Source organism: Beta vulgaris, chromosome 8, assembly GCF_026745355.1.
Source record: "Beta vulgaris subsp. vulgaris cultivar EL10 chromosome 8, EL10.2, whole genome shotgun sequence".
Classification (NCBI taxonomy): Eukaryota; Viridiplantae; Streptophyta; class Magnoliopsida; order Caryophyllales; family Amaranthaceae; genus Beta; species Beta vulgaris.
The window spans coordinates 39,839,637-39,911,725 of NC_079209.1; the positions used below are offsets into that span (position 1 = coordinate 39,839,637).

The window sequence follows — 72,089 nt, forward strand, 5'->3', positions numbered from 1 at the left end:
GGATCATTTTCCAATCACCAGAAGGGGATAAATTTGAGTATGCAATGAAGTTCCAATTCCAGGCCTCAAACAACGAGGCAAAGTATGAAGCTCTCTTAGCCGGCATAAAAATGTGCAAAGCGGTTGGGGCCCTGGAGATTGAGGCTAAAACTGACTCTCTGCTAGTGGTCAGCCAAGTGATCGGAGATTTTGAGTGTAAGGAGGCATCCATGGGTAAATATATGAACTTAGTCAAAGAGGAGATCAAGTCTTTGAAACGATTCGTCCTAGATCAAGTGCCTAGATCTGAAAACCATCAGGTTGATGCCCTCTCTAAGCTAGCCAGTTCGGCTGAAGGGGATGTCCCTAGAACAGTCTTCTGGGAGGTCAAGGCGGCCAAGAGCATTGATGCCGAGGAAGTTCTGATACTCAGCCATGGCAACATCTATCAGAAGCCGTCCAATTACTTAACCCCAATCCTCTCCCCTCTTCCCTTTGCTAAATGGGGAATGGATATTCTTGGCCCCTTTCCTATTGTTGTCGGCCAGAAAAAGTTTGTAATAGTAGCTGTTGACTACTTTACGAAGTGGGTTGAAGCCGAAGCATTGAGAGGCATTAACACCAATGACGTCAAAGGGTTCATCTGGAAGAACCTCATCACAAGGTTTGGTATGCCACAGTCGATCGTCTTTGACAATGGACCGCAGTTTGAAACACCCAAGCTTCGTCAATGGTTGGTTGATCAAGGAATCAAAGCTCACTTTGCTGCCGTGACTCATCCACAAGCCAATGGGCAGGTCGAGGCTTTTAATAAAATCTTGTCGGTCGGAATCAAAAAGAAGTTGGATAATGCAAGGGGACTTTGGGTAGAAGAATTGTAGCTGGTCTTATGGTCAATAAGGACAACGGCCAAGAATTCCACGGGAGAAACTTCATTCATGCTAGTATATGGCTATGAGGCTGTCCTTCCTATAGAAATTGAAGAGCCAACCCTGAGGGTGATGATGTACTCAGAAGATGCTAATTGGACAGCTCTTCGGACGGCTTTGGACTTAGTCCCTGAGGTTAGGGGCAATGCTTTGCTGAGGGCGCAGCTCTACAAGTTAAGGATGGCAAGGGAGTTTAACAAAAGAGTTGCAAGGCGTCCATTGAAGCTTGGAGACCTCGTCTTGAGGAAGATGGAAGCAGTTCGCCGATCCAAGGAGCTAGGAAAGCTCACCCCTAATTGGGAAGGACCCTACAAAATAATCGAAGTAGTTCAGAATGGCACCTTTCGTCTGGAAGGCATGGACGGACGTTCTATTCCTAGGACATGGAATTCTGATACTTTGATGAAATACTTTGTTTAGGGTATCTTGACAAATTGTAATCTAATCTTAATGCATTACAATGAAAAAAGTAGAATGTATACATGTACCTTGACTATCCGACAAGCAAAATTCATATAATACAGCTCTACTTCTCTATGACTCTCCGTTTGATTTATTTCCTTAAGTTATATACTATCGTCCAAAGCTAACTAATATAACAGAGCAGCAAGACATCTTCTTCTTGAACAAAAGAAGGTTATCAAAACCTCCTCGTCCAAGAAGGGGGGCAATATAGGGGCATAATTTATTAAAAATGACTAAGTCTTTGTCCAATGACGAATGATTGTCCAGATTCAGGCCGAACTAGTTATTAACTTAGCAGTTTTTAAACAAGTTTTTGCCTAGGCATTTGGTGAACGTCCTGACCTACTCGTCAAAAATTATGAGCTATTGGTTCAGACGAAGTAGATTATGACGAATTATTTTTCATACTTGAGCATTAATGATTGGGCAACTGATATATGTCTTGATACACTCGGCCAAAAGAGCTGTTGGATCAAACGAAGTCTTTTAAGACGAATTGCCCTTGTACTTAAGCATAAATGTTCGATTATGAAACAAGGCGTCCATTGCATGAAAGAGTAAAAGCATTGGAAATGAAGAAAGATAATTTTTATAGATGAAAAGAGAGATTACAAGCTAATCTAAAAGTTACAAAACTAAACTAGAAAGCTACAAGTACAAAAAGGCATGCGGCCGAGAGAGGGGAATGGGGAAAACTAGCTAGGCCACGGGAGGAATGTCGTTCTCTTCGTCCTGGGCTTCAGTTTCGTCCTCTTCCTCGTCTTCTGACGATTCCTGGAAGACGGGGGGTTACTCCCCTTTAATGTTAGCCTTGTGCAGGCTCTCCTGAAATTCTCGCCGACGAACATACCTGGGGACGTCGTCCTCCTCGGCTAGCATTTCAAAGGCCTGCACAGCCCAGACCTTCAAAGTATTGATTACTTCGTTCATAGCTTCCTTGGCCGCTTCCTCAGTGGCCAAAAGTTCCAATTTCAGCATGTGGCCCTTCCCTCGGAGAAAGCGGTTTTTTCTCCTGAGTTCCGCCGCGGCCACCAAGGCCACATCCCTCTCCTGGCGAATAGCATCTTTCTCGTCCAGAAGACTGGTCAGCCGGAGGAGATAATTCTTGATTTGGACCTCCATCTCAGCCGACCGTTTTTCCCAGGCCGTTTTTGACTGCTGGTGCAGTAACTCCTGCTCGGCCATAGAGTACTGGGCATGGTTGGCAGCCTTAGTAACATCAGTAATAAGCTTCTTGTTCTCTTTCCTCAGCTGTCGTGCCCAGTCTTTGGCCATAAAACTGCGAGCAAAGAGTTGTCAAAGGAAAAATGGGAAGTGTTAGGGCGGATGCAAAATTGAGGAAATATATCTAAGTATAAAATTTCAAAGCATCTAAAGGAAAGTTACCTCTGCAGCCAGTTGAGACACGCAGCCGACATGCCCTGATGAGGCTCCCCTCAAACCCTTGGTGTAAGTTTCAGGGAAGCATTTGAAAAGCTCCAGCTTGAGCTTCTCTCTGTCCGCTGAGCTCATCTTCGAAAAAGCGGCCGAAGATTCGTCGTCAGAAAGAGTTGGAGAGCCGACCGGAGCTTCATCAGCTTTGCCCTTCCCCTTATCTGAAAGAGGTTACTCGTCAGTATTTCTGACGAGTATAATGACAGTCTGACGGTTGGAGGGACTCATTGGCCGCCCGCCAACCCGAAGCGTTCTAACGACATTTGAGTAGTAAGACTCACCAGAAGAACGGGAGGCCGTCCTATATGCCTCCGGCATTTGGCCTACCAGTTTGGCCACCCGACCTGAGAAGGCTGACCCGTCCACAGCCGCATCCAAGTCAATGATCGACTGATCGGTGGCAGGAGGGCCGGAAGGACCGGTTTAGGTCACCATGGCCAGATCGTCAACCATGGGAAGCTCTTCTTTGGCCGAAATTTCTTTCTTAGCCGGAATCTCTATCTCGACTTGGGAATTGGCACTAGTAGAAAAAACATCAAATGCTCCGGTTGTTTAGGCCCCAAATGCTCCGTATTTAACGCGTAGCAAACGTCATACGAGCATTTGAGCATTTTACAAATGCTCCGGTTTACAACCGGAGCATTTGTTTTTAAATGCTCCGGTTGTTAAGGAAAAACCGGAGCATTTGTTAAACCGGAGCATTTGTTATAACAAATGCTCCTGTTTTTCCTTAACAACCGGAGCATTTGAGCTTTTCTTATAAAAAAAAAATTCAGACCTGCTACCCCTGCTGGCCAGCAGCATGAGTAACAGGTCTGCAAAACACGAGAAAACGAAACAAAAATTCCATCTTATAACAGGAGCCAAAAACTCACAACTGAATACATGAGCAGCCAACAAATGTATCAACTATAACAAAATCAAATACAACTAAACAACAGAACTTCCTTATGAGAAAACTAATGTTCCATTGCTATTGTACATTTATCACCGATGCGTACATGGTTATGACTTGTGATAAGAAAACCATAAAATAGGACAGGGTCTTCAGTTCTCTTGTTTCACTGACGTTAAATCTGACATTTGGACACGTACCATCGTGAAAATACATGGTTCGCTCTCTTCACCCTGTGGACACTTATTCCGTCCCTTCCAGCTCATCCCGTTGTTGCTTGTAGCTGCTATCATTAGCATATCAATGGCTTTGGCAAACGGGATTACTGGCACTATATGCTTGATAATTTTGACTATCTGGTTATCCTTCATGAATTTTGCTACGAGCTGGAGGAATTTCAGTAACATGTATGTTATCAGAATTATATTATTCATGTGTTCAGAAACCCTAAATAAAAATGGGAAGCGACTTGCCTGAATGGCAAAGCTGCCAATAAGGACATAAACTGTTGCCTGGTTTGCTGAGCGTGCTTGGCTGATTAAAGTTGAGGCCAAGAAGGCAATACTCGTCTAGTATATCAACAAAGGAGTCCGAAGATGAAGAAGAAAACTTCAGTAGCAATGGGTTTGAAAGAGCCAAGGAGAACACCCTTAAAAGCAAAAATAAAGCTAAAAGAGGACTTATTAAAGGACTTGAAACACAAAGGAAAGACATACCAATGGATTATTACTACTAAAGGATTAGCCATTTACTTTCATACCAGTGATAAATGAGGATTAATCATTTTCTTTTAAGAGTATTGTACTATAAACTAGTGTAGTAACAAAGAATACCTTTGTGCAGATATAGTTGTCACAATACTAGTTCAGGGACTGGTTCAAATCATTTTATTAATACTAGAAGTAATAATACTAGTAGACACAAGCGGATAAACATGAGTACTAGAAGTAAAAAAAGAGTATGTTTTGTCATAACTTCTGAAATGTTCTTATGTGGGTTAGGTTGAGTTTCTCTCCCATGGTTTAAAGTCGGGTTTGGATTGTTTAATCAACTTAAGTCAGAGACCGCCAACTCTTAACGTGATAAGACACAGAAATGACTTTCACCTTCTATAAATTTAACATGCCATTATTGTGCAACAAACCGATAACAAAAGTGTCTACATGTTTAGAAAATGGAGGGAAGTTAATGCATAGGATTTGCTTTGAAAAAGTAGGGCAAAGAACAAATGAGCTTACCATGCTAAGTAGGTTAAGGTAGAATGCAAGGGACCCAACAATAAAGTTATTGCGCGTGAAGAATGAAAATCGGAAACACAAGCCTGTGATCATTGTGAATAGTGAAACAAGGAGTGTCATAATAACCTCCCAAACGAGCCAGGAAAGCCAGTAAGCAGAATCATAGAGCCCCATTATATTCATAGCGTGTTAAGTAATTATAGAAACAGTGAATAGAAATAAGATGAAATGATTTTGATCAATTTCCATTACTACGATGTAGAAATTTAAGGTGACAACTTTTTTCGGATATCTATATTTGGAAAAGAGTTTACCTGACGTAATTTTTGTTCATTCTCTATGATCAAGTTGCTCAATTGAATCTGGAAAACCTGGGTGGTGATCAGCATAAAACAAATATTTCCAAGAAAGTAAATAGTGGGGCTCCTTTGCTCTGCTTGGGCGGGTGTGCAAACGGCTTCATGCCAACACTTTAGTTGAAATTCTGATCTAATCCAGTTTTATAATATTAAAGCCAAAAAAGGGAGCATAAAAAAAGTACAGTAGTTAATCATTAGAAAATTGGTGTAATTGCCAAAATATGTCTCATAAAAGAGTACTATTTCTATTGTAATTTGTCAAGGAAAAGAATGCTTGTGAGTTGTGATGTGTACCTCCAAGAAGGGTTCTAGCGATTTCGCGTTCTGCTGCCATCTGAAGGGGAATCTGAAATTTGAGAGAGGTCTCTATGTATGGAATTATATAGATTACTATAGAGTTAGGCTGAATTCCATAGCTGATGACAGATTTGGATCTGTCAACAAGATGCAGAGCTCCTGGGCTGCGTGCAGGGTTACTTAGAAACCATGCATCTGTTTCCTTTTGAGTTTTGAATGATTTTACCTGCATGCCATTGCCAGATATATGTATAATTATCATCAGTCCATCATATTACCAGAATTTTAATTAGAACTGGAGAAACTGACCTGTGTTTATGATCCAGAGTCTGTAACACATCAGTCTACACTCTTCTCCTCCTCAGGATCAACTACATCAAAATCAAGGGATTCTGACAGAACTTGCTGAGCTTCGGAGAGCGCAGATTCCTTCTCGTCAGCAGCATATAGTATCTTCTTGATCGCAACAGCCATCTGTAGTGGGTAACAACAGCAGTCATGTTACTGTCAATTCAAAATCACAAAATTTTTACACAGATCCCCAATCTTGTGAACCTTACACATACAAATTCTTATATACGATACACCACACCATTAGTTAGTGCAACATGAGTCACTAATTAAGATAAACAAGGTTACTGTCTATGCATATATAGGTTAGTAATGAGGCCACATTTATGCATTAAAATAACATAAACAAAACATAACTTTCCATCATGAATATAAAAAAAAACCCAAAAAAATTCATAGATTATGCAAAAACCCACAAAGAAGGCGAGTCATGGTTCTTAATTCTATTTTTATACTCTTAAAAATCATCAATACATAGAATGCAGAAGTAGAAGGCCAACATTATACTAACGCACCTTGCTCTCCCATAATCAACATCAAAACAAAACATGATATAAAGAATAAAAATAGGCTTGTTTATTCAAGTGGTTGCAAATGAGAATTGTGCATCTAAAGAGAAAGAAACACCATTGAAACCAGCAGCAATAGTATAAGCAACATTATCAAACATAAACAAAGGTAGTCACTCGCACAACAAATCTAATCTACTAAATTATGGAAATTTGAGCGAATCCCAAGCATAAATTCAAATCCCGGAACAAAAAAAATTAAATACAAAGTAAACTGACTCATTTAAAAGTAGATTTAAACCAAAATTAAGGTAACCCATACCTGAGACCAAAGTTTAGAAGAAAAAGGGGATCTGAAATTACAATCTGTAGAAAAGAACTTGACAGTTGGCGTGAAATCGTAGGCGATTGGGGTTTATTCAATTATGGCAAAAATTGACCCAAAGCTTCAAGAAATTTATCAATTATCACCACAAAGGTATAAAAGAAGTTGAAACGAAAGTGGAGTGAAACGACCCCACAAAAGCAATCATCAAAATTACACGTAGAGGAATTGAATATAAGTCCAGTTTTAGGACACCTGGGCGGCCTTAGGACTTAGTCGCTAAGTTGATAGTATTATTTTTTGACATATGATTATTTAGCTTGATTATATCATCATCTATATAGTCTGTTATTTTTGTAATTTTCTCTTTTTCCTTTTGCAATAATCGTCCATCTGTCTTTCGTTTCATTCTCTAATCAGTCACTGGGCATCACAAAGAAAGAGAAAGCATCAATTAGAGTTGAATGCACAGTAGGCCAAATCATCCGGACAAATAAATGATGCAAATCAATTATTTTTAATTCCTCACAAATGAAGATCTGTAAAAGCCAGATACGGTTCATACATTATATGAAACTCATGCTTCATATGAACAATAATTTTTGACATATCAAAATTCATAACACAATTAACTAAACTTCAAACAGAAACAACAAATTTCTGGCATAACACGAGTAAATTCTTAAGATATGTTAATAAATTTCAAACTAACCACGAATTTCAAGCCTCATTAATGGCATCAATCGTAGCCTCAATCACTGCATAAAAACTTGTTGACCCAAACAAAACCCTAGACGAAATCAAAGAAAACCCTAAAAAAATCCCCAAATCTAAGAAACCAAAAAAAGGAACCTAAAAATACAGCAATAAAACTAAATCACAACAATAAAGTTTGTACGAAATTACCTGGACATGCATTCCAAGGAGTGGATCGAGAGAGAAGAGGGATAGAGAAGCAGTATGATGAGGGAAAGAAGAGAGAACGACGGAGGGAGTAAAATCAAAACTTAGCATCAATTAATTTACCATCTATCGATTTTACCTAATTAGCAACATATTTCACAAGCCAACAAGCATTAACCGAACAGAAATCGACGACGGAGCCCTAATTTGTCGAAGACGGAGCCCTAATTTGTCAACCAAATAGAAGTCGACTTGAGCCCTAATATTTCGACCGAACAGAAGCGGTGGACGACGGCTGAGTGGGCGAGAAAGTGAAGGACTTGGGAGAGACGGAGGGAAGACGAACGGAGGACGACTGAGTGAGTGAGTGAGTGAGTGAGAGAGTGGGCAACTTAGGAGATGGACTTGGGAGAGACGGAGGGTCGACTAATATTTGATTAAATTAGCAGGGGGAAATTTCACCCAAAAAAACAAAACTCGCGCTTAATAATCCATGTGCTCCGTTGATTAACCGGAGCATTTATTCATAAATGCTCGTGTTGATTAGTCAACCGGAGCATTTGACATCAAATGCTCCGGTTGATTAATCAACACGAGCATTTATGAATTTTTTTTACTAAAATTATCACAAATGCTCGGGTTGATTATTCAACCAAAGCATTTGATAAGTAGCAAAAGCTATTTTTTACACTAGTGTGGTCGAGATGTTTTCTTCTTTTTGGCCATGAACCCCTTTGCCTTTTTAGAAGGAGGGGCCTCACTGGTGTTGGCCGGTCTCTTCTTGGCAGCCGGTTTCTCCGCCAACACCTTAGACGTTGGGGCATTTTTTTGAAAAAAGCAAAAGACAAAAGGATCAGAAGAAGCTGGTGCCCGTCCGAGTGAAACTTCATGACGCTCTCCCCTCCAGAAAAGGAGCTCGTCCTGAAGTTATCTCAAAATGCTCTGTTCCTCAAAGAAGCAAGGTGTCCAAAATAAAATTAGGACGATCTGCTCTTCGAGGAAGCAAGGCGTCCAAAATAAAATTAGGACGATCTGCTCTTCAAGGAAGCAAGGCGTCCAGAACAAAGTCAGGACGATTTGCTCTTCGAAGAAGCAAGGCGTCCAAAATGAAATTAGGACGATCTGTTCCTCGGAGAAGCAAGGCGTCCAGAATAGAGTTAGGACGACCTGCTTCAGGAAGAACGAGTTCGTCCAGAAATCAACCAAGGATGCTCTGCTCTTTGACGAAGGAAAACGTCCAGAAAAATCTAGAACGCTTTGCTCCATAAAGAGCGAACTCGTCTAGAGTCAGCACTAGTCGTTTTTATAAATAAAAAAAAAGACTATACCAGCGTATCTGTTCTTTTTTCAGCACCGGTCTTGCTGAACTCCTTCCAGAGGGAGTTTGTGAACTTGGACGCACTCATACCTCCCCTCCAAGACTTTCTAAGTTTCGCCTTGGCCGAATCTGCATAAGAAAAGAAAGCATGGTGAAAATCCTAAACTTCGGACGAAGGCATTTACTTAGAGTTTATGGAAGGGTATACCTCTATCCGCGGCCGGCCTCAAACCGGCCGCGACCAAGAAATCGTCGCTGTAAAACATCTCCTTGAAAGGGATCCAGTTGGACGGACCCTTGAAGGAGATGTCATTGATGAAATACCCCGAGACCTTAAAGTATTCCATCAACTCCTCAGCCGAGCTGTTCTCCAGCTCCAAAAAGGACGCTGTTCGTCCAGTGTTGGTAGCACTCCGGCTAGTAAAGCGATACCGTCTGGCTACCGCCTCGTTGGGAGCTTGGACAAACAAAAACTCGGCCTTTCAAGCATGCATCTTGGACGTCTTGTCCCAAGACGTCATGTAGCCTTCCCGATTACAAACACTAACACAAGCCCCGTTAACAGTTTTGGGAACCTTGGAGACATAGTGCATTTGTGAGAAAGCCGCCATGGACGGATCGACACCCTTAAACTCACAGACGGCTATGAAAGTCAGGATGTTTTGCCATGAATTTGGGGCAAGTTGATTAAGTCCTATGTTGTAGTAATAGAGAAGTCGAGTGATAAAGGGATGTAGAGGAAAACGCAGTCCGGCATCTAAGGCCAGACGATAAACAGCGAAATGGCCAGCAGGAGCACTAAGTATAGTATCCTCCCGGCCGGGAAGAACAAACCGATACCCCGGCATGGTTATTGCTGAAGAAAGGTGGTCAAGATGGCGACCTACTTGTCCTAGCCAGCCGCTTTCGGCCAAGATTGTCAGACAAGGGGCCAAGGCGCCGTCTTATCTCGGAAGAGGTGGTGGATGGCTCGTCTGAGTCGCTAGCTGCGTCAGAAGAGGTTTCGGCATCATTCGACTCATCTGAGGCCGCCTTTGGATTTGACGGGTTGGGCTCTGGAGAGCCCCAAACTTCAGATTCCTCCTGGACGAGTTCAGGAGACGGACTTAGGTTCGCAGGACGAGCGCTCTGGATTTCTCGCTCTCCATCAGCGGGAATCCGTCCAGTTGATGTCTCCCTTTCTGAGCTAGAGGCCGGCATGTTAACCCCTCTTCTGATATGAGTCGTCTGCTTGACGCGCGCCAGATTGCCCTGTACAAGTAAAGACTGGGTCGTCTGACTATGCCGTCCATGGCTGAAGAAAAAGAATGCATGTCCGGCCGAGATAGGTCCAACTCTAGAAGATGCCGAGGAAGTCAGGCCCTCTGTTCTAGGGTTAGTACCAACCCTTGAGCGGCCGGGATTGTTCGATGAAGAAGACGAATCCATTTTCTTAAAATATGCTTCTAAATATAAAAGAAATGAATGAAGAAATACCTGTAGATGAAAGCTCGGACGAATGTCAAAGACGAATTGAAATCTCGGACGAGCGGAGTAGCAGTTTGCAAGAGCTTGGACGGGAGTAAATTCTCTCTCTAAAAAGCTCAGTAAAAATTGCGGAGTCTCTCTCTCTATAAAATTTCTCAGCGATGTTAAAATAATTCCAGAAACGACAAGGTCACATATTTATACAGGGGTGAAAATGACCCCCTCATCCGGTAAAAATAACCGTTGCACTTAAGGGTTGACCTGTGGAGACCGGCAAAATGGCGCCTCTTTTTTTAAAAAGAAGATGGCAGTTCCAGGTCCGTTAAAAGAGGAAGATCAACCGTCTTGATGCCTGATAGGTAACTCCCTCTTTTAAGGGGTAAATGTTGTAGCCTAAAAATCGGCGGCTACTATGATGGCACGTGGCACCATCTCAGCTCTACATGTGGCATTTGCTTGGCAGAGAAAAGTACAAAGGTCTGCAGGTTCTTTGGCTAAGGTACACTTTTCTGAGGAAAAGTGTACTGAAAAGCTCCTTGTGGCCCTAAAATTGTACTTAGCCCATGAGTAAAGCCTGATTCAGCTAAAGGTAAAATGTATTGACCAATCAACACTTGCCACGTGTCTTGATATTATTGCTCAGCCAATCAGATGCTCCCAAATTAGGGTGACATCAAGGTACAGCAGTCATTTCAAACTGTATAAATAGTCCTTGAAATCAGGGGAAGGTACGTTTTTCAGAGCATAGTACTGTTATTCTGCCATAAATTCTCTCTCTCTCTACTTTCTCTCTCCAAAAGTTCCTTCATATCCCTGATATCTGACTTAAGCATCGGAGGGGGAAATACCACCCAAACCTCCAGGGTGGTCCCTCTTTGCAGGTTGCTGATCAGAGGTCTGTACCGGGATCCGAGCCCAATCATTGTTGCACAAGTCTCCAAATCAAGAATCCGAAGTTGGGAGTTGTTGTATTAGTTTACTAGTTTCATACTACGTTACAGATGGGTTTTGCCTCGGTGATATCCGGTGGCCACCATGCTTTCACTCTCTTGACAGTCGAGAATAACACCTTGCCCACGTTGTCTCGTGCAACAGTGCCCAGGCCAGGCCAGGCCAGCCCTCGTCCCATAATGACACATCTGAGTTTATCATTACCAAGCCCGGGATCGGGGAACACCACATGCTCGAGCAATCACTTCTAAAAACTCGCCATTATCAAGAGCAGTAAGCATCTCGCCACAACCACTATCCATCCAAAGCTGCTGAATCTCGTGCAATTAAAGAGAGCATGATAGACGGACTCATTGGTGCCAAGACACCAAGGGAACGAGGCATGATTCACAATGCGACGAAATTTGATGGTCGCACGCACATGAAGAGTTTTGGTGCACACTCTCCACAAGATATGGCGAGCTTTTGGGGGAATGTCCATTTTTCATAGGTTCACCCATGCTCCATGAAAGTCATCAAGATTTCCCCCTTTCCTAGCATGTATGGGGTTTTGACCGTATGATTCTCGCCCTTCGAATATGCCCACATAAAATCATCACTTCCTCCACGGAGACTAAGAGGAAGCCAAGATGCATTTTCTATCTCTCTCATTCAAATGTTGTTCAACGAGATCACTTCGCCACTCCATTTTCTCATAATCTATCAAATCGCCAACCACCTTCAAATCACCGATCTCATCACCCTCAATGGATCTTCCCGTTTCATCTCCTATCCACGGATCTTACCATATGTCAATTTCTTTCCCATTTCCCACTCTATACATAATACCTTCTTTCACCAACCTCTTTGCACTCCAAATACTTCTCTAAGAGAAACTATTGGAGTGTCCCAAACTTGCATTAAGCACACTATGAGGGTAATATTTCGCTTTCATAATAAGGCTTAGGAGGGAATTTTTAAAGTGGAGAAGGCGCAAAAATTGCCTACCTAAGAGAGCATCATTGAGCACTGCAAGATCTTAATACCCATACCTACCATACACTTTGGTTTGCATAGTTTATCTCAACTTAGCAAATACATTCCACGAGCTTCTCCCTTACCTCCCCACCAAAATCGAGCCATTGCTGAACTAAATGACTGTGTGATAGCCATTGGGAACTTATACACACCCATGAGCTAGATAGGCTGGGATTTGGGATTACCTGAATATCAGCTTTGATCAACACTTCATTTCCTGCTCTTGACAAAAGTTAATCTTTCTATTCTTCAAGTTTTTTCCACACTCAATCTAGGAGATTACGAAACACCATTTATCTTTCTCTCACCTTAGTGCTTACGTGGGAGCTCCCCCATTGTCCATTAATCTCACCTTCTGCTATGCTCACTTTGCACACTTCTACTACATAACTCTCATCTCTTTTTTTCCAATGAAAAAGAGTAGTCTAATTAGCTTGCAACAAGATTTGAACACATGAGTTATTGCTATTATACATGACACAATTACCATCTCAACCAACTTTTAATCATGTTTTAAGCGTCCACATTATTATAGTTGTACCGTTTAAATGTTGACTTTTCCTTAATATATTTTAATTGGAATGAAAAAAAAATGCATATCAAGTTAGGAAAACAATACCAACCCCGAGAAACGTCCGGGATCAAATACTAGTTAATCAACAGATAAAATGTACATGAGTAAATAAGGAGTGACAGTATTAGGACAATGATTAACCTAGTATTGTTCCTAACCGAACAGCACAACTTTAGCAAGGTGGTGGGAAGCACAAAGAAAAAGAATGTCCATTTTTGTCAAGAGCAGGAAGAGTTTTGGTGCACACTCCATCTTCTCATAATCTATCATTCACAATGCAACAAAATTTGAGGGTCGCACACACAGGAAGAGTTTTGGTGCACACTCTCCACAAGAAATGATGAGCTTTTGGAGGAATGTCCATTTTTCATAGGTTCACCCATGCTCCATGAAAGTCATCAAGATTTCCTCTTTTCCTAGCATGTATGCGGTTTTGGCCGTATAATTCTTACGCTTCGAATATGCCCACATAAAATCGTCACTTCCTCCACAAAGACTAAGAGGAATAGTCAATATGCATTTTCTATCTCTCTCATTAAAATGTTGTTCAATGAGATCACTTCGCCACTCCATCTTCTCATAATCTATCAAATCGCCAACCACCTTCAAATCACTAATCTCATCGCTCTCAATGAATCTTCCCCATTCATCTCCTATCCACCGATCTCGCCATATGTCAATTTCTTTCCCATTTCCCACTCTATACATAATACTTTCTTTCACCAAGCTCTTTTCACTCCAAATACTTCTTTAAGAGAAACTATTGAAGTGCCCAAATTTGCATTAAGCACATCACTATGAGGGTAATATTTCGCTTTCGCTTTCATAATAAGGCTTAGGAGGGAAATTTAAAGTGGAGAAGGCGCCAAATTTGCCTACCTAAGAGAGCATTATTAAACACTACAAGATCTTAAAACCCATACCTCCTATACACTTTGGTTTGCATAGTTTATCTCAACTTAGCCAATGCATTACACGAGCTTCTCCCTTACCTCTCCACCAAAATCGAGCCATTGCTGAACTAAATGACTTCGAGATAGCCACTGGGAACTTATACATACTTTGAACTAGATAGGCTGGGTTTTGGGATTACTTGAATACCATCTTTGATCAACACTTCATTCCTTGCTCTTGACAAAAGTTTTTTTCCACACTTAGTGAAACACCGTTTTCTTCAATCTTTCATTGACTGTTGGGATACCCAAATACTTCTGATGCTTGTCAACTTGCTTCATTTGGAGTAGATTAATCAACTCCTCTTGTTGCTCTCTGCAAACCCCTCAACTAAAAGACACTTTTGATTTTTTTATAGTTAATTATCTGTCCAAATGCTTTTATGTCGGGTGGCTCTTCTAAAGAGTAAGTTGTCATATGCGAAACGGAGATGAGAAACATCTGGCCCATTTCTGCTAGCTTTAGCATCGTGAAAGAGCTCTATAATCAACTTTCTGCTTGATTATCTTCGAAAAGGCGTCAGCTACTAGGATGAATAAGAAGGGAGAGAAAGGATCTCCCTATCTCAAACCCATAGCTGGAGCAACTGAACCACAAACTATGTCATTTATAATGAAAGAGTATGATATTGTGGATACATATTTATCACCAAATTCACCCATCTGCCATCAAATCTCATAGTGAGGAGAAGTTTCCGCATGAAACCCCACTCAACGTTATCATAGGCCTTGCTCATATTTGCTTCGTAGCCATAGTCCTTAATCTGCTTTTGTTTCGTTGTTTCTTAGTATGGAAAGTCTCCAGAGCTATCAAAGATTTTTAGTAATCATATGATCTGGAACAAAAGTACTTTGATTCCCCATTACAATAGCATGCATAATATTTTGCGTCACTCTCGTCTTATATGCCAAAAACATACTATTACTACATCAAGTATTTGGGTGTTGTATGGTGTCACTCATGGCTTGTGAGAGTCAAGCCGGAATTTAATTAGTAGACTTGGATCGAATCAGATCATGCAATAATTATCTTCTTTATCGACTAGTTATCACTTATCATATACTTCTTTTAGATCGAGTTACTATAAACTAGTTTTCAGACTCGTGCGATACACGATTAGTTTCTTAGTGTCATTACAAACATTATTTATAGTTTATTTATATTTGTTTAAAAGTTTTTTTTTGTAAACGAGAGGTTTATTAATGTAACATAATTTTTATATTTGTTATTTTTTATGATTTACATATATATTAATTAGGATTATCTTTAGTTGTTTACTAAAAAGCTATGATCTATCAAAAACTTGTCCTAAATTCTCTATATTTTTTTCTAAGAATAATTAAATTTTTTATCCAAAATTTCTAGTTTTGAGACTTGTGTGATGCCCAAGTTCTTTTTATTGTATTAAAACTAGTACCATTATTTGTTGTTAGGTTTGACAATAAATTAAATTTTGTATGATGAGGTTTGATTGGGCATAGAATTTCCGAATAAAATATTTTCTCATTTCCTTTATTTGGTTGGTAAAGGGTGGTAAACACTTTTTCAGCTGGAGGAAAATTAATTTTTTAATGATTAAAAAAATATTTTCCTTCTCACAGAAATGAAAATCACATTTCCCACTCTAATCTTCACCTCAATTGAGATATGACTGCAAAATTGAAACTGGAAGGGAGTTAAATGAAAGAGAGAGTGTGTACAGCAACAAACCCTTCCAGTTTAAGTAACTCCCACTCCCACATTGACAATTTGAGAAAAAATTTCTCTTTTAATATATTTGTGGGGACCGATAGTTCACTAAATTGTGTTGATAATGTAAAGACCTCAAGCTTAGATATGAGGATATTATTAGAATCTCGAGCCGCTAATTTTTTTAAAAAAATACAAGTTTCTGAAACATTTGATTTCAAATTCTTAGGTACTTTAATAAATCCTAATTATTTTTCTATCCATTTAATTCACAAGGTATTAAGGATAAAAAAATGCCACCTCTCATACTATCTATTTCTAAATAAGTAATTAAATTATAGTCCGATTATTGGTATAATATATTTTATCATTATTGGTTCAAGTGGTAATTGAACTAATACACTTTTATTCGTACTATGGTTCACATATCTTATAGTCTTATACTAGTTACAATTCATTTTTTCCCTTCTTTTATATGTTGTATAAATAATCCAATATGTCACATCTAATAGTTTATAATATATCAGGTTGTACAACTAATGGATATAATTTGAAGATATTGTGAGGAATCCCCACTGGTATACTAATAATAATAATAATGTATTTTACAATTATGTCAAAACTTATACTCCTAATATTTATAATTTTTATAATAATATATAATAAACTTATATATAACCTTAAACTAACATAGTTTACTCTAAAAAGATATAATTAACGAAATTTTGGCTATCATCTAGTTAAGTATGTTCACAAAATATTTAAATAATTGTAAAGTGAAAATTGAACTTGGTCAAATGCTTGTAAAAATATTAATAGATAATTTGATCATTTTTTTGGCAATAATTTGATCCTTACATCCACTAAGTTAATACAAACAATATATAAATATATATATATATATATATATATATACATACATACATACATATATATATATATGTATATATATATATATATATATATATATATATATATATATATATATATATATATATATATATATATATATATATATATATATATATATATATCGTCTAAAATAAGTTAAAAAAATAAATCAAAAAAATGTTAGTACCAATTAAGTTACTAAAAGAGAAATTATCATTATAATTTCAATAATTCCAATCCGACTTGTGTCCTGCCAGACTTGATCAACCGACAACCTCGACCACGACTCGCACAATTGAATTGACGGCTCTAATTACACCAAAAAAAGCTCAATTTTCACAAGGCTAAGAAGCTATATACTATCATACATACATACATATATATATATATATATATATATATATATATATATATATATAATATATATATATATATATATATAATATATATATATATATATATATATATAATATATATATATATATATATATATATATATATATATATACCAATAACAAAGAAAAGTTATCCTACATGGCAGCTTCATAATCTTCCTCGCCTCTCATTACTCCAAGATTTTTCTAGGCTTTCATTTTTATGCCACGCGTGTCACTAGATTTGATTATAAAGATTGCAAATCATGTAATTTAGGCTGTGTAAGGTAAACTTAAATCTATCAATTTACAAGAAACAACTTAATTCCATAAAAAAATCTCTCACTAGCTTGTAAGCCCAGATTATGCTTCGTGTACTCATAGTTTTTATTATTAATATTTTTCTTTAAAATGATATCATCAAATATCATCTGGTTTAGTAACGGGATCAAATCTCATACAAATTTACTATATTTTTATGTATATGTAACATGTGTAGTAAAACAACCTAAGGAAGAGCACGACGTGGCATCATTCCTTGATTAAGAATACTTTTTAATGTATTACTCCCTCTATTGCATAATATAGGTCTTGATTTTGTTTTTATATGGAAATTAAAGTAAGTAGAATCTTGTTTTATTTCGATAAATCACTAGTGGAAAAAACCTTACATGTCACTTAGTAACAGATTCAGTTTTCTTAAAACCGCATCCGAAAATCAACCAAAAAAGGGAGGGAAATTCGGCAAAAAAAATCTGATGCGGTCCTCAAAAAAACCGCAGCGGTTTTTTTTAATCTGATGCGGTTTTTAGACCGCCTCAGATTTTACCGTTAGTAAAACCTCAAAAAAACCGCGTCCCATTTCCCTCAATTCTCTTTAGTTCAATTATTATTTATCCCTGCTTCTTATTAATTAGTATCATGTTAGGAATGTTTATAATTATTATGTAGTACTCAACTTTGCTGATTACGTGCTTTGTTTGTGTATGTTGATCATGGCTTTGCCTTATTGATCCTGTGATGACCTATTTTGGTGAGCAGATTCTTTAAAGTATTGACATCTACAGGTTTGCAGATGTTGCATCATCATGGAGATCTGGGAATGGGATCTTATGTAACAGATTGTTTTATCTATTGCTTTAGTATGAACATATTATATTTTGTTTGGTTTTGAAGTTAACATTTACAGTTTGTTGGTTTAAGTACTTTGTTTATTTATTAAATTTAAAGTATGAAGTTTAGTTATTTATGTTTTCCGCTGAAAAATTCTGAATAAGCCGATACGTTATCCCACGGGCGATAATGGTTTGGTAATTCTCTATGTTTTATATTGAAAAGGTGTTTTTGGAAAGAGAGAATTATCGAGGTGTTACACTTGAGGATCCATTGGAGTACACCGTTCAAAGACATAGTTATTTTTGGACCTACTTCAATCAAAAAATGAGTAGTATGCATTAGGTGATGAATAACTTCGAAAGCTTTCACATCATCCTGGTAATTCAAAGTTGTTGAGTATTACATGATTAATCATAAGAAAATTTGCAGTGTTTACTCTTAGACATATATCACAGATTATTTTGGTAGTTACAACGGACATAAGAAATACAACTTGTATCTGAATACTACAATTATATGTATCTTACTGTTAGTGCATGGTGTAGAGGAAATAATTTTGGGTTTTAATAAGAAGCATTTTTTTAAGAGCAAAAACAAAAATGTAGACAATTGTGTTTGTTTCTCCTTATGCTTTATATGAGGAACATACTATGTACCACTAGTGGAAAAAACCTTATCTGTCACTTAGTAACAGATGCGGTTTTTGTAAAACCGCATGTAACACCCTGATGATTCTCTCTTTTCAGAAATACCTTTATAATATAAAACTTAGAGAATTACCAAAGCATTATCGCCCGTGTGATAACGTATCGGCTTATTCAGAATATTGCAACGGAAAACATATAACTAATCTTTAACCTTTTAATTTAAATAAATAAATAAGTATTTAAAACAACCAAACATTCTAAATGAGTCTACACAAACAAACTCAATAACTTATGTTCTTATAAATGCAGAAAAATAAAATAAACTAGTTACACATTCTCTCCATTCCAGATTCCCAATGATGCACATTTGCGAACCTGTAATGTCAATGTTATACTGAATCTGTTCACCAAAATGGATCATCACAGGATCAATAAGGCAAAGCCAATGATCACAATCACAAACAAAGCACGTAATCAGCAAAGCTGAGTATTACATACTAAAAATAAGCATTCCTAATATGATACTAATAACAACATGCAGGGATAAAAAATAACATAATCATATAACATTCTGCAGATAACTTTTACTGAACTAAACTTTAAACATCTTTTTATTATTCAAATGGAATAGTTATTGGACCGAGCTGTCCCACCAACCATGCCTTCATTAAGAAGACGAAATATGGGAGCTACCACGTATTCCAGAATGACCTACGATATCGAGGAACTTTTTGAAATAAAAAAGAGGAATGGGGATCAATCCATCATGGGCTACCACCATGTACTCCAACTCCTAATGTCCAACTCTAGACGTGCACAAGTCTAAAGTCTACAACTATTCTCGTCGATCACACTTTACGTTAATTACCCATTATTACTTGTTATGACACACATACAAGCAACACAGAAATAATAATCAAATAGTCACAATTAAACTTCTTTTATCTTAGGATTTAATAAGTGATCACAACTTACAACCCAAAATTATTTTCCTTTAATCCAATCCATCATATTTGTTGAACCTAGCCAACAATCCAACTTACGTTTACAAAGACCTAATTTATCAACCTACCAAATAAGGCCCACAATCCTCATAAGATAGTGAAAATAATATATAAGGGAACATATGAATAACATGATTCAATCCCTATAACTATTAATTCCTCATGCGAATTAATAAATAAATTTCTCTTCTACATGCTTGCATCAATTATTCCATACAAACATGAAAATCTTTACTCATAATAAATCTCAAAATCACATGCTTGCACACAGGCATAAAACATGTAACAATCCATAATAACAGAAATCATATATGAACTTAACAAGTTCTTATACATGATACTAAAATTCTTTCTCCTTAAATCATGATACTAATCATATAGCACACATGTATGTACGTACCTTGTGTAAACTAGTCGGCAGACCACTTTTAACTCCTTAAAAGTCTCCTATAGAAGGCAAGTTTAGATAAGACAACTCGGTCCAATAACTATTCCATTAAAGTAATAAAAAGATGTTTAAAGTTTAGTTCAGTAGAAGTTATCTCAGAATGTTATATTGTTATATTATTATTTATCCTTGCATGTTATTTAATAGTATCATGTTAGGAATGTTTATGTAATACTATGTAGTACTCAGCTTTGCTGATTACGTGCTTTATTTGTGATTGTTGATCATGACTTTGCCTTATTGATCTTGTGATGACCCATTTTGGTGAGCAGATTCTTTAGAACATTGACATTTACAAGTTCACAATGCTGCATCATTGGGAATTTGGGAATGGAGAGCTTGTGTAACATATTATTACATTCAGTGTCTTAGTAGGAACATATTATAATACGTTTGGTTTGAAGTAGACATTTATAGTGTGTTTGGTTTCAAGCACTTATGTATTTTTATATCAAAGTATGAAGTTTAGTTATATGTTTCCGCTGTAAAATTCTGAATAATCTGATACGTTATCACACGGGCGATGATGCTTTGGTATTCTCTATGTTCTTATACTGAAAAGGTATTTTCTAAAAAGAGAGCATTCTCGGGGTGTTACAAAGTGGTATTAGAGCTTTAGGTCATTTTCAAAACTTTTAGGCGCCTAACTAACTTACTAGTTATTTGAATAAACTTTAGAATTGCTCCTATTTATCCGTTTTGAAAAATGTCATAGGAATATATTATTCTGTATTTTTTTAAGAGGACCGAAAATATTTTTCTAGAGGGGTCCGAATTTTTTTTTATGGCCCGATTTTTTTTTTTTTTTTACATTTTCTTAATTTTTTAAAGAGTCGGATTTTTTTTTCGAATTAAAGGTTAGTTCGAATTTTTTTTATAAGTCCGAAATTTTCTTTAGTCGAAATTCTTTTAAGTTTGCACTTAATTATTATTATTTTATTTGAAAATGATAAGGAGTATCTGCATAATTTTAAAGACTTTACTTGTTGCATTGTGAGAACGGGTAGTATAGGAAGGGCATATAGGATAGAAATATTATATGCCTGCATTGAATAGTTAGTTCAACATGTTATTATTTTTCTTCCCTGCTAACTGTTTAAATTTTTCTTGCCTGCTAATTGTTACATTCTTGTGCCTATGATGTTAATGGAAACTGTTATTATTATTGTCGGGAATTGCATTTAGGAAGAGTACTAAATATATCTATTGAATAGGTTTATTTGTTGTAGATCCCTAACCATGTCTACCAGACAAGTTAATAGAATGGCCAGATAGCTAATAGAGTAGGAAGCCATCACAACCCTATTGTATTGAGTGATGATGAGAGTGTTGGATGTCATGAGTCTGGAAGTGATAGCTACACTAGCCTAGAGATCATTATGCATGATGTGTTAAAACTAGGCATCCTTGTTAGCGATATATGAAGTAATTTAAGAGTTTGATCGTACTAGAGCGCAAACTTGAAAGGACGTCTACAGTGTTACTTGGAGACCGTATCTGAGCGACGTGAGTGATTCAGATGTGGATGAAAATGGACATCAACCCAAAAGGATTAAAGATTTACTAGATCTAGGAATTCAGGTTATTATTGTTATTATTATTGGGGTTTTTTCACCAAATACCACTGACAAATTAACAAATTCACAATATACCCTCAATGTTTCAAAAATGCACCATATGCCACTGACTTTTCGAAAATGTTCACCAAATACCCGTTTTCTAAGTTTCGTTAACTCATCATTAGCTTTATTTTCCATTTTGCCACTATTAAGCCATGTTCCTAACACTAAAATCCCTAACCCTAATCTAAACCCTAATCCTTCAAAGTAATAAAAAGATGTTTAAAGTTTAGTTAAGTAGAAGTTATCTGCAGAATGTTATATTATTATATTATTATTTATCCCTGCATGTTATTTATTAGTATCATGTTAGGAATGTTTATGTAATACTATGTAGTACTCAGCTTTGCTGATTACATGCTTTGTTTGTGATTGTTGATCATAGCTTTGCCTTATTGATCCTGTGATGATCCATTTTGGTGAGCAGATTCTATAGAACATTGACATTTACATGTTCGCAGATGTTGCATCACTAAGAATTTGGGAATGAAGAGCTTGTGTAACATATTATTATATTTACTGCCTTAGTAGGAAAATATTATACTAAATTTGGTTTGAAGTAGACGTTTATGGTGTGTTTGGATTTAAGTACTTATTTATTTATTATATTAAAGTATGAAGTTTAGTTATATGTTTTCCGCTGCAAATTAAAATTCTGAATAAGCCGATACGTTATCACACGGGCGATAATGCTTTGGTAATTCTATATATTCTTATATTGAAAAGGTATTTCTGAAAAGAGAGAATTATCGGGGTGTTACAAAGGGATGATAGTGCTTTGCAGCCAACAATAGTACGTGACAAAAAAAAAATTTAGATTCTGAAGTATGTGGTCAAAAGGGACATTAGTCACTTAAGGGTAATATTGCAATAATTGGGCATTGGAGGGGCAGAACGGGAAAGTACTATTTGTAAGCTACAGTAAGGGAGAATTTCTCTCTTTTTTTTTTTTAGGGGAAGAATTTCTCTCTTTTTAATGGGAGTAGATAAGGGTGAAAGTTATTCGGATAAAATCCGAAATCCAATCTAACCAATCCGAATTAGTAATTCAGATCGGATTCAGATTGAGATTTTTTGAAAAATTGAATTTTCGGACCGAATTGGATTGAGGGTAATTGAATCCAAAAATTCAATATAACCGAATAGTAATATGCCTTGTATTATGTATCTGGATTGGCTTAAGTGTTTAACTGTTTTTTTTTTAAACTACTCCATAGCCCAATACACATAACACTTCAACCCTTCCCCTAAAACACTAACTGCACTTAATTCGTCATTTCCTAAATCTACTGCGCTGATGTCGTGCTTAATTTATTTCATCAAAAAACTAGTGTTTTAGAAAAATCAGATTTTTAATCGGATCCAAACTAGAGTATGAAAATTCAGATTAGATTAGATCGGATCAAAACTCTAATTAATTTGAATTCGAATTGAAAAATTAAAATCCAAATTTTGTTCGGAACGGATTGGATTAGACCCTAATCCAAACCGCACAACGAACTTTCACCAAGTAGATATAAAGTTAGTTGAAAACTTAAGCAAAGACACCAATCTAGGGCCACATGTAAACCGTAGTCAGATCTAGCACTCTCACACGAGCAAAACTCGACGAAAAAACGTAGTGGACCTTTGATCGTAGCTGACACTAAAACCCACAGGCCACAACAGAAGAACCTACCTCCGTCAGTCAAGCTTGTCAAGAGAACATTAGGAGAGAGGGAGATAGATAGATTATGGCAAAATCGTGCAAGGGCCTGGCAGAAGAGCTTGTCAAGTGTCTTAGCGACTCTGATTGTGTTAAGGTATGTTTTCGGATAGTAACATCTGAATTTGTTTCGTGATAATTTTTTCCAGTGGTGCAAAGTAAAAAATTGGATAGAAGTTATGTTTTGACAGATTTGATATTGCTTTATTTGTTTCTGTTAACAAATTCTAGGACTTTGGAATACAATCTTTGTTGTTTTACATTGATGTGTGTATTTGTGGGAGATGATAGTATATAGAAACAAAATTATAGTTCCTCCGTTCCCTTATATATAAGTGTGTTACATTGGGGGTGGATATAAGTTTTAAGAACAGGACACAGATAGAGAGAAATATAAAGAGTAGGGTATCCGCCCCTTCCGAAAATGAGGGACTCTTGTACGGAAGAGAGACAGAATTTAAAGACAACAATGGACAGAATTCTTAGAGATATTTCTCTCTCTCAATATGATCTCATCATATTAGATCATTCATTCAGCTTGAGTGCTAAGCACAGCAGTACAAGGATTAAATAGCAGCCATTATCCAGTCACAGTGACATAGGAAACAAATAAAAAGAAACGGTCACACAGGACCACTAGCACTGAAATAATGACAGTAGTATCAACCTAGGATTGTGGGCTACACAATGATTACAACAGATAAAAAAGGTTAAGCTACTAAGTTTGGGCCATTACTTAGTTCGTTCGGCTGTCTTAGTAGAAATGTAGATGAACTATTCTCTTTACTCCCCCTCAAGTTGAGAGGAAGAATGAACTCCCGGCTTGGATAGTAAGGTCTGATGCAGCTGTGTAGTTAATATCTTGGTAAAGATGTCTCCTAGGTGCTCTGTTCAAGCAACATAGGTTGGTGAAATGACTCCTTCATGTGCTTTGTCCCTCACAAACTGGCAGTCAATCTCCACATGCTTTGTTTTCTCATGTTGGACTGGATTGACAGCAATGGCAAATTGGCAAGTGCTGCTTGGTTGTCACTAAAGAGAGGTGTAGAGCCCATAGATTTGAGCCCAAGATCTTTGTTAACCATTTGACTTCACAAATGGTGAGAGCCATAGATCTGTATTGTGCTTCAGCAGTACTTCTAGCCACCACACTTTGTCTTTAAGCCTTCCAAGGGATTTCCCAAGTAGTACAAAGTAGATCTTCTAGTATTGGGACATCTAGCCAATCACTATCACAATAGGCCTTGAGCTCAGTGAGAGGCAAGGAGAATTCCTTGACTACATGAGTGAGACAAGTACCTGAGAACCTTTATTGTGAGGTTGGTTGGTGCATAAACTGACTCAAGATGTGCACATTATATGCTATATCTGGTCTAGTAGATTAGCATTCCTACCAACCATTAACAAGGTTCAGGGAGTGAACTTGACATGACTGTCCAAAGGCAGTCTAAGAGGCTTGCAATTCTTCATGCCATACTGAGTGAGTATATCCTTGACATATTTCTTTTGAGATAAAAACATTTTTTGATGAGTTCTATCTGCTTCAATGCCCAGGAAATACTGAGCTCACCCATATCCTTCATGTTGAACTGAGATGATGGAACCTGTTTTGCATAGTTGATGGCTAGCATGTTGTCACTAGTGATGATTAAATCATCCACATAAACAAGGATGGCAACAAAACCAATCTCAGTTTGCTTAGTAAAGAGAGAGTAGTAGTTTTGGATTGTGAGAAGTTGTGAGAGGTCAAGGCTGTGCTCAACTTGGCAAACTATTGCCTTGAGCATGCTTTAGTCCATAAAGGGACTTAAGTAGCTTACACACCATTGCTTTGGTGTTACATACATCACTCTACATCAGGATGGCTAAATCGGAAACCTTGATGAGTATAATCTGGAGGCATCTTCACAGTTTCTTGATGATCTTTATGAAGAAAGGCATTCTTAACATCCATTTGATGTACATGCCATGACTTCATTGCAGCAATAGCTAGTAAAGATCTCACAGTGGCAAGTTTAGCTACTGGTGCAAATGTCTCCAAGTAGTCTATGCTATGTTTCTCTCACAACCAGCCTAGCTTTTGCTCTGTCAGCATGGTATTTGGTCTTATAGATCCATTTGCAACCAATTGGTTGCTTGCCTTGGGGTAACTCAGTTAATTGTTCAGACACAGGTGCTGAAGTGCATTTGTTTATGTGGTTGGGTTTTGTTTGAGTGGACAGGTTGGAGATGTGGTAGTCTGACCTGGGTGTTTTGTGGTTGATTTTCTTGGTGGGATAGGTGATGCTGTAGGAGTTTGTGTTTGAGTTGAGGCATCAGGATCAGGTTCATCTTCTTCATAAGTGATGGAGTGTTGGGTTACAGAGGGTGAAACAACAGGTGGTGAGACAGCAAGTTGAGAAGAGGTGGAGTGAATCACATGGTATGGGTAGATATTACTCATAAAATCTGACATTTCTGAACACAAATATGATGCCAGTGAGTAGGTTATGTAGTCTATATCCTTTTTTATTTGCAGGATATCCAATGAACACACAAGGTACTCTTTTAGGCTGAAATTTGTCTTTGGTAGATGTTGGATTTGAAGCCATTGCCAAGCAACCAAATGATTTCAGGTGATTATATTTAGGCTTAATTTTGTGTAAGGCTTCATAGGGTGAAATGTTTCCTATGACAGGTGATGGTAATATGTTGGTTATGTGCACTACATTGTGAACACAGTCACCCCAAAAATGTAATGGAAGGCCAGCTTGAAACCTCAAAGCTCGAGCCATTTCCAATATGTTTCTATATCTCCTCTCTACCCTGACATTCTTTTGAGGCGTGTCAACACAAGATGTCTGGTGTACTATCCCAAGTTTGGCAAAAAATGGTTTACATTTCTTGTCATCAAACTCTAAGGTATTATCAGACCTTAGAGTTTTCACTTGTTTTTCAAAGTGAACCTTTGCCATGTTTACAAATGTTTCAATGGCATCAAAAGCATCTAATTTTTGTGTGAACAAATGTACTAAGTTACCTAGTGTGATCATCAGCCACAGTTAAGAAGTATCTGTTTCCTCCTTTAGTAGAGGCTCTATAGGGTCCCCATGTGTCTATATGGGCAAGATCAAAGGCTTGCTTTGCTCTGACTGACAAGATAAGGTAATTTTGTGAATTTGGATAGGGGACAGGTTAAGCACACCTCTGAGTCAGAATGTTTTCCCATGTGAATTTCATCAATTTTCTCAATTTTAGACATAGGAGCATGTTCCAATCTGTGATGCCAGAGGGTAGGTGTGCTTAATGTAGGTACTTGGGTTAGGTTTGTAGGAATGTTGGTGCAAGAGGTTGCAGCTGTTAAGGCTTTTTTAGGAAAGATTATTGTGGTGTTGGTAAGAGAGGAAGGTTTTGTGATGTTTTTAGAGTGTTTGAGGCTTGTTAGGGTACACACAAGTTCATTAAGCAAATAGTACAGGCCCTTTACAACTTTCCCTATTCCTTTCACAACATGAGTACTAATGTGTTGGATTACATAGTAGTGAGGGTGAAAAATCGCTTTGCAGTTTGATTCTTGGGTGAGTTTGGTTACAGAAATAAGGTTATGTTTGAAAGAGGGAATGTGAAGGACTTTAGTTAAAGTACAGGTCATTCTCAAGGCTAATTTCACCGGTGTGAGAGATGATTGAAGTTTGTCCACTAGGTAGGTTTATCTTAGGTTCATGTTTGCATTCAACAATTGTTTCAGGAGATCAAAATTACGTCACATATGATCTGAGGCACGAATCTATGATCCAGTCATTAACAGTTGCATTAGCTAAATAACAGAACACCATACCTGCATAAGAGAGGTCCATTTCATCATCAATCTCTGATGATTGGACTCTAGATGGTGTTGGGAGCATACTCAATAGCTGCTCAAGTTGTTGTTGTGTGATGACTGGAGAGGAAGACACACTTCCTTCACTCTGAGAGCTTGTTGCAGCATTAGCCACACATTTTTGATTCCCAGGTTTGTTTTTGTTCCATTTCTGAGCATTTGGCTTCCATTTTGGTCTGTAAGGTTGCTGAAACTTGTTGTTTCTAGGATGACCAGGTGGATATCCCACTACAGTGCAACATTTCTCTCTGGTGTGCTCAGTTTTGTTGCAGGCAGTACACATTTGCACTTTCCCTGTGCTTTTGCTGTACATAGCCAGCCTCTCCATTTCTTCTTTTATACTTCCAAGCAGATCTCTCTGAGACTCTTCTTGCTCTAGGTTGGCACAAGCACTTTCTACAGATGGCACTGGACTCATCATGAGTAGTTGGCTTCTTTGAGCCCCATATTCTTCATCTAAACCATTCAAGAACTGGAACAGTTTCAGTTCTTCCCTCTGCCTATCAAGAGCTTCAACAAAGGCTGAAATCTCTGTTGTCATAGTTGTTATAGGAGGAAAAGTGTTTAAGGATTCCAACTCTTCCCAGCAAGCTTTCATGAGAATATAGTAGTCACTAATTGGTTTATTTTGTTGTTTGGTTTCATATACATGTTTGTTTAACTTGTATTTTCTAGAACCATTTGTGAGAAAATCTCTTCTCCAACTGGTTCCAGATTGAGTTTGAGCACTGTTAACAAACATTATGGACTTTCTGATAGGATCATGACAGAATCTATGAAATAATCATGATGTTGCATGTTTCCCAGGCTTTTCCTTGTACTCCATCTGTAGCATCCTTCTTTACCATTCCAGTTACAAAGCCTAGTTTCCTTTTTGAAGGTAAAGCTATATCCATGGATCGTTTCCAAGGTCTGTAGTTAATAGGAAGAAAATTATTTGCATCTCAAGGGTAAAGGTAAAGAGGACTAGTGGTTTCAATTTTTGTTGTCATATTTTTTTTTTGATGAGATTAAACAAGAGTGAAGCTAATGTAAGAAGGCTTTACAATTTTGATTTTGTGAACAAAAAGAAACTGGGTTGAATGAACCTTAGCTTTGGTACCACAAAGACAACAATGGACAGAATTCTTAGAGATATTTTTCTCTCTCAATATGATCTCATCATATTCATTCATTCATTCAGCTTGAGTGCTAAGCACAGCAGTACAAGGATTAAATAGCAGCCATTATCCACTGTCATAGTGACAGCTGTAGTGTAGGAACCTTCCTAGGAAACAAACAAAAAGAAACGGTCACACAGGACGACTAGCACTGAAATAATGACAGTAGTGCTCAGAATATCAACCTAGGATCATGGGCTACACAATGATTACAGCAGACAAAAAAGGTTAAGCTACTAAGTTTGGGCCATTACATAGTTCAGTGGGCTGTCTTAGTAGAAATGTAGATGGACTACTCTCTTTAGAATTCGATGCCAAATGAAGTAATGTAGCACTTATTGTGGGAGGGGTCTAAAATAGTAAATGTAACACTTATTGTGGGAGGGGTCTAAAATAGTAAATGTAACACTGATAAGGGAACGGAGAAAGTACATGATTGTGTTTTGTACTAAATTGAAGGTGCATTATTTGAGTCTGTTGAATTAAGTTGAGTAAAACTGGCATCCTTTGGCTGCAGTTTCATCGTCTCCATCAAACTTGTAGACTTGTTCTGTAGTATGGATTTGCAGCTAATACTTTTATGTGGAAGATGAGCTTCTACTGTTAAAATGGGCATAGCCTTTATTCATATTGCCTCCTCCCTCCCCACCAAACCAAAGATCTGCTATTATCGAGTTCTTTGCGTTCTCAGCTTTGTTACTATCCGGTATTGTCTTGTAGTGGTGTTCTTGGCCCATTTGCTGAAAAGCTTATTTGTTGCCAAAATGTGGCCTTGCATTTGTCTCTGCCTGCGTTTACGTAGGTGATCAACTGTTATTTTTTGGTTGGGGAATGGTTACTTTGATGGCATTGTATGGGGCTATTGCAAGGTTGAAGATTGTCCCAATCGCATAAGTGCCTGTTTTAACATAGATGTACGTAACTCAATTGCTTCACGTTCATGTTGCACTTCGTCATAAAGGAAAGACCACCATAACATATTGTCATGTTGAGTGACTTATAGAACATAAACTGTTATGGGAATTGAAATGTTGAGTTACCCTTTTACATAGAATTCAGTTAAACTGTCTCTGTATCTTTCAGCTAGTTTTGTTGAAGAAACTAAAATTATTCATCTAGAATCTTTTCATCTTTTAGCTACTGTCTAAGCTAGTTTTGAATGTTGAAATACCTTTTAGCTAGTTTTTTAGATTTCAACTAGTTTCATGGAACATTCCCATTTTTGGACTAAGGGTGTCTATTGTTTAATTTAATTTCTCATTACTTAAACTGTAGTATGTCCATTTAGGGATGCTTCTTAACTTCTGCTTTTTATCTTGTAATGCTTGTCTGGTACCATGTTGCTTTATGATACTGCTTTTACTTGGAGTGATAGGTGATGTTTGTGAAGAATCTAGTACAAGCATACTCAGTTATGACTTATGAGGACTTGAAATTTTTATATGTTATGAGGTCTAGCTCATTGCAGTGTAGTCTATTCTTCAATGTGGAAAAGCTTTGTATTGTGACTATTCTGGTGCTGTTTTTCGTCAAGGGGATTCATATATTTGATATTTCACATCTAGGTGCAAAAGAGGTCATACAGGGAATGTGCTGGGGAAACAACCCCTTGTATACCTGGCGAGTGTGTTGGTTTACGAGAAACATACTTTAATTGTAAGAGGGGCCAGGTATGCCTTCTTTTGGAGCCATCCTTCATAGTTTCACCTAGTTTATGTGTGTGAATACTGTATTTCCATGCATTTCATACCACTAATGAAAAATATTTTGCTATTCTACCATGGAAAATTATGCCAAAGATGGCTTGCCATGTCTCTAACAATATGCATCAAACACCTTGTTTATGGTAGCTGGGTACGTGGCTAATAAAGTTGATTATCGTGTTGCTATATCTTTTTCCACCTTTTTCTGGGGTGAGGCTTAGGCTAGTTGATGGTCTGTGGAGATTAAGGACCTTGTAACTTCGGAAGGGATGCAAGCGAATGATAAGCGAGCTACATAACTTCATTACACCCAGAAACAGCATAACTGTAACCTTAAAAGCTTTATTTTCGACCATATTCGAGTGTTGCATTAACATTCACCAAATTGTTAATGATTGCCCCAGTTATTTCGATGATACTTTTTTGGGTAAAACAAATGTACATTGGTAAGAGGACCCTCCTGAATCATAAGACTTGTTAAGGATAGATCCTGATTATCTATAACTTTTTGCTCCTGAATCTTTTACACATTAAACCCAAAGTTGATCATCTTATAGACTTTAATTTCACTAGAAACTTTTACACGATATATGAGATGTAGATTGAAAAGCATTTTTGCTCGTAGTATGCCCATCTTGTTGAGACTATAAGAAGCATAAACTATGGACAATCTTGAGACAAAAGTAAGCTCCATCAACACCTTTTATCAAAATCCCTCATGATTAAATTTATAGGAAGCCAACTGTCCACTGAAAGTAGAATATAGAAGTTGAGGAGAGATATTAGGATGGCTTTGAGGTATGTGCTGCAATGGTGATGAAATGACAATGTTTGTCCTCATATCGATCTCTACACTAATATTTTTACATCAATTATGAAAAAGGGGAAAAGATTTATCATACTCTATAATGTAGACCTATGCCAAAGATGAACCTTTCAGAGGAAACTTGGCAGCTATTTAGCAAATAGACTTTTGATTTTGAGATACATACTTTTTATTCTTGACCTAACTTTACCTTTAACTCAAGATTGGGTTTATATGGGAACTCATGTTCTTAGCTCAGGCTCACTTGATGTGGCACTTGCAAAAAGTAGAGTAACTGTAAGAAATAGATCGTCTAGTTGCTTACTCCAAAAAAGGGCAACCTTTCTCTATGATGAGCTGTTATAAACTTGTATGGTTAAAAAGTTTAAAAAGGTGAATACTATTCTAAAATCATGAAGTGACTTGTTTTATTGTAGTATTACGATTCCTAATTTATTTGTACTGATTTTGGATCAATGTACATAGTATTGTTTGTTTCTATTCTGAAATAATGAAGAAGTAAGACTTCACCCAACAGGTTGGATATCTGTTGCTTAATTTAAGGTAATTCACTCAGTCAATTTAGGGCTATCTGTCATAATATAGTGTTGCTCACCCATTTTCTCTAGGTTGGTAATTGGTTTTCCGTTTATTCCTAGGCTTGGTGTGTTGTTGCCAGCTCCATTATTGGAGTGAGTATATAAGCATGCGAGCCATTACACCAGCACTACCTAGCCACTATTGACAAAAGGGTGTGCTTCCAATCCTTTGGCGAGGATTGGAATTATACAGCAACCAATTCCTTGCTCACTGATTAAACCATTCTCGCTCTTGAATTTTCATTTCCACCATTTACAGCCCCCCCTTCTGTATTTCAACATCAAACTGAGACTAGTTTTTAAGAAATCACACAAAATAAACAGTATGTGGATGTTAATTTTCTATTTCAAATCCATCTTCAGGAGGAAATACCTAGCAGTCTAGCACTAAACTAGGAAGGTAATGAGGTGGAGTGCCTTGCTTAACTGTTCTGCTGCAATAAATTCAGGCTTGGAACGCCTGTTGAGATGGACCCAAAAAAAAATCAATAGGGACAAAAATCCGTAATCCCACAGTTAGTGGTTCTCCATTTATTGCTATATAAGTTTGTATTTTAACACGTTAACAAGAAGAAATTAATAGACCCTGTAAGTCATGAGGTAATAGTAATACCTCCTCCCATGCTCACCATTCTAAGCTAAAGATCTTTCTATATCATGTGCCTTGTGCGTTCCTGAATTTGAATCCCCTTTCTTCATTCTTTGTTTCTTTTGTGGGCTGGGAAGGGGGAGTTGTAATTTGAAGGACAGTTCTTCAGAACATAATTCATGACATTTGCTGTTCTATTAACTTCCTAATGCTGCAAACAACATAATTTGCGAGGTCTCTTCTTGAGGGTTTGGTATGTGATTATAATCATTCAGATATCACAAGTGACTTGGAGTCTAGCTGTATGGTGTATGTCCAAATTTATGGTGCTAAGAGGACAGCCAAAAGAAAAATCAGGCTAGTTGATATATAGGAGGCAAGAAGGTGTATCTTCTGAGTTACCTGGTGGTCAGGTAACAAATGAACCTAGGAGATCTTCTATTGGTCTTTACTTATAATTGTTAACTATTTCTCAAGATGCAAGGGGAAGTGTGGTGATGAACATCTTTTTTGCTGCTTTTTATTGGAGCTTAAGTGTTCCTCTCCATGACTTCTAAAGAGAGATTTTAATCTATAGTTCAACTTGATATATCTCCTTGGCAATTGGCATCTAAGAGAAGCAGGTTGCCGCTTGGTTGTCTTCCGTACATGTGATTATCGTTCTTTTTTTGTGGTTAATACAATATCTCTTGTGCTCCATTACAATGCTCTCTTATGACTTATGTTGCTCTGATATGCTAAATGGAATATAAGCGAGATATCCATCCTGGTGATGCATCAAGCATATTTGGGGATGCCAAATCTACCGCTTGAGCAATTTGGACCATATCATCATTTAAATTAAGTCGATGGCAGAATATGATGCTGATGCTGTAATATATCTTTTTCGATCTTTTTTAATCGCTTAAGATAATTTTGTGTAAAGAAAAGGAAGCAATCACGATCCTCTTGATCTTATTCAGGTTGATATGCGAGCTCGGATCCGAGGAAACAAGGGATATTAAATATTGGACCTTTGGAGGCAATTTCCTTGGAGCTAAGTTATGTAAATGGTAGTAGGTTCATCATTTACTAAGTTTAACTATGCGTTCTAAACTTTTGCTGATGAAAATTCCTGGGCTTCTGGCACTACTAATCGATCTCTAACCAAAATTTTGCTTTTTATTTTATTTTATTTTATTTTATATAGTGTCTAACTTTATAGACTATACTGAGATTTTGGTCGTGGCTAATAACATTATATAATTGGTTCATGAGGACTTGGAGTGTGTATTGATGAAATACCATTTGCAATTCTTGTTACGACTACCACCTCCGTTTCTTTTTAATAGTTAAACTTTACCTTTTTATGCTTGTCAATGTAAATGTTTGAACATTAATATTTCTAAATTTGCATTTGCAATAAAAAATTGATATTCTTGAAGTATTTATCGAGACGAATCAAACAAGAGTCCACATGATTATATTTTCCTTACCCATTAATGACAACTGATAGTCAAATATAAATTGGTGAATAATGTCAAAACTCAAAGTATAACCACTAAAAAGAAACGGATGGAGTATTATTTACTGCAATCTTCATGTAATACTTCCAAAATACATACATGTCTAAACTATGTTGCATCGACTTTGAAGTGAAACACAAGGCTTATTGAAATCCAAAATATTAACTTACTCTTATTTAAGAAAACTAAATTGCAACGAAAATATAATATTAACTTATTGTGGTGAGTGTTGTTGTTGGGTCCTTTATCGAAGTTCCTGTGGTAGGTTTGGTTGTTCTGGTTTCCATGATGTTTCTTTTCAAATTTGTGAACCTTAAAGTTTGGATTCTCCTCTCGCTTCTCACCTTGTTTACCTCATTCCTCTCGTTTCCTTATTACATATAAGTGGCAAGTTTTGCCAAAAACATGTTCCAACGAGGTAAAAGCCCCTAGTGTCCCTTGAAGGTCAAGGGTGATCCCTAATTTAAAGCGTGAGGTCTTAGTTTCCTCATTAGGGGCAATTTTAGGAGCAAATCTCATCAATTCAATAAATTTCGGTAATAATCCTCAACACACAGGTTCTCTTGCTCTAGCATCATAAACTCTTGGGCTTTTTGCTTTTTGAGGTAAGGTGGGTAATACTTATCACTAAGAGCTTTCTTAAAAGTTTTCCACCCAAAGTCAGGTTGTTTTAGAAGGTTGTCTTTAGCTTGAGTCCACCAAAACGTGGGCATCCCTCTGTAGGTAATAAATGGCTAAGTGCACAGTCTTGTCATCTACACAGGTGAGGGTAAAGAAAAGCTTATCAAACTCCCCAATCCAGTTTTTCAATTCTTCGGACCCTCCTTTTTCGTTCAGGTGGGTTCCTATGGACAACCTTTTCAGATAAGTCCCCATCCCGATTATGTCCTTGGGGTAGGTTAGCTGTAATATGCACTAGGTCACGAATCGATTGCTCGACATTCAGAAGGGTCCCAGGAGTGTCGGCTTGACGAACCATTCCGCGCTGAAAAAATGACACAACGGTTGTTTCAGTGACATAGACACAGTCGTTTATTCACTTAACTATTACACATTTGCACGTTCATACAACAAGTTTTTATTGCGAACAATCATTAAGTCTTTATTGACTTGCAATATAAACATCTCAAATAAGATGTTACATCAAATAATAAAAGAATGAAATTATTTGTATTATTATTGAAAAGGGGAAAATTTCTTCTTCTTCTTCTTCTTGGATCCACTTTAGTCTAGTAATTGTCCCTCATTGATACAACACATAATACAGATACAACACCTATGATTATACAACACATAATACAGATACAACACCTATAATTGTCCCTCATTGATACAACACATAATACAGATACAACACCTATGATTATACAAGTAATGTATATTTATAGTGTGTTTTTGGATCCACTTTAGTCTAATAAACCTCATTTATTTTGACTATTGGGAAATAGTGTAAATTAAATGCTACAAATACAGGATGCAAAATTCAGTTTGACTCTAAGGAATGCTCCAATAATTAAATGCTACACGCACTTCAGTTTGCCAATGAACATAGACATAATACAAATACATCACCTATAATTATCCCCTTTTCCATGTTAAAATTAACAAACTATTTCCTATACTTCTGGTTATTACTCTGTTCGACTTCCAACCCCTACTTTAAAAGGCATCTTTTCATTTTCTACACCATCTGATTTATCTCCTTTAAATAATCTATTTCATGTTTGGAAATCAGAACATTGGAATCTTATTGACACCTTTTACAAATTTAATTTAAACTAGAAGAAAACAAGAAACGAGAAGGAAAGGAAAAGGAAAAACTTTTGTCTAGAAATAAGTTGGAAGATATTTTATGCTGTATGGATTGCAATCTAATTGAAACCCTTTAAAAATTATGATTAAACTCAGATTAATTAAATACTCAGTCGCAAAGTACAAACCATAGAAAACAATAACTTGAAAATTTGAGAAGACTCAAAATTACCCATCAGCCCAAGCAAGCTCAGGAACAAAGCGAACAACGAAGAGAGCAGGACCTTCCTCGGTGGAATTATGATCACAATTGTTGACATCTTTGTTCTGTTCCTTCATTATTTCCAGAGGAGAGAGTAAGTTAAGGGAATGGCTAATCTCATTGAGCTTATATAACTCAAACCTAATGATAGTAGTAATGATGATGCTAAGTAATCATCAAGAGCAAGTTGAAACCCCTAAAAGTTGATTTCAATCACAGATGATTCAAAAGAACAGCGAAGAAAGATAGAAAAACACAAGTTGAAGGCTTAAGAATTATACCAATGAATTTCTTGGCCAGAAATATCTTCAGGATTCGAAAGATGAAACGTCACAATTTGGGGGATTTAGGGGAATTTATCAGCTTCATTTACAGCGTTTGAAGATTCAATACCTGCGCTATTACCCATCAAGATTCAACATTGATGGTTTTTTTATGACTTTTTGAATAAGATTTTTAATACGGAGGCTTTCCACTATTGCGACATATACTTTCTGAAGATCTTATTAAGGAAACTAACCTGAAAATATTTATCTGAACAGTGGAAAGTCTTTAGACTAGTGGAAAGCCTCGGTATTACAATTCTTATTTAAAACAAGAGATACATCACGTAGCCTGATGTAGACTTCCTGAACCGATGAAACATCAATCGATTCCAGATGTGTTGAGTTATACGGACAAACAAGAGAGACATTCAAAATTTCCAGGTTGGACAATCAAGTAAACCACGATAGTTAGTTAATTTCAACTCTCTTCAGTAAAACGTAGCTCGTTCAGACCACTAACACCATACATACAGATTATTTCTATAGAGAAAAGCTTCCTGATATAATTTTCTCGATTGCCTCATTAGTGACCTTTATAGACTTGAGCGATAATATTATTAATTAAGTCATTTGAACATGGCTCTACTCGTTGATTTTAAGTCGAAAATTGGTGTAATATAATAAGAGACTTACTTGCAAATACACCTCGTGACAAAATAAAACCATCAACTTCAATAGAATCGTGTATACGTGCAAGTTCCTCACTTATCTATCTAAGAAAAATCTTATCAGTGTCGTGACGTCATTGAACATTTACCATGATTTTCAGGAGGACCCTCAACGAAACGCAAAAATTCATCAATATAAACTCTTTTGTAAAGAATTAAAACATTTCGCACAAAAGTGGCAAAAGAAAGGATATGCACCTCATCATCAATATCTCAACAAAAAATGAAATAGCCAAATGCAAGGGAAGACAACAAAGTCCAAAAATTACCAAAAGAAATTATGGTGCACATTCTAATTTTTTGCCCACATTAGACGCGATCAGAACCATGTGCATTCGCCAATTTGGTAATCTTTGGGCTTTGCTACTATCTCTTGAATTTGACGATTTCAATTTTTATTTACCTATGGACTAGACAAGAAGATAGGCAGTAATGGTGTTGGGAAAAAGAACTAGTTTTAGGGTTTACCATACGATAATAACTAACTAGGTTTATCTCATAGTTATTTTATATGACACTAGGGTTTTCCATGTAACAGTAGGGGTTGGGACACAACCAACTAGGTATGAGCAAAAATATCCAACAATCTGATCCGTATTCGATCCGATTTTTTAGGATATCTGATCCAATTTGGATTTCAGATCAGATATCTGATCCAAAATTATCGAATATCGGATACCAATTCGGATATTAAAATTCACAATTTCGGATATCCGAAAATTCGAAAAAATCCGGATATCAGATTTTGGATATCAAAAGCTTTCTACAAGTTAATCGTGTCATGATTAGGGCCAGGTATGACTTGAAATGGTATCTAGACAATATCTAATCTCCTATGGGAGTTTATGCTTAAGTATCCCCATTATTATTATTATTATTATTATTATTATTATTATTATTATTATTATTATTATTATTATTATTATTATTGTTATTATTATTATTATTATTATTATTATTATTATTGTTATTGTTATTGTTATTGTTATTATTATTATTATTATTATTATTATTTTTTATTATTATTATTATTATTATTATTATTATTATTATTATTATTATTATTATATTATTATTATTATTATTATTATATTATTATTATTATTATTATTATTATTATTATTATTATTATTATTATTATTATTATTATTATTATTATTATTATTATTATTATGTTGGCAGTTACCGGTGTGAAACTTTAGATAGGTGGTTAATTTTTTCTTTGTTGGATTAATGAGAAGTCAACATTACACTTTTAGGGCATTCTGGTTAGAAGGAACTTTTCTTTTATTATATAGATTGCAGTTAGTTATCAAAAAAATACTGCAATTACCTCCCACGGGCCACGTTCATGCATGAACTGAATATTGATGCACATTCACTTCATGTGGCATCCCAACTCCATCAAATGTCCTATAAATACTTCAAACCATGCTTAAAAAAAAACCCAAAACAACACTAGTCCCAAATTCCTCCTTAAAAAACTATCTACACACGTGGCTTCGTCTAGCTCCAAACGTCCAAAACTGGATCATCACCTTCTCCTTCACCTACATCTTCTCGTTCATCTACACATCCTCCAAATACACCTCCACTTTCTTTTGATGAATTTGAAACATACGAGGTAGTGGATAAAGTCAAACACTTGTTGAAATTGTCTTTCGAAAAAAAAAAGAGTTTGATGAGGCAAACAATTACCTTCCTCATCTTAACGATCCACATTATTCTGAGTATTTGCGAGCAATATTTTTATGCCATCAAAGACGTATAGAAGGTTTATCTATTCTAAATGACATAGTCTACAACACTCTATTTCCAACTATTTTGGTCGACCACAATCGGTTATCGCGTCACACTTTTGATCTTAAAAGAGTTGTGAATCTCATGAATTATGATAATCGTATGAGGGATATGATCAGAGATACCGAATTATTAAGTGAAAACATATGTGACAGAAGCCCTGGTCATCCAAACGACCACTGACAAATGGCAAATAGAAATTTTGACAGGAATCAGATTAGGCGCCTCTTGTGCCTCGTTTAATAAGAGATTTCTAGACTCTACACGAAGGCCTGAAGAAGAAGCAGGGGTTCAGCCATGAAGATGAAGCGGGGCAAGAAGCATATAAGCCTATTAAGTTTGCATTAAAAAAAATTGTTTAGTTATTTTACGTTTATCAAAATATATATAAATATTGTAGTAGGGTATAATTATTAGCTTCAGATTATTTGTATGGAATTATATTACTTTGGCTAAGTTATAAATTTTTATTTATCACAATGTCTACTTTTAAAATATATTTATCAAACTAGCTAGCTAAGTATAATTCAACAAAAACTTAAATGAAAACATCTAATGCTATATTTTTTTTTACTTGATTTGTTTATTCTACATTTTGGTTTCTGTAATAAATTTAGTTGGAAGAATGGCTTTGAAGCTTTTTTTAGTAAATTGCCAACAATCATGAAGTTCAATTTTTGTTTTTGTCTTTTTGTGCTAATATGTAGTTGATGTTGAAAATATTAGTATTGTCATGTTTTTGTTATTTGTTTAGAAAGAGTTCAAAGGAAAATGGATTAAGATGAAATAATAGATAATTTCTACAAAATCTTGCATATCAATAATCAATAATTATGTATATAAATCAACATGAATTTAGGATTAAACAAATCAATAAAAACCTATCTTCTTTCAAATAAAAAAAAAATTCAATCAAAACCTATTATATTTGGGGTATTCAATCAAAAATAAAAAGAAAATTTATCTGGCCGGGCATAAAATACGTATGGCCGGACACATACTCCTTAAACTTCCTGTCTGATTTTAGTACCGTTTGTCCAGACGACTATAATACTCGTCTGGCCGGACAAGATGTTCGACCTCATTGTTACTCCCTGCTTGTTTTTAGCCTTGTTTGTCCGACCTGACGTACCCTTGTCTGGCCACTATCAAAATGGTGCGTCTATATTTCTACTCTCAACTTTATGTAGCAAGACCTCTTTTTTAAAAAAACACATTTAGGGTTTAGTGAAAGATGAATCGTAGAATTATATAAAATAGCATCTAGTGATACTCCACCATCTCAAAATCACACACTTTCACGGTGATGCGCAATTTTTGCTTATAAATATACACTTTGAGATATTGGGTTTTTATATGCATTTGATGTCATGCATGCATCGCACGCTTATAAGACTAGTAATCAATAAAACAATAAAAATATGCATCCTAACCTGCAAGCTTAGAGAGACACCTAGTTGCCAGCACACTCATTGTTTTTGCGGAGAAAATCAACAAGCTTTTGGTCTTCTTCTGGAGTACATGCTCCATTCATAAGCATGATTTCATCCTTATGATTATGATCATTTTCATCAACCTCCTTCATATTATAATTATGTCATCATATTCGATTTTAGGTTGATAAAAGATAAACTACCATATCTCACTTTAATTTTTTCATATATGATAAAAAAATTTACTTTTTTACATAACTGCCACATTTCTCTTATCAATATACTATATATAAAGCAAACAAGGTTTTTTGGTCGATAAATTTCACTTTTTAAAAACATCTTTGCCTACTATCAATATTTACAACTACAAAGCATAAAAATAAAAATAAAAAAGAAAAAAATAAAACCAACAACCAACCAACCATCAACCATACCAACGTAAAAAGGGCAAAAAATTTATAAAAAATAATCACCACCTTAACTCTCCTATTTTTAAGGAGTGATTAAACCCCGTTATCTCTATACATGCATATTTGTTTTTAAGAAAATAACTTACTGAATGTCTGAAAAGAAAAAGGAAATAACAACATAAATTTACGATAATCATTACTTCATCAATCCTAATTATAAGGTGGTGATTAAATCCCATTATGCATGCAAGATGAACAACCCATAATTATTCTTCCTTCTCATCTATGTTCAAGTCAAGGTTGAATTTTGGTTGATCGATTTAAGTTTTCAAATTTATCTTCCACAATAACCAAATATACTTCAAATAATAAAGTAATTATAATAAGATTGATAAAAGATAAATTGATGAATAATATACCTACAATAACTACCTTACTCTAACTCTCTCATTACCTAAAATTATGAAAGTCCTACACCCTTAACTGTTCAAAATAAATGTCCACATGTAAAAAAAAAACTAAAACAAATTAAGAAATTCTTATTATAGTGCTTTTTATGTTTTGTTTCATTTTTATTGATAAATCCTTTATTGTCTTATTTTCTAAATTTCTTTTTGTTTTGACTAAATCAAATCACATTTTATATTTTATCATTAATTACACGCACACGTATTTATGTGTGCTTATAACCTTGTTTTTTATAACCCCAAACAAAAATTATATAAAATTACACTCACAATTCTGCTCAAAAAATATATTAACAACTTGCGTTACTTTTTGTATAATCACTATATTTACTCACGGGTGATGCATGTGTTATGAAATTTAATTATGTTTAAGTTACATTATAATCTCATATGAATAATACAAAATAAAAAGAAATTATGAAGTTTTAAAGCAAGATTCATAAGTAAATTACCCCGTTTTAGATTTTAATTTTATAATATAGAATTGATGATTTAGTAAAATATTCAATATGATATTTGTAATGTAATGTTTAAGATATACTATGATACAATATAAATCTAATTATATTATATATATATATAGAGGAATAAAATCCGAGAGCATACGGCGTGCCACATGAGCCAGAGAGAATACGATGCACCACATAAGCCAGAAAGCATACGGCGCGCCACATAAGCAAAAGTATGACTAAGCTAAGATTTAACATAATTTATAAATTCTAATGACACGTAGTAAAATTCAACATTAGCAACAAAAAGATAATTTCTAATCCTAAGTTAAGTCCTATTTGAACATAATCCTAATTTAACCCAAACATTGAAATACTTTGGTAATTCAGTTAGATCATAATACTTATTTTTAATTTATTACATTATGATCTATTAAAAAAATCCTAATAATTGGTCAAAAGAAATCCTGATAAAAAAAATAGAATGCAAGAAAATAAATTTAAGCATTACGTACAATAAAGTTTAGTCCTATTTTTTATTTTTTTTATCCTCATTTTAATCTTATACAATAAAAATCTTAATAAAATTCTCTCGAGTTTTATTAAAAGAATATTTCGTATCTACCCAATAATCCATCAGTATGGGTTTACTTAGTAGGGATTGGGCTAGTAGGAGTAAGGATATTAGGGGTTATTTTTGGTTCATATGGTTATTTTTGGTTCGTATGGTTATTTTTTAATTTTCCTTTTTTGAATTAATTGGACACCGGAACGTATGGAGCAACCTTGCCTATTCATGCTAAGGATGGTTGAAGCCTAGGGTGTCTCTAGTAGAGATTGAGTCAGTAGGGGTTAGGATAGTAGGGATTGAGTCAATATGGGTTTAATTTTTTTTAAAAAAAAATTACAAAGGGGAAAAAAAATCAGTATCTAAAACGGGATACCTATACATAATTCACTTTTAATTTCTTTTAATTATGATGTATTATCAATAGAAATTTTAACTTTAATAACACGAGCATCGCCCATGACGAATTCTAGTGACCTATTCATCCTAGATTTGAGCTTCTCTTTACCGACATCAACAGGAGAATGGCACACTTGCTCCACTATAGCTTCAATTTCCCGTGTGATAATCCCGTTTCTCAGCTAACACTGAACACAAGTTGTCTGTCTCCGGCCCACATCCCACTTGGATTCCTTCCTTTGCCTGGTTTTCTAGCCAAGAATAGGTGCAAGCTCCAACAGAATAAAATCATTGTCATCCTTAGGGCCCACCCACCCAAGAAAATGTTTGCACTTACGCTGCTTAGTAGATGCATAACCATGTTGAGAGTAAGGACGTTGCTCGAACCCTGGCTAAGCTGAAAGTTTTACTGAAACCTAGTTCAATCTGCTTATTAATCGCATGCTGATGAGCAGGGGAAAAAGTGGGCTCTAAAACCGCGCGATTAAAAAGACAAAAGACAGAAGACTAATAAGCACAAATACAAAAAAGTAGTTTATAACTTGTATATTATATATTTATCAATTTTATTGCACAACTCTAGCATAAATAGGGACACTTAACAAATTGTTGGACCAAAAATATTGATTTTATTCTTGACAGTTGGGACATTATGTGTGTGATGGGTTACCATGTTTAAGTAACATGATTAATAAAAGCACAAGAGTTTTATGCTTTTCAATGCTGAACATAATTTTGAAAGACCCAGAAGTGAAGGGTTAAGTTGGGTTATTATAACAAGTGTAATTTTATGTGGATCTTCTTAATACACCTAAAAAGGATATTTGTGGCATATATAGAGGGGCAGAGGGAGTAGCAGGTTGTGATTTTCATCAAATCAACAACAAAAACACATATATTATGCATTGGGATGCGTAATAGTGCTTAATGATGCAATTAAAAAAACAGAGAAAGTATAATAAGATAGATAAGTATAGATTAGGGGTGATAATGGAGTTGAAGAGCTTGACAGCAACTCGAGGTCGACTCGGTTAAAGCTCGGTCAGAGCTCGACTCAGTTAAAGCTCGTCAAAACTCGACTTAAGTTGGCTCGTGCTCGCTCGAATCAGCTCGAAATTCGATAATTTTACAGTATTCTCAATACTATTCTATATTATTTCTTTGAAAACAAAAATTTACTTTGGCACTTAATAAAACTTACTCCTTTCCCTTTTGTTTGTCTTGTTTGGAATCGAGAGAGAATTTAGGAAAATGAATCTTTAATGAAGAGAGGTAATTAATACAATAAGATTCTTACCAGGGATGCAACTGGGGTGGGGCGGGGCGGATTTTGGCATTCCCATCCCCATCCCCACCTCACTTTTTCATCCCCATCCTCATCCCCATCGCCGCTATGGGTCTCGAACTCATCCCCGCCCCACCATGTACATAGACAAAACCATATCCGCCCCATCACCTACTTAGGTATCCATCCCCTCCAAATCTCCACCTTCCCCGCCCCACCATCCACTTAATCTTCATTTGAAACGCACTAAATAATGCTTATATAACATAAAATTTCAAATACTGATAACAAAAAATATATACAACTAGAAAAAATATTAAAGAGTTTTATAAATTGTAATTTGTTATTAATTAAGGGAATAATTTAAATTTTTAAACTAGATTTGTTTAAATTTTTATATTTTAAGTGGGTAAGACGTAGGGTGTGTGGGGGTGGGGCGGGTGGGGATGGGGCGAGTACAACTTAAAATCCACCCCGCCCCATCAACCATGGCGGGTATAACTTTCATCCCCATCCCCGCCCTCTACCCACCAAACTAGGATCCATCCCCACCTCATTGGGGCGGCGATGGGGCGGGTCACCCACCCCACTTGCATCCCTAATTCTTATTTGAAAATAGAGTTATTAGGTTTTTTATCTAGTAGACTAGTATGATGGGGAAAGGTAATAACTGTGTGTTGGAAAGTGAATATTGGGGAATAATTTAGATAGTAATTAAACTTTTATTAAATATAATGGGAGAAAAGTAATAAATATGGTTCAATTTACTATACAAAAGGTGGATTAAATTAGGGTTAAAAAAAAAATAGATTCCAAACAAGACAAACATTTAGGAATTCTATTTCGAGAAAAAAGACAAACAAAAAGAAACGGAGGGAGTAATTAATATATGTATGTTAACAAGAAAAAGTTACGTAAAGAAAAGACAATATAATAAACTATTTTCTAAAAAAAATGTAGAATTCAAGAAGGCCAAAACATTAAACGAGCAGCTCGTGATGACTCGGCTCGACTCGTAATTTAAAGAGCATGAGTCGAGCACCCCTAGTTATAGGTTTTAAGCTACTACATATTTTAAGTGTAATTGTTTTTGTCTTTTATTTTAGGCTGTTGTATTAATTGTTAGTTTAATTTGGTACGGAGTAATAAATGAGCCTTAAAGGAGAAAAGAAGTCGTCTGATTTTAAAATCAAAAACTGCTCATCTTCCCATTTCATTTATAGTTCATCATTCTCATCTTCCTTGTAGAACTCCCATCTTCCTACATTCAACTAAATCAACCAAATTCAACAAAATCAACTCCATTTGCTGAATTAAACCAAATCGACTTCAACCACGATTCTGAATTCCATATTCTTAAGGTAATGTTTCTGAATTCTTTTATTAACTTACACATATTCTTTCACTCGTTCTGCAAAATAGATGGTTATTCTAAATTGAATGTATTTTTCTAAGATCATTTTTGTTTATGTAGTGACAATCTAACTTGAGTTATGTAAAGAGAGTGGTCATGTTGGTCATATTCAGGGTGGGTGGTTGACTCAACTGCATCTGAATACATGATCAATGATCAGGTAAATTAATTGCACCTAAGAGGGTGATGAATGACTCAAATATCAAGCTTCCTGATGGAAGTGTAACTAGAATCAGTCATGCGTGGAATGTTGAATTAAATGAATGTCTAACATTGAAGAATGTGATGCTTGTGCCAAAATTTAAACACAATTTACTTTCTGTAAGCGACCTGGCTACAATACCATGAAGAGTTCCTGATTAATTTTGCATCTCTTTGATTATCTGCAATTTTCTGATTTAGTGTTGATGGACATTGAATGTTGTGATTGAATGAAGCAGTTGGTTTTGTTATTGTTGTTGTGCGGCACAAGCCTCTTACACCAATATATACATGACTCATTATTGCAACCCTAAACTAACGTCCAATCAGATTACATCATATACCATACATAACATGACTCACTTTATGTGCACATGATCCAAGAGATCCTTTCCTATAAGAGATAAACCTAGGAAAAATATAAACAGTATATTACTAATGCTATCAAACCTGATATTTGGATTGGGCCTGAATATGACCAACATGACCACTCTCTTTACAAATTTGCTCAAAAGTAAAGTAGGTTGTGGTCTTCGAGGATATCATTTGAGTTACGTTGATCTACAAGTGCAAATACGGTTGATATTTAGATACGCCCCTAATTTAATTAATCCAACAAGGGGTAAATATGAAACTTGCACCAAAATAAGGCTTATTGTGGGTAACGATGAGTATTATTCAGAATACTGGACAAAATTAAGTTACTCTTAATTCTGAATAATATCAACAGATGTGTAGGCAATGATGAGTTAATCCACACCAAATATGATGAACTATAAGCCTCCTGAGCTTTCTCATAAGTCATCTTTGTCTGTACAGTAAGATTGTAACATTGGAATTCCAGCAAGAGATTACCTGATGGATTAACTTGTATTACCGCACCTTTCTTCCCCTAGCATTTTAAGTCCACCCAGACAACCAATCCACGTATGTGTAGGCTTAGAGATCACCTTGCCATAACAATGGTGAAAGCTTGTAGGAAACAAATGATTTTGCTATCTGCCGCCATCATCAGCCCTTAGCATCAGGTTCACCATTGTTCTCTTGCATCAACATTCCACCAACTGCGACCTTCACGAGTGGTGGTTTAGAAGCAAACACAATGTCTATTGTTGGGAGGAGAAAGAAAATAGGGAATAACATATGAAAATATCAAACACAATCTCATTCTCAATTCTCAAATCATAACAGATGAATTTAGGCTACTGTACTTACATCATGTCTCATTCTCATTTCTCAAATCATAACAGATGAATTTAAGCATGCTACTTTACAAAACAATCACAATTCTAATTTTTCCAACAATATTACAATGATGCTAATAATTGGGTTCCAACTCACAGTTCAATGGCAAACATTAGAACAAGGGCAAGTAAGAAAGATTATAAATTCCAAGAAAATAAAAATCAATTAACCAAATAAATCATACTAGTTTGACCATAGTCGATCTAAATTGAAGTGAACTTAAAGTGAAAAGAACAGTCACTATGTAGAATTCGACTACACCATTATTCAGGCATTGAATACTCTCATAAAGCTCCATGCTATGTCATTTCTCTTCACTGATATCTTCACGCGCAATTTCGATTTGATTACTCTCAAGTCTTTCCCTTCTCTCCTCCTCTCTATATCTGCATCTTCCAAGATTCTGGGTTGAATTTTGGTATTAGTACTATATATCATAGGGGTACCCTAGTGAGATGGGTAAAAGGAGAAAGTCATCCTCCTCCTTGAGTCGGAACTGTAAAGTTCCAAAAATAACAAAAGAATTGAGAGAAGATGAGAAAATCACGGTAAAACAAATTGCTTCCTTTTGTTCAAGTTTCTTGCTTATTGTCATGTTAATGCGAATTGTTCCTGAATTGTTGCGAATTGCTGTGAATTTTTGCTCATTAATTTTTTGGGTTCAGTTTTGGTCAATCTATTAATTTTTCGGGTTAAGTTTTTCAATTTGTTGTTAATCAATTTGCTCAGTTTTTATGTTTCAGGTTTGGTCAATCTATTGTTCATGCGAATTGTTCCTGAATTGTTGCGAACTGCTGTGAATTTTTGCTCATTAATTTTTGCTAACTTAGAATTTTCCCCGCATCTAATTACATCGAACCCTTGCTATGATGGTTAGTGGTGGTGTTGACAGTGGGTAATTAGTGATGGTGATTTTAATGGTGTATGGTTGTTATTGGCGGGTGGTGTTGGGTGTTGGGTGTTGAGTGTTGACTATGTTGGGTTTGGTGAATGGTATGGGGTGGAGTGGTGGTATTCTGAGGTGAGAGATGATTAATTAGAATTAATTATTTAATTAACAAAGAATAGATTTATGGAAAAATAGCATCAGTTTCACCATTGTTCTCTTGCATAAACAGTCCACCAACTGCGACCTTCACGAGTGGTGGTTTAGAAGCAAACACAATCTCTATTGTTGGGAGGAGAAAGAAAATATGGAATAACATATGAAAATATCAAACACAATCGCATTCTCATTTCTCAAATCATAACAGATGAATTTAAGCTACTGTACTTACATCATGTCTCATTCTCATTTTTCAAATCATACCAGATGAATTTAAGCATGCTACTTTACAAAACTATCACAATTCTAATCGCTCTAACAATATTACAATGATGCTAATAATTGGGTTCCAACTCACAGTTCAATGGCAAACATTAGAACAAGGGCATGTAAGAAAGATTATAAATTCCAAGAAAATAAAAATCAATTAACCAAATAAATCATACTAGTTTGACCATAGTCGATCTAAATGGAAGTGAACTTAAAGTGAAAAGAACAGTCCCTATATAGAATTCGACTACACCATTATTCAGGCATTGAATACTCTCCTAAAGCTGCATGCTATGTCATTTCTCTTCACTCATATCTTCACGCGCAATTTCGATTTGATTACTCTCTAGTCTTTCCCCTCTCTCCTCCTATCTATATCTGCATCTTCCAAGATTCTGGGTTGAATTTTTTGTATTGGTACTATATATCATAGGGGTACCCTAGTGAGATGGGTAAAAGTAGAAAGTCATCCTCCTCCTTAAGTCCAAATTGTAAAGTTCCGAAAATAACAAAAGAATTGAGAGAAGATGAGAAAATCACGGTAAAACAATTTGCTTCCATTTGTTCAAGGTTCTTGCTTATTGTCATGTACATGCGAATTGTTCCCGAATTGTTGCGAATTGCTGTGAATTTTTGCTCATTAATTTTTCGGGTTCAGTTTTGGTCAATCTATTAATTTTTCGGGTTCAGTTTTTCAATATGTTGTTAATCAATTTGCTCAGTTTTTATGCTTCGGGTTTGGTCAATCTATTGTTCATGCGAATTGTTCCTGAATTGTTGCGAATTGCTGTGAATTTTTGCTCATTAATTTTTCGGGTTCAGTTTTGGTCAATCTATTAATTTTTCGGGTTCAGTTTTGAAATGTCTTGTTAATCAATTTCCTCAGCTTTTATGCTTCGGGTTTGGTCAATCTATTTTTCATGCGAATTGTTCCTGAATTATTGCGAATTGCTGTGAATTTTTACTCATTAATTTTTGCTAGCTTAGAATTTTTATCGCATCTAATTAAATCTAACCCTTGCTATGATGGTTAGTGGTGGTGTTGACAGTGGGTAATTAGTGATGGTGGTTTTAATGGTGTATGGTTGTTATTGGCGGGTGGTGTTGGGTGTTGGGTGTTGAGTGTTGACAATGTTTGGTTTGGGTGAATGATATGGGGTGGAGTGGTGGTATTCTGAGGTGAGAGATGATTAATTAGAATTAATTATTTAATTAACAAAGAATAGATTTATGGAAAAATAGCATCAGTTTAACCATTGTTCTCTTGTATAACCAGTCCACCAACTGCGACCTTCACGAGTGGTGGTTTAGAAGCAAACACAATCTCTATTGTTGGGAGGAGAAAGAAAATAGGGAATAACATATGAAAATATCAAACACAATCTCATTCTTATTTCTCAAATAATAACAGATGAATTTAAGCTACTGTACTTACATCATGTCTCATTCTCATTTCTCAAATCATAACAGATGAATTTAAGCATGCTACTTTACAAAACTATCACAATTCTAATCGTTCCAACAATATTACAATGATGCTAATAATTGGGTTCCAACTCACAGTTCAATGGCAAACATTAGAACAAGGGAAGTAGAAAGATTATAAATTCCAGAAAATAAAAATCAGTTAACCAAATAAATCATACTAGTTTGACCATAGTCGATCTATATTGAAGTGAACTTAAAGTGAAAAGAACAGTCCCTATGTAGAATTCGACTACACCATTATTCAGGCATTGAATACTCTCCTAAAGCTGCATGCTATGTCATTTCTCTTCACTGATATCTTCACGCGCAATTTCGATTTGATTACTCTTTAGTCTTTCCCCTCTCTCCTCCTCTCTATATCTGCATCTTCCAATATTCTGGGTTGAATTTTTGTTTTTGGTACTATATATCATAGAGGTACCCTAGTGAGATGGGTAAAAGGAGAAAGTCATCCTCCTCCTCAAGTCCAAATTGTAAAGTTCCAAAAATAACAAAAGAATTGAGAGAAGATGAGAAAATCACGGTAAAACAAATTTGTTCTTTTTGTTCAAGTTTCTTGCTTATTGTCATGTTCAAGCGAATTGTTCCTGAATTGTTGCGAATTGATGTGAATTTTTGCTCATTAATTTTTCGGGTTCAGTTTTGGTCAATCTATTAATTTTTCGGGTTCAGTTTTTCAATTTGTTATTAATCAATCTGCTCAGTTTTTATGTTTCGATCGGGTTTTGGTCAATCTATTGTTCATGCGAATTGTTCCTGAATTGTTGCGAATTGCTGTAATTTTTGCACATTAATTTTTGCTAGCTTAGAATTTTCCGGCATCTAATTACATCTAACCCTTGCTATGATGGTTAGTGGTGGTGTTGACAGTGGGTAATTAGTGATGGTGGTTTTAATGGTGTATGGTTGTTATTGGCGGTGTGTTGGGTGTTGGGTGTTGAGTGTTGACTATGTTGGGTTGGTAAATGTATGGGGTGGAGTGGTGGTATTTCTGAGGTGAGAGATGATTAATTAGAATTAATTATTTAATTAACAAAGAATAGATTTATTGGAAAAATAGCATCAGTTTCACCATTGTTCTCTTGCATCAACAGTCCACAAACTGCGACCTTCACGAGTGGTGGTTTAGAAGCAAACACAATCTCTATTGTTGGGAGGAGAAAGAAAATAGGGATAACATATGAAAATATCAAACACAATCTCATTCTCATTTCTCAAATCATAATAGATGAATTTAAGCTACTGTACTTACATCATGTCACATTCTCATTTCTCAAATCATAACAGATGAATTTAAGCATGCTACTTTACAAAACTATCACAATTCTAATCGTTCCAACAATATTACAATGATGCTAATAATTGGGTTCCAACTCACAGTTCAATGGCAAACATTAGAACAAGGGAAAGTAAGAAAGATTATAAATTCCAAGAAAATAAAAAAAATCAATTAACCAAATAAATCATACTAGTTTGACAAATAGTCGATCTAAATTGAGAGTGAACTTAAAGTGAAAAGAACAGTCCCTATGTAGAATTCCACTACACCATTATTCAGGCATTGAATACTCTCCTAAAGCTGCATGCTATGTCATTTCTCTTCACTGATATCTTCACGCGCCAATTTCGATTTGATTACTCTCTAGTCTTTCCCTCTCTCATCCTCTCATATCTGCATCTTCCAAGATTATGGTTGAATTTTGTTTATTGGTACTATATATCATAGGGTACCTAGTGAATGTGTAAAAGGAGAAAGTCATCCTCCTCCTCAAGTCCAAATGGTAAAGTTCCAAAAAATAACAAAGAAGTGAGAGAAAGATGAAAAATCACGGTAAAACTAATTGCTTCTTTTGTTCAAGTTTCTTGCTTATTATTCATGTTCATGCGAATTGTTCCTAATTGTTGCGAATTGCTGTGAATTTTTGCTCATTAATTTTTGTGGTTCAGTTTTGGTCAATCTATTAATTTTTCGGGTTCAGTTTTTCAATTCGTTGTTAATCAATTTGCTCAGTTTTTATGTTTCGATCGGGTTTTGTCAATCTATTGTGCATGCGAATTGTTCCTGAATTGTTGCGAATTGCTGTGAATTTTTGCTCATTGATTTTTGCTAGCATAGAATTTTCCCCGCATCTAATTACATCTAACCTTGCTATGATGGCTAGTGTGGTGTTGACAGGGGTAATTAGTGATGGTGGTTTTAATGGTGTATGGTTTGTTATTGGCGGGTGGTGTTGGGTGTTGAGTGTTGACTATGTTGGGTTTGTGAATGGTATGGGTGGATGGTGGTATTCTGAAGTGAGAAGGATGATTAACTAAAATTAATTATTTAATTAACAAAGAATAGATTTATGGAAAAAAATAGCATCAATTTCACCATTGTTCTCTTGCATCAACAGTCCACCAACTGCGACCTTCACGAGTGGTGGTTTAGAAGCAAACACAATCTCTATTGTTGGGAGGAGAAAGGAAATAGGGAATAACATATGAAAATATCAAACACAATCTCATTCTCATTTCTCAAATCATAACAGACGAATTTAAGCTACTGTACTTACATCATGTCTCATTCTCATTCTCAAATCATAACAGATGAATTTAAGCATGCTACTTTATAAAACTATCACAATTCTAATCGTTCCAACAATATTACAAATGCTAATAATTGGGTTCCAACTCACAGTTCAATGGCAAACATTAGAACAAGGGCAAGTACGAAAGATTATACATTCCAAGAAAATAAAAATCAATTAACCAAATAAATCATACTAGTTTGACCATAGTCGAACTAACTTGAAGTGAACTTAAAGTGAAAAGAACAGTCCCTATGTAGAATTCGATAACACAATTATTCAGGCATTGAATACTCTCCTAAAGCTGCATGCTATGTCATTTCTCTTCACTGATATTTTCACGCGCAATTTCGATTTGATTACTCTCTAGTCTTTCCATTCTTTCCTCCTCTCTATATCTGCATCTTCCAAGATTCTGGGTTGAATTTTTGGTATTAGTACTATATATCATAGGGGTACCCTAGTGAGATGGGTAAAAGGAGAAAGTCATCCTCCTCCTTAAGTCCAAATTGTAAAGTTCCAAAAATAACAAAAGAATTGACAGAAGATGAGAAAATCACGGTAAAACAAATTGCTTCCTTTTGTTCAAGTTTCTTGCTTATTGTCATGTTCATGCGAATTGTTCCTGAATTGTTGCGAATTGCTGTGAATTTTTGCTAATTAATTTTTCAGGTTCTGTTTTGGTCAATCTATTAATTTTTCGGGTTCAGTTTTTCAATTTGTTGTTCATCAATTTGCTCAGTTTTTATGTTTCGGGTTTGGTCAATCTACTGTTCATGCAAATTGTTCCTGAATTGTTGCGAATTGCTGTGAATTTTTGCTCATTAATTTTTCGGGTTCAGTTTTGGTCAATCTATTAATTTTTTGGGTTCAATTTTTCAATTTGTTATTAATCAATCTGCTCAGTTTTTATGTTTCGATCGGGTTTGGTCAATCTATTGTTCATGCGAATTGTTCCTGAATTGTTGCGAATTGCTGTGAATTTTTGCACATTAATTTTTGCTTGCTTAGAATTTTCTCGGCATCTAATTACATCTAACCCTTGCTATGATGGTTAGTGGTGGTGTTGACAGTGGGTAATTAGTGATGGTGGTTTTAATGGTGTATGGTTGTTATTGGCGGGGTGTTGGGTGTTGGGTGTTGAGTGTTGACTATGTTGGGTTTGGTAAATGGTATGGGGTGGAGTGGTGGTATTCTGAGGTGAGAGATGATTAATTAGAATTAATTATTTAATTAACAAAGAATAGATTTATGGAAAAATAGCATCAGTTTCACCATTGTTCTCTTGCATCAACAGTCCACCAACTGCGACCTTCACGAGTGGTGGTTTAGAAGCAAACACAATCTCTATTGTTGGGAGGAGAAAGAAAATAGGGATAACATATGAAAATATCAAACACAATCTCATTCTCATTTCTCAAATCATAATAGATGAATTTAAGCTACTGTACTTACATCATGTCTCATTCTCATTTCTCAAATCATAACAGATGAATTTAAGCATGCTACTTTACAAAACTATCATAATTCTAATCGTTCCAACAATATTACAATGATGCTAATAATTGGGTTCCAACTCACAGTTCAATGGCAAACATTAGAACAAGGGCAAGTAAGAAAGATTATAAATTCCAAGAAAATAAAAATCAATTAACCAAATAAATCATACTAGTTTGACAATAGTCGATCTAAATTGAAGTGAACTTAAAGTGAAAAGAACAGTCCCTATGTAGAATTCCACTACACCATTATTCAGGCATTGAATACTCTCCTAAAGCTGCATGCTATGTCATTTCTCTTCACTGATATCTTCACGCGCAATTTCGATTTGATTACTCTCTAGTCTTTTCCCTCTCTCATCCTCTCTATATCTGCATCTTCCAAGATTATGGGTTGAATTTTTGGTATTGGTACTATATATCATAGGGGTACCCTAGTGAGATGGGTAAAAGGAGAAAGTCATCCTCCTCCTCAAGTCCAAATTGTAAAGTTCCAAAAATAACAAAAGAAGTGAGAGAAGATGAGAAAATCACGGTAAAACTAATTGCTTCCTTTTGTTGAAGTTTCTTGCTTATTATCATGTTCATGCGAATTGTTCCTGAATTGTTGCGAATTGCTGTGAATTTTTGCTCATTAATTTTTTTGGTTCAGTTTTGGTCAATCTATTAATTTTTCAGGTTAAATTTTTCAAGTTGTTGTTAATCAATTTGCTCAGTTTTTATGTTTCGATCGGGTTTGGTCAATCTATTGTGCATGCGAATTGTTCCTGAATTATTGCGAATTGCTGGGAATTTTTGCTCATTAATTTTTGCTAGCATAGAATTTTCCCCGCATCTAATTACATCTAACCCTTGCTATGATGGTTAGTGGTGGTGTTGACAGTGGGTAATTAGTGACGGTGGTTTTAATGGTGTATGGTTGTTATTGGCGGGTGGTATTGGGTGTTGGGTGTTGAGTGTTGACTATGTTGGGTTTGGTGAATGGTATGGGGTGGAGTGGTGGTATTCAGAGGTGAGAGATGATTAACTAGAATTAATTATTTAATTAACAAAGAATAGATTTATGGAAAAATAGCATCAATTTCACCATTGTTCTCTTGCATCAACAGTCCACCAACTGCGACCTTCACGAGTGGTGGTTTAGAAGCAAACACAATCTCTATTGTTGGGAGGAGAAAGAAAATAGGGAATAACATATGAAAATATCAAACACAATCTCATTCTCATTTCTCAAATCATAACAGACGAATTTAAGCTACTGTACTTACATCATGTCTCATTCTCATTTCTCAAATCATAACAGATGAATTTAAGCATGCTACTTTATAAAACTATCACAATTCTAATCGTTCCAACAATATTACAAATGCTAATAATTGGGTTCCAACTCACAGTTCAATGGCAAACATTAGAACAAGGGCAAGTACGAAAGATTATAAATTCCAAGAAAATAAAAATCAATTATCCAAATAAATCATACTAGTTTGACCATAGTCGAACTAACTTGAAGTGAACTTAAAGTGAAAAGAACAGTCCCTATGTAGAATTCCACTACACCATTATTCAGGCATTGAATACTCTCCTAAAGCAGCATGCTATGTCATTTCTCTTCACTGATATTTTCACGCGCAATTTCGATTTGATTACTCTCTAGTCTTTCCCCTCTCTCATCCTCTCTATATCTGCATCTTCCAAGATTATGGGTTGAATTTTTGGTATTGGTAGTATATATCATAGGGGTACCCTAGTGAGATGGGTAAAAGGAGAAAGTCATCCTCCTCCTCAAGTCCAAATTGTAAAGTTCCAAAAATAACAAAAGAATTGAGAGAAGATGAGAAAATCACGGTAAAACAAATTGCTTCCTTTTGTTCAAGTTTCTTGCTTATTGTCATGTTCATGCGAATTGTTCCTGAATTGTTGCGAATTGCTGTGAATTTTTGCTAATTAATTTTTCGGGTTTAGTTTTGGTCAATCTATTAATTTTTCGGGTTCAGTTTTTCAATTTGTTGTTAATCAATTTGCTCAGTTTTTATGTTTCGGGTTTGGTCAATATACTGTTCATGCAAATTGTTCCTGAATTGTTGCGAATTGCTGTGAATTTTTGCTCATTAATTTTTCGGGTTCAGTTTTGGTCAATCTATTAATTTTTTGGGTTCAATTTTTCAATTTGTTATTAATTATTCTGCTCAGTTTTTATGTTTCGATCGGGTTTGGTCAATCTATTGTTCATGCGAATTGTTCCTGAATTGTCGCGAATTGCTGCGAATTTTTGCTCATTAATTTTTGCTAACTTAGAATTTTCCCCGCATATAATTACATCTAACCCTTGCTATGATGGTTAGTGGTGGTGTTGACAGTGGGTAATTAGTGATGGTGGTTTTAATGGTGTATGGTTGTTATTGGCGGGTGGTGTTGGGTGTTGGGTGTTGAGTGTTGACTATGTTGGGTTTGCTGAATGGTATGGGGTGGAGTGGTGGTATTCTGAGGTGCGAGATGATTAATTAGAATTAATTATTTAATTAACAAAGAATAGATTTATGGAAAAATAGCATCAGTTTCACCATTGTTCTCTTGCATTAACAGTCCACCAACTGCGACCTTCACGAGTGGTGGTTTAGAAGCAAACACAATCTCTATTGTTGGGAGGAGAAAGAAAATAGGGAATAACATATGAAAATATCAAACACAATCTCATTCTCATTTCTCAAATCATAACAGATGAATTTAAGCTATTGAACTTACATCATGTCTCATTCTCATTTCACAAATCATAACAGATGAATTTAAGCATGCTACTTTACAAAACTATCACAATTCTAATCGGTCCAACAATATTACAATGATGCTAATAATTGGGTTCCAACTCAGAGTTCAATGGCAAACATTAGAACAAGGGCAAGTAAGAAAGATTATAAATTCCAAGAAAATAAAAATCAATTAACCAAATAAATCATACTAGTTTTACCATAGTCGATCTAAATTGAAGTGAACTTAAAGAGAAAAGAACAGTCCCTATGTAGAATTCGACTACACCATTATTCAGGCATTGAATACTCTCCTAAAGCTGCATGCTATGTCATTTCTCTTCACTGATATCTTCACGCGCAATTTCGATTTTATTACTCTCTGGTCTTTCCATTCTTTCCTCCTCTCTATATCTGCATCATCCAAGATTCTGGGTTGGGTTTTTGGTATTGGTACTATATATCATAGGGGACCCTAGTGAGATGGGTAAAAGGAGAAAGTCATCCTCCTCCTCAAGTCCAAATTGTAAAGTTCCAAAAATAACAAAAGAATTGAGAGAAGATGAGAAAATTACGGTAAAACAAATTGCTTCATTTTGTTCAAGTTTCTTGCTTATTGTCATGTTCATGCGAATTGTTCCTGAATTGTTGCGAATTGCTGTGAATTTTTGCTCATTAATTTTCCGGGTTCAGTTTTGGTCAATCTATTAATTTTTCGGGTTCAGTTTTTCAATTTGTTGTTAATCAATTTGTTAAGTTTTTATGTTTCGGGTTTAGTCAATCTACTGTTCATGCAAATTGTTCCTGAATTGTTGCGAATTGCTGTGAATTTTTGCTCATTTATTTTTCGGGTTCAGTTTTGGTCAATCTATTAATTTTTCGGGTTCAATTTTTCAATTTGTTATTAATCAATCTGCTCAGTTTTTATGTTTCGATCGGGTTTGGTCAATCTTTTGTTCATGGGAATTGTTCCTGAATTGTTGCGAATTGCTGTGAATTTTTGCTCATTAATTTTTGCTAGCTTAGAATTTTCCCTGCATATAATTACATCTAACCCTTGCTATGATGGTTAGTGGTGGTGTTGACAGTGGGTAATTAGTGATGGTGGTTTTAATGGTGTATGGTTGTTATTGGCGGGTGGTGTTGGGTGTTGGGTGTTGAGTGTTGACTATGTTGGGTTTGGTGAATGGTATGGGGTGGAGTGGTGGTATTCTGAGGTGCGAGATGATTAATTAGAATTACTTATTTAATTAACAAAGAATAGATTTATGGAAAAATAGCATCAGTTTCACCATTGTTCTCTTGCATCAACAGTCCACCAACTGCGACCTTCACGAGTGGTGGTTTAGAAGAAAACACAATCTCTATTGTTGGGAGGAGAAAGAAAATAGGGAATAACATATGAAAATATCAAACACAATCTCATTCTCATTTCTCAAATCATAACAGATGAATTTAACCTATTGTACTTACATCATGTCTCATTCTCATTTCTCAAATCATAACAGATGAATTTAAGTATGCTACTTTACAAAACTATCACAATTCTAATCGGTCCAACAATATTACAATGACGCTAAAAATTGGGTTCCAACTCAGAGTTCAATGGCAAACATTAGAACAAGGGCAAGTAAGAAAGATTATAAATTCCAAGAAAATAAAAATCAATTAACCAAATAAATCATACTAGTTTTACCATAGTCGATCTAAATTGAAGTGAACTTAAAGAGAAAAGAACAGTCCCTATGTAGAATTCGACTACACCATTATTCAGGCATTGAATACTCTCCTAAAGCTGCATGCTATGTCATTTCTCTTCACTGATAACTTCACGAGCAATTTCGATTTGATTACTCTATAGTCTTTCCCCTCTCTCCTCCTCTCTATATCTGCATCTTCCAAGATTCTGGGTTAAATTTTTGGTATTGGTACTATATATCATAGGGGTACCCTAGTGAGATAGGTAAAAGGAGAAAGTCATCCTCCTCCTCAAGTCCAAATTGTAAATTTCCAAAAATAACAAAAGAATTGAGAGAAGATGAGAAAATCACGGTAAAACTAATTGCTTCCTTTTGTTCAAGTTTTTTGCTTATTGTCATGTTCATATGAATTATTCCTGAATTGTTGCGAATTGCTGTGGATTTTTGCTCATTAATTTTTCGGGTTCAGTTTTGGTCAATCTATTAATATTTCGGGTTCAGTTTTTCAATTTGTTGTTAATCAATTTGCTCAGTTTTTATGTTTCGATCGGGTTTGGTCAATCTATTATTCATGCGAATTGTTCCACAATTGTTGCGAATTGCTGTGAATTTTTGCTCATTAATTTTTGCTAGCTTAGAATTTTCCCCGCATCTAATTACATCTAACCCTTGCTATGATTGTTAATGGTGGTGTTGACAGTGGGTAATTAGTGATGGTGGTTTTAATGGTGTATGGTTGTTATTGGCGGGTGGTGTTGGGTGTTGGGTGTTGGGTGTTGGGTGTTGACTATGTTCACTAGTAGAAAAAGGACGATTTGCGTCTCCCTATTTGCGTCGCATAGACACGGAAGCGACGCAAAACACTTATTTGCGTCGCATGTGAAATAGCGAATGACGCAAAACATCAAAAACAATACTAGAACACGAGCAATATGCGTCGCATGGTACATTTGTGCGACGCATATAATGGTTTTGCGTCGCATGCAACTCTAGCTCGACGCAAATAGGCGCGTGTAGTGGGGGGTTAAGCAAGACTAATGTGCGTCGCACGTTGCTAGGGTGCGACGCACATTCACTATCTGCGTTGCATGCGCTTGTTGATGCGACGCAGATTAGGTTATTTTTTTGTAAACTCAGTATTTTCCCAACGGCCTTTTTTTTTCGAGCCCTAACTCTACAACTGCTGCTCTACTCTCTCTCTCTCTCTCTCTCCTGCGACACCCTCGTTCATCACTCTCGCCCTCACGCTCGCCGGCGGTCGTCGCTTCTCCCAACGGCATTATCTTGCCGGCGACCGTCGCTTCTCCCACTGGCTAACCATCTCTCTTCTCTCACTCTCACTCTCGGCTAACTCTTTCTCATCTCTCACTCTCGGTATTCTCCGCCATCCTTCGCGGCTTCAACGGCTTTCTCCGGCGAACTCACCATCTTCGCCTCACTTCTCCGGCGAACTCGCCCTCGGTGCGTACGTGCCTTGTCACTGTGAACTCGCCCTCAGTTGCGTGCCCTGCCCTGCCCAAATTTCCTCTTTCTTCTCGGTTGCTGCCATCCTACGCGTTCGTGCCGCCGCCGCTGTGGACTGAGTTGCTGCCGTCGGTCCCGCCGCCGATAATGTATGAAATTCTTGATTTTTTTTATTTTTTTGTATTAATGTATATTAATCATGTATTTTCAAGTTTTTTAAGTTTTTTAGGGGTTGCTTTGAATAAACTTAGTTTTAATTTTTGTTAAACATGTGAAATAATTTTGAGATTAAATTTAGGTTTCGTATGTTTGTCATTTTATACACTACAAGGAATTCCACCAAGTAGCAACAGATGGTTGGGATTCACTTCGGGAGGACGAAAGCGAGGTGACAAAGTCGGAGATGATAGCACGTTGGGCAGGCTTGAACTGCCCATACCAAATGAGGTTGATTTGAATTTTGCCATTAAGGAGAGGACCCTTATGGTATTGGAAAGTCATAGGATTAGTCGTTTCAGTGAGTTGTCTAGCTGCTAAGGAAAAGCCAAGAAGGGAGGCAAAGATTACAAGCACTAGTATTTTGGGGCAGTAAGCCATGGGTTTATTCTTTTGTTGTGTGTATTGGCAGGGAGTATTAAAAATGAGGGTGTGCAAGTTGAGGAATTGTTTTAAGATGAGAATGTTGAGGAATGAAGAGTATTAAAGGAGTCAGTGGTATATATATAGGTGTGTGAAACACTTCTTTCTTTTATTTAAAAGTTTTTTTTACCGTATTTCACTTATTTTAGAACGTGGAAAAATAATATCTTCAAAGTTATTATGCTTCAATATATTTTTGTATAATTTTGAGATTAAATTAGGTTTCGTAGCTTATGAATTTGAATTTTATAGTTTAATTTGTGTAGTATGTAGTTTCTTGAATAATCAATTTAGAATTATGTGTTTTGATTATGAGTTGGAATTCTTGAATTTGGAATTATGTCATTCCTTTACATTGTATTCTAGTTGCCACCTTAGTCCTCGTGGGTTTGCCGGTTCTCCAAGCTCGCGTCGTTGTGCACTTGTGCTCGTCTTCGCTGCTCCTTGAGAGCGGTATGTATTATATTTTTTGTTATTTTTTTTATGTATGTTAATGTAACCATTATTTGGATTTAGGATGTATATATGTGAATTGTTTGATTATTATGTGATTGGGAAAATATATGTTGAATCATGCATAACCAAACCTATTTGGACATACCTTAATGGGGTGAGGAGGGAAATCTAAGGAATGGATTGGTTTGTGTTGTTTTATTGCAATGTGCATCATTTGCCTAGATACCCGTTCGAGGCTTACTCATTAGGAGTAAGTCTTGAATAGTCCCCGGTTTGGGACTGTCTTTGAGTTTCTTATCTCACTTAGGATGTGAATGAATGTTTGGTTTTTGATTCTAAGAAAGATCCGGCTCATTTCCCTAAGCGTTCTCTGGGTACATATGTTGATAGTTTAACTACTATCTTCATCGTGTACTTGGAGAACTGTAGGGAAGTGCTGCCGAATTTTTCTTAGAATTGAAAACCAAATGTTCATTCACTAGTGAGATGAGAAACTCAAGGATGGGTTAGGTTGGAGTGATAAGGACCCAAATGGTCATGACTGCATTTGATAAACTACTTTGAATGATGTGATCGATTGTATTCTTGTTTGGTGTCTCTAGTGTATGAATATGGATCGAAACTGGATGTATGGTAATCGAATTTCGACGACATTTCTACAAGGGGTTAATGAATTTATCAGAGTTGCGTTAGAACATCAATCGGAGAATGGGTCAAAGTTAGTCTTGTGTCCTTGTTGTGATTGCAATAACTCAAGGGGGTATCGTGATATGGATCAAATTAAAGATCATTTGATTCGTCGTGGGTTTAAGAGTAACTATACTAGGTGGACATGGCATGGAGAGTTTTATGATGTGGGTATGAGCTCCACTAGCTTGTGTGATGATTTGCATGTTGATGAGGTTGAGGTTGAGATTGAAGGAGATGGTTATAATGAGAATGATAGGGTAGATGATGAAAATGACATGGTAGATGATGAACATGATAGAGTAGATGAGATGTTGCACAATTTGGAGGATGAAAGAACCGATCGTCCGCATATGTATGATAGTATTTTAAGTGCAGCGGAAAAACCTATGTATCCGGGGTGTGAGAATTTCACTAAACTTTCTGGAATCCTTACATTGTTCAATATGAAATCGAAGCATAGTTGGACAGATAAAAGTCTAAGTGAGTTGTTCACTTTTTTACAAGAATTGCTACCTGAAGGGAATGAAATGCCCAACTCTACCTACGAGGCAAAGAAATTGTTGTGTCCATTAGGTATGGAATATGAGAAGATACATGCATGTCAAAATGATTGTGTGTTGTATCGAAACGAGTACCAGGATTTGCGTGAGTGTCCTAGGTGTGGAAAGTCTCGATCAAAGTAAAAAAGTAATGAATGAGGGGATGAGAAAGAAAGAAACTCCGGCGAAAGTTCTTTGGTATCTACCAATCATTCCGAGATTTAGGCGTTTATTTTCGGATGAAAATAATGCTAGATTACTAAGATGGCATGCGGACGAGAGGAAGAAAGATGGGATGCTTAGACATCCGGCCGATTCTCCGCAATGGAGAAATATCGACCGAAAGTTTCCCGATTTTGGTAAAGAACCTCGAAATCTTAGGCTTGGACTTTGTACAGATGGGATGAACCCATTTGGCACACTAGGTACCCAACATAGCACTTGGCCGGTTCTACTGACAATTTATAATCTCCCTCCCTGGTTATGTATGAAGCGTAAATTTATTATGCTATCGCTTCTTATTTCTGGTCCTAAGCAACCCGGAAACGATATAGTGTGTATCTTGACCCGCTTCTTCAAGATCTGAAATTGTTGTGGGATGAAGGTGTTTCCATGTTCGATGCGTATGCGAAAACTGACTTCACATTGCGTGCCATGATATTTTGCACGATTAATGATTTCCCGGCTTATGGGAATTTGTCAGGGTATACGGTTAAAGGAGCAAAGGCATGCCCTATTTGTGATGAGAATATGATTGATAAGCGGTTACATCATGTGGAAAGAATGTGTACCTGCATTATCGTACATGGCTTCCTTTAGATCATCCATTCCGTAGGAAGAAAAAGTTGTTCAATGGAAAAGTGGAGATGAGAGAAGCCCCTGTACCTTTACGTGGAAAAGAGGTTTCTAATAGGGTAAAGGATATTGAAACAATTTTTGGCAAGCCCTTCAAAAGTGTCTCAAAGAACTTATACAAGAAAAGATCTAAGTTTTGGGACCTTCCGTATTGGGAATGTTTGGAAGTCAGACATTGTCTTGATTTAATGCACATTGAGAAAAATGTTTGTGATGCCATTGTCGGGACATTGTTGAATATGCCCGGGAAGACAAAGGATGGAGTTAAAGCTAGGAAAGACATGGCTGAGATGGGCAGACCTGAACTAGCACCTCAGGAGCGGGGACAACGCTATTATCTTCCACCAGCTTGCTACACTTTGTCTAAGAAGGAGAAAACTAGTTTTTGTGAGTCCCTGCATAGGTTAAAGGTTCCTGCTGGATACTCGTCAAATTTCCGAAACCTTGTTTCACTGAAGGACTTGAAACTTGTTGGTTTGAAATCTCATGATTGTCATATCTTGATGCAGCATATATTACCTGTTGCAATACGAGGAATTTTGCCTTCCCAAGTAAGATATACAATCACAAAATTGTGTTTCTTCTTCAGAACTATCTCTAACAAGGTGATTGATCCTAACATTCTAGATAATTTGCAAGCCGATGTAATAGAGACGATGTGCCGATTTGAAATGTACTTTCCACCATCATTCTTTGACATCATGCCTCATTTGATAATCCATCTTGTCAGAGAAATTAAACTTTGTGGGCCCGTTTGTATGAGGTATATGTGGCCTTTTGAAAGACATATGGGTACTCTGAAGGGTAAAGTGATGAATCCAGCTAGACCAGAAGCAAGTATTGTGCAAAGAACAGTTGCTGAGGAAGTATCTGAATATGCAAGTCAGTATTTAGCACGTGCACAAGCAATTGGTTTGCCAAAATCTAGACATGAAGGAAGGCTTGAAGGTTGTGGTACCATTGGGAGAAAAAGATTGTGTCTTGATGGAGAGTTGAAAAGAAAAGCAGAATTGATTGTGTTACAAAATCTGAAACAAGTTCATCCTTACTTAGATGAGCACATGACTGTGCTTAGTGTTCAGTATCCATTGTTTAATGAACGTGACTTGATGATTGAGCATAATCGGACGTTCGCTGATTGGTTTAAAGAACGAGTTATGAACCAATTATCTGATACTCCTAACGATGTAACGGATATATTGAAATGGTTGGCATATGGGTCAAAGACGCAAGTTCTTTCCTATGAGGGGTATGACATCAATGGTTATACATTTTATACTAAACGGCAAGATGACAAATCCACGATGCAAAACAGTGGTGTTACGATGGGGGCTTTGTCATCAGAGTATAAAAGTAAAACAGATAGAACAGTTGTTGAGACAATGAAGTCTTACTATGGGTTCATTGAAGAGATATTAGAACTTGACTATGTTGACTTCAAGATTCCGCTGTTCCAATGCAAGTGGGTTGATATTCGTCGTGGTGTGAAGAAAGATGAACATGAATTTTTTACATTAGTCAATTTCAGTCGGTTAGGACATCATGAAGATACTTAATATTGGCATCACAAGCAAAACAAATATTCTACATGGTTGACCCTGCCGATTCAAAATGGTTTGTTGTCATGGAAGGAAAAAGGAGAATACTTGGAATTGATGATGTACACGATGAAGAAGATTACGATGCACAATTCAATGAAGTCATTGCTTCGTCAGTAGTCATTCCAAGTACATTAGGGGAAGATCTAGACACAAATTACATTCGCCGAGACCACAATGAGGGATTTTACGTTGGCAAAGAAATAGCTGATTAATAGGTAAATTATGTAATATTTGCACAACTACTAATGTTTATAATTTTTATTATTTATTTTGTGTTTTGCATGTTCAAATAATTGTGTATTAATTTATTGATTAATCTAACATGTACATGGTTTCAGGTGTATGATGGCAGATGAGACAATGCGTGATGCATCTGATGAGCCCCAGATTACTGATGAGCTGCTACGAAGAAGAAAAGTAGGCCAAGAGGTCCTACAAAAGGGATACGTTCCAAACCCGGCATTCAGAGAGTTCTTGCTTGGGATGAGTGGATACGTCCGATTGGGCGCTATGCTGTTGAGTACAAGATTTATTGTGGGGAGATCAGTAGAAGCAAAGTGTCTATCTTGTACGACACTTGGGATGATGTTCCAGAAGGCACGAAAAACACTTTGTGGGAAGATGCTAAAGTAAGTAACCTTATTTTTATAATACACTAATTGAGATTATGGTTATTATTTTAATCGGTTATTATTAATTAGTTTATTTTTGTATATTGAAGAGAGAATTTGGAATAGAAGAAGATGTTTTGAAGAAACGAGATGTCTTGACTACATGTGATAAACGGTGGAGAGATTTCAAGTCAAGATTGGTGACCAGATGGATCACGAAAACGAGGAAGGGGCCTAACAATGATAGGCTACCATACGTGATGTATCCTTTCATACACGAGAGATATGGGACCAGTTTGTACAAAAATGTAGCTCTAAGGAGTTCCAGGTATGTAATTTATAATATGAAATTATATTTTCATTACGTTCTTTAATATTGACTAGTTACTAAATCCTTTATTAGGCAAAAAGTGCAAAAGCAAGAATCTCTCAGGCTGCTAACAAGCATCCTCATTTTTTGGGCCAAAAATCATATGCGGAGATGATTCCCATTTGGCAAAGCAGAGGGTACATCCCTTCCGCTACAGCATCATCTGTTGACTCTTCTACACCATCAGTGATTTCCTCCTTGCCGGATCGGACATTGCCTTGGCTTCTCGCGAGATCGAAAAAAGATAAGGATGGAAATTTCTTCTTTCCTAATGAAGAAACACAAAGATAAAAGAGTCCATTGTAAGCGTTGTTCAAATTTTATAACGTTTTCTTGTTCTCCTTACTTGTCTTCGATCTACTAATCATATGACTTTTTTTAACTTGAACGCAGGATGATTGGAAAAAGAAAGAAGCTGAAGGAGAGTTTGTTCCAGGTCGGATGGATGATGCTCTTTCACGTGCTTTGCAGGGAAGACCGACCTGGGCGTGTGCTAACAGCTGGGCGTAGCATTGGGATTACATCTGTTTGGGGAGATCCTGATCGGGGAGTAGTGCCTCCAAGGGTAAGGGCATGGATGATGAGGAGATTCAGGCATTGGAGGCTAGAGTGAGTCAAAGAGTTAGAGAGCAGACTATTGAAGAGATGAACTCGAAGATGATTTGGTGACGCAAAGGTTTATGGCTTATGCGACGCAAATGGGTTTTCCATTACCGACTCCTTCCACTCCAGTCGTTCCTAGTAGCTGTCAATCGGGGGGCAATGATCCATTTGCGGATTTGCAGGTATATTGTCATTTTATATTTCTAATTATTATATTATGCTTCTAAAACACTTAATTGATGTCATTTTTCTCTTATTGGATGTTAAGAGTCAAGTTCCATGTCGCTTGGCAATAGCGGATGTCTCGGGACCGATCATTGTAGCTGTGGGTACCGTTCATCCACGACAGGAGTCATCATCACACGCTACGACGCCATGAGAGTGAGTGTTGATGAGTATTATGTGGATTACGCAGATGTTCCAGTTCCACTCTCTACTCCATTCATCACGAAACTCAGTCAAGCCGAGGGTTCTGTCATAGAATGGCCTAAAGAGTTGTATTTCTAGTTTCAGATAATCAGGTAACTTATGTTTAGTATTATGATTTAATATATAATAAGAAATCTAAATGTATATACTTAGAAATCTTGATTTATATAAATAACCAAACAACTTTATTTTATATATAATATGAATTAAAAGAAGTTGATTTGAATTAGGAACATATACCTAAAGAAGGTGCAAAGAAGAAGAAAAAGAATACAGTAGTTGGTAATGATCCTTGCACCGATGAGTCTGCACATAGGCACATCGATCCATTGATTAGCCTGTCACTTGAGGATATGTCTGATGCGGTCAAGGAGATGCATCGTTTGTTTTGCCAAAAACCTGCAGATGAGCCTTTTACTATCGAAGTTAGAAGGGTTCCTGCTTCAACTATCCTTCTGATGAGATGATCATTCTCTCCCGACAAGATGTTTTCCAACTTCTGACGGGAGAATGGCTTAATGTATCCGTTTTGCAAGTATTTATGATGTGCGATTTCTCAAACTCTAAACTAATCAAATTTGATATTTATTATTATTATTCGCATCTAACTATAAATATTTGGGATGTAGGCTTTTGTCAGATGATGTGATGTGAATGGAGACGAAATATTGGTTTCATGTGTCCTAGTATGATTTCGGCGACCATGCTACACCATGAACCAGTTGCCTCGATCAACTACATGCAAAGGACATTGAGAGCCAATCGAAATATGAAATACATCATGCTTCCATACATTGAAAAGTATGCTTTATTATTTTCCAACTTTCGTACATTGAAAAGTATGCTTCCCTTTTATCTTTATATATGAACTTATCACATTTTGTTGCATGCTTTAGTCAACATTGGATTCTTCTCGTCCTTTCTCTATACAAAAGAACGGTATATGTATTTGATTCGCTTAGGAGATCAGATAGATCCTTAGCTATCAAGGAACCGCTGCATACGTAGTTAATAATTCTTATAATTCTTACATGTATTTTAAATACTTTATAACTAGTAATTCTTTTATAGAACTTAGCGCATATACGTCATTGTTGTTGTTGTTGTTGTTGTAGTGCATATACATCATTCCTGCTCCTTGAAGGTATCAAGGCAACAAAATTGTCTTGGGTATCTATGAAGGTAAAACTCTTATGGTTTTGTATTTGATATGCATTTTATAGTTCTATTTAATATTTCTTAATTTTTTGATTCTAATATGTGTATTTCAATGTGGTGTAGTGTGCTCAACAAACGGGAGGAGATGAATGCGGCTATTTCGTTATGAAATACATGTTTCAAATCGTCCGCTTCCTCTATCAGGCAAATGATTTGAAGAAGGTATGTATATGTTGTAAATTGGTTACTTATATGATTTTAAAGTTTATTAACTAAGTTAACATATTTATAGGATTTTCCTAAAAGCGTTGAACCATACACCATAGAAGATATCAACGAAATCAAAGATAATTTTGCGCGATTCTTTCAACATCTCGTGAGAGAAGAAAGGCCAAGTAGTGTTAGTGTAGTAAGTGTAGTAGATGTACATAATTGCAACTTTGGTTGAGTATATGGCAACATTGGTTTGCTTGCTTGGGATTATTTGAGATGTATTGAAAACAGGTTTTAATATATATATATATTCCCAACGATTTCTTGGGTTATCCATATTAAAAGGAGACTCTGCCGAATTTTCCCCTCACAATTATTTAATATGAATGTTTGTTTAGTGTTGAATCATCGAATATTAGTAATATGTAAACAAACCAACAGAAAATCTGAAAAAATCGAAAAAAAAAATAAATATATGAGCAATTTGCGTCGCACATGGCACTAAGTGCGACGCAAATTACACACAATGTGCGTCGCACCTTGGCCATGTGCGACGCACATTGTCTTCTCATGGTGGCCTGGTTGGGAAGGGAATGTGCGTCGCACCGTATATAGGTGCGACGCACATTGCTCATCCATTTGCGTCGTTTCCCGAGCGACGCAGATCGTTTCCTTGTCATTTGCGTCGAGGGCTTTGGCGTCGCACCAAAGTCCGACGCAAATGGGCGCCTCAGGTCCGACGCAAATTGCGTTTTCTCTACTAGTGGTTGGGTTTGGTGAATGGTATGGGGTGGTGTGGTGGTATTCTGAGGTGAGAGACAATTAATTAGAATTAATTATTTAATTAACAAAGAATAGATTTATGGAAAAATCGCATCAGTTTCACCATTGTTCTCTTGCATCAACAGTCCACCAACTGCGACCTTCACGAGTGGTGGTTTAGAAGCAAACAATATATCTATTGTTGGGAGGCGAAAGAAAATAGGGAATAACATATGAAAATATCAAACACAATCTCATTCTCATTTCTCAAATCATAATAGATGAATTTAAGCTACTGTACCTACATCATGTCTCATTCTCATTTCTCAAATCATAACAGCTGAATTTCAGCATGCTACTTTACAAAACTATCACAATTCTAATCGTTCCAACAATATTACAATGATGCTAATAATTGGATTCCAACTCTCAGTTCAATGGCAAACATTAGAACAAGGGCAAGTGAGAAAGATTATAAATTCCAAGAAAATGAAAATCAATTAACCAAATAAATCATACTAGTTTGACCATAGTCGATCTAAATTGAAGTGAACTTAAAGTGAAAAGAACAGTCCCTATGTATAATTCGACTACACCATTATTCAGGCATTGAATACTCTCCTAAAGCTGCATGTTATGTCATTTCTCTTCACTGATATCTTCACGCGCAATTTCGATTTGATTACTCTCTAGTCTTTCCCCTTTCTCCTCCTCTCTATATCTGCATCTTCCAAGATTCTGGATTGAATTTTTATATTGGTACTATATATCATAGGGGTACCCTAGTGAGATGGGTAAAAGGAGAAAGTCATCCTCCTCCTCAAGTCCAAATTGTAAAGTTCCAAAAATAACAAAAGAATTGAGAGAAGATGAGAAAATCACGGTCAAACAAATTGCTTCCTTTCGTTCAAGTTTCTTGCTTATTGTCATGTTCATGCGAATTGTTCCTGAATTGTTGCGAATTGTTGTGAATTTTTGCTCATTAATTTTTCGGGTTCAGTTTTGGTCAATCTATTAATTTTTCGGGTTCAGTTTTTCAATTTTTTGTTAATCAATTTGCTCAGTTTTTATGTTTCGGATTTGGTCAATCTATTGTTCATGCGAATTTTCCTGAATAGTTGCGAATTGCTCTGAATTTTTCCTCATTAATTTTTGCTAGCTTAGAATTTTCCTCGCATGTAATTACATCTAACCCTTGCTATGATGGTTAGTAGTGGTGTTGATAGTGGGTAATTAGTGATGGTGGTTTTAATGGTGTATGGTTGTTATTGACGGGTGGTGTTGGGTGTTGGGTGTTGGGTGTTGGGTGTTGGGTGTTGGGTGTTGACTATGTTTGGTTTGGTGAATGATATGGGGTGGAGTGGTGGTATTCTGAGGTGAGAGATGATTAATTAGAATTAATTATTTAATTAACAAAGAATAGATTTATGGAAAATAGCATCAGTTTCACCATTGTTCTGTTGCATCAACAGTCCACCAACTGCGACCTTCACGAGTGGTGGTTTAGAAGCAAACACAATCTCTATTGTTGGGAGGAGAAAGAAAATAGGGAATAACATATGAAAATATCAAACACAATCTCATTCTCATTTCTCAAATCATAACAGATGAATTTAAGCTACTGTACTTACATCACGTCTCATTCTCATTTCTCAAATCATAATGGATAAATTTAAGCATGCTACTTTACAAAACTATCACAATTCTAATTGTTCCAACAATATTACAATGATGCTAATAATTGGGTTCCAACTCACAGTTCAATGGCAAACATTAGGACAAGGACAAGTAAGAAAGATTATAAATTCCTAGAAAATAAAAATCAATTAACCAAATAAATCATACTAGTTTGACCATAGTAGATCTAGATTGAAGTGAACTTAAAGTGAAAAGAACAGTCCCTATGTAGAATTCGACTACACCATTATTCAGGCATTGAATACTCTCCTAATGCTGCATGTTATGTCATTTCTCTTCACTGATATCTGCACGCGCAATTTCGATTTGATTACTCTCTAGTCTTTCCCCTCTCTCCTCCTCTCTATATCTGCATCTTCCAAGATTCTGGGTTGAATTTTTGGTATTGGTACTATATATCATAGGGGTACCCTAGTGAGATGGGTAAAAGGAGAAAGTCATCCTTCTCCTCAAGTCCAAATTGTAAAGTTCCAAAAATAACAAAAGAATTGAGAGAAGATGAGAAAATCACGGTAAAACATATTGCTTCCTATTGTTCAAGTTTCTCGCTTATTGTCATGTTCATGCGAATTGTTCCTGAATTGTTGCGAATTGCTGTGAATTTTTGCTCATTAATTATTCGGGTTCAGTTTTGGTCAATCTATTAATTTTTCGGGTTCAGTTTTTCAATTTATTGTTAATCAATTTGCTCAGTTTTTATGTTTTGGGTTTGGTCAATTTATTGTTCATGCGAATTGTTCCTGAATTGTTGCGAATTGCTGTGAATTTTTGCTCATTAATTTTTTCTAGCTTAGAATTTTCCCCGCATCTAATTACATCTAACCCTTGCTATGATGGTTAGTGGTGTGTTGACAGTGGGTAATTAGTGATGGTGTTTTAATGGTGTATGGTTGTTATTGGCGGGTGTGTTGGGTGTTGGTGTTGAGTGTTGACTATGTTGGGTTTTGTGAATGGTATGGGGTGGAGTGGTGGTATTCTGAGGTGAGAGAAGATTAATTAGAATTAATTATTTAATTAACAAAGAATAGATTTATGGAAAAATGGCACCAGTTTCAACATTGTTCTCTTGCATCAACAGTCCACCAACTGCGACCTTCACGAGTGGTGGTTTAGAAGCAAAAACAATCTCTATTGTTGGGAGGAGAAAGAAAATAGGGAATAACATATGAAAATATCAAACACAATATCATTCTCATTTCTCAAATCATAACAGATGAATTTAAGCTACGGTACTTACATCATGTCTCATTCTCATTTCTCAAATCATAACAGATAAATTTAAGCATGCTACTTTACAAAACTATCACAATTCTAATCGTTACAACAATATTACAATGATGCTAATAATTGGGTTCCAACTCACAGTTCAATGGCAAACATTAGAACAAGGGCAAGTAAGAAAGATTATAAATTCCAAGAAAATAAAAATCAATCAACCCAATAAATCATACTAGTTTGACCATAGTCGATCTAAATTGAAGTGAACTTAAAGTGAAAAGAACAGTCCCTATGTAGAATTCGACTACACCATTATTCAGGCATTGAATACTCTCCTAAAGCTGCATGCTATGTCATTTCTCTTCACTGATATCTTCACGCAAACAATTTCGATTTGATTACTCTCTAGTCTTTCCCCTCTCTCCTCCTCTCTATATCTGCATCTTCCAAGATTCTGGGTTGAATTTTTGGTATTGGTACTATATATCATAGGGGTATCCTAGTGAGATGGGTAAAAGGAGAAAGTCATCCTTCTCCTCAAGTCCAAATTGTAAAGTTCCAAAAATAACAAATGAATTGAGAGAAGATGAGAAAATCACGGTAAAACATATTGCTTCCTATTGTTCAAGTTTCTTGCTTATTGTCATGTTCATGCGAATTGTTCCAGAATTGTTGCGAATTGCTGTGAATTTTTGCTCATTAATTATTCGGGTTCAGTTTTGGTCAATCTATTAATTTTTCGGGTTCAGTTTTTCAATTTATTGTTAATCAATTTGCTCAGTTTTTATGTTTCGGGTTTGGTCGATTTATTGTTCATGCGAATTGTTCCTGAATTGTTGCGAATTGCTGTGAATTTTTGCTCATTAATTTTTTCTAGCTTAGAATTTTCCCCGCATCTAATTACATCTAACCCTTGCTATGATGGTTAGTGGTGGTGTTGACAGTGGGTAATTAGTGATGGTTGTTTTAATGGTGTATGGTTGTTATTGGCGGGTGGTGTTGGGTGTTGGGTGTTGGGTGTTGAGTGTTGACTATGTTGGGTTTTGTGAATGGTATGGGGTGGAGTGGTGGTATTTTGAGGTGAGAGATGATTAATTAGAATTAATTATT

The 72,089-nt window shown here is 36.1% G+C and overlaps 1 protein-coding gene, 1 long non-coding RNA gene and 1 other non-coding gene across 3 annotated transcripts; 2 read left to right on the forward strand and 1 right to left on the reverse strand.

Moving 5' to 3' along the window:
- Window positions 1-23,219: 23,219 nt before the first annotated feature.
- Window positions 23,220-33,484, forward strand: LOC104901448 (uncharacterized). The gene is made up of 2 exons (XR_008967218.1): window positions 23,220-23,555; window positions 33,136-33,484. It is a non-coding gene; the product is annotated as an uncharacterized LOC104901448 (transcript).
- A 50-nt stretch (window positions 33,485-33,534) lies between these two features.
- LOC104901449 (uncharacterized) lies at window positions 33,535-36,675 on the reverse strand. Its single transcript, XR_791212.3, has 3 exons — window positions 35,974-36,675; window positions 35,663-35,757; window positions 33,535-34,663 (listed from the first exon to the last, which is right to left on the reverse strand). It is a non-coding gene; the product is annotated as an uncharacterized LOC104901449 (long non-coding RNA).
- A 29,948-nt stretch (window positions 36,676-66,623) lies between these two features.
- LOC130589646 (uncharacterized) lies at window positions 66,624-67,439 on the forward strand. The gene is made up of 4 exons (XM_057391080.1): window positions 66,624-66,731; window positions 66,827-66,934; window positions 67,046-67,112; window positions 67,212-67,439. Exons 1-4 carry the CDS (start codon window positions 66,634-66,636, stop codon window positions 67,362-67,364), a joined length of 426 nt encoding a protein of 141 aa, XP_057247063.1. The 5' UTR covers window positions 66,624-66,633; the 3' UTR covers window positions 67,365-67,439.
- Window positions 67,440-72,089: the final 4,650 nt, after the last annotated feature.

Coding starts and splice junctions, on each gene's coding strand:
- LOC130589646 (XM_057391080.1), top strand. CDS start 66,634: ATGCTACACCATGAACCAGTTGCCTCGATCAACTACATGCAAAGGACA. Junction 66,732..66,826: donor ATGCTTCCATACATTGAAAA/GTATGCTTTATT, acceptor TGCATGCTTTAG/TCAACATTGGATTCTTCTCG. Junction 66,935..67,045: donor ATCAAGGAACCGCTGCATAC/GTAGTTAATAAT, acceptor TTGTTGTTGTAG/TGCATATACATCATTCCTGC.